The 72,089-nt window shown below is 39.6% G+C and overlaps 1 protein-coding gene across 1 annotated transcript; it reads left to right on the forward strand.

Annotated features, from left to right (window-relative positions):
• The first annotated feature begins 41,768 nt into the window (after positions 1-41,768).
• Positions 41,769-46,320, forward strand: LOC144997172 (uncharacterized). Its single transcript, XM_078957008.1, has 15 exons — positions 41,769-42,175; positions 42,342-42,490; positions 42,596-42,667; positions 42,759-42,872; positions 43,199-43,267; positions 43,364-43,420; positions 43,623-43,676; positions 43,779-43,841; positions 44,006-44,068; positions 44,295-44,459; positions 44,611-44,766; positions 44,892-44,972; positions 45,482-45,543; positions 45,644-45,776; positions 46,093-46,320. The coding sequence occupies exons 1-14, from the start codon at positions 42,010-42,012 to the stop codon at positions 45,723-45,725; spliced, it is 1,353 nt and encodes a 450-aa protein (XP_078813134.1). The 5' UTR covers positions 41,769-42,009; the 3' UTR covers positions 45,726-45,776; positions 46,093-46,320.
• The last annotated feature ends 25,769 nt before the right edge of the window (positions 46,321-72,089 follow it).

Below are 72,089 nucleotides of genomic sequence, written 5' to 3' on the forward strand. Positions count from 1 at the left end.
CTGTGTCCCCAAACTTCCAGTACTCGATTCCTTTGATCACCACCTTGCCCCTCCTTGTCTAACAATCTCTTCAAGCTTCCTCTAGCCCTCACTCTTGCTCCAGATGCCCACAAACTCCCAAGGTATCTTCAATCGGCCAAAAGACGCGACATGACGGCCATAAGATCATTATATACGATTCGGAAATGAAACGGCTAGGGTTCAGCTGAATCAGCGTCGACTCGCCGAGTCCCTATTTGGACTCGTCGAGTCCAGTCGCGTATCTGCGACTGCGACCAAGACCATGGCCCTACTCGGCGAGTCATGCACCAACTCGCCGGTCCCCTCCTAAATGTGCCCCAAAATAATTTAAAGAAATACCTGAAATTCCGGGCTATTACAACTCTCCCCCACTAGAACTAGACTTCGCCCTCGAAGTCTCATTCTGCGAATAACTCCGGATGTTGCTCCCGTATTTCTCTTTCCGGCTCCCAAGTCATCTCCGATCCTTTCCGATGTTGCCACTGAACCAACACCAAAGGTATCTCCTTGTTCCGTAGAACCTTGATCTTCCGATCCCTGATAGCTACTGGTCTCTCGGCGTAGTTCAGGCTCGCGTCCACCTGAATATCTTCTAACGGAACCACTGCTGCCTCATCGGCTATACACTTCCTCAACTGTGATACGTGGAAGGTATTGTGAATCTGACTCAGCTCCACTGGCAACTCCAACCGATAAGCTACCCGACCTACCCTTGCAATTACCCGAAATGGACCTATGAACCGGGGCCCCAAATTCCCCCTCTTCCTGAACCGAATTACCCCTTTCCAAGGAGAAACCTTTAGGAGAACGAAGTCGCCAACCTGGAATTCGAGCTCAGACCGGCGTCTGTCCGCATAACTCTTCTGTCGGCTCTGGGCGGTCAATAACCTCTGCCTCACTCGCTGAATCTGTTCGGTCGTCTGAAGTACAATCTCTGTACTGCCCATCACTCTCTGTCCCACTTCTCCCCAGCAAATAGGAGTCCGACACCTCCTACCATACAACAACTCAAAAGGTGGCATACCAATGCTCGAATGATGGCTGTTGTTGTAGGAAAACTCAGCCAACGGCAGATGCGCATCCCAGCTACCCCCGAAGTCTAACACACACGCTCTAAGCATGTCTTCCAATGTCTGAATCGTCCGCTCGCTCTGACCGTCGGTCTGGGGATGGTATGCGGTACTAAAATGCAGCTTAGTACCCAACTCCTCATGGAATTTCTTCCAGAACCTGGAAGTGAAACGTACATCGTGGTCCGAAACAATCGAGGTCGGCACTCCATGCCGAGATACTATCTCTCTCACGTATAACTCTGCCAACTTCTCTGCTGATGAACTTTCGCTAATGGCAAGGAAGTGTGCACTCTTTGTTTGCCTATCCACAATCACCCAAATCGCATCGACTCCCCTGGCAGTTTTCGGCAATTTGGTGATGAAATCCATCGTGATCTGATCCCACTTCCACTCAGGAATCTCCAAGGGTTGCAACTTACCGTGCGGTCTCTGGTGCTCGGCCTTAACCCTACGGCAGGTCAAACACCTCTCAACGAACCAGGCAACGTCTCTCTTCATACAAGGCCACCAGTACTCCTTTTTCAAATCCAGATACATTTTCGTAGCACCGAGATGGATCGAGAATTTCGATCTGTGTGCCTCCTCCATCAAAGTAACACGCGTACCGCCCACGAATGGCACCCAGATCCGACCCTGAAATGTCAGAAGTCCCCGCCCATCCGTAACGAACTCTGAAATCAACCCGACAACCCGCTCCTGTTTCTGCATCCCAGACTTCACAACCTCGGCCTGTGCCCCACGAATAGCATCTAATACCGGAGTCATCACCGTCAATCTCAAACATACATCCCGCAATGGAGTACTCTCCGCCCTACGACTCAATGCATCAGCTACCACATTAGCCTTGCCTGGGTGGTATAGGATCTCACAGTCATAATCCTTTACCACGTCTAACCATCTCCTCTGACGCATGTTTAGGTTGGGTTGATCCATCAAATACTTCAAACTCTTATGGTCCGTGTATATGGTACAACGAACCCCGTACAAGTAGTGACGCCAAATTTTGAGGGCGAACACTACTGCCCCCAACTCTAAGTCATGCGTGGGATATCTCGCTTCGTGAGGCTTCAGCTGCCTCGATGCATAGGCTATCACATGGCCCCTCTGCATCAATACTGCACCCAGTCCAGAAATCGATGCATCGCAATATACGACAAAGCCCTCCATCCCCTCCGGGAGAGCTAATACTGGTGCTTCGCACAGTCTCTGACGAAGTGTCTCGAAGGAAGTCTGCTGCTCGGGTCCCCATGAGAATGTAACACCCTTTCGGGTCAATTTGGTAAGTGGTACCGCGATCTTGGAGAAGTCCCTAATGAACCTTCGATAGTACCCCGCCAACCCAAGGAAACTCCTGATCTCCGAAGGTGACTTCGGTGCCTCCCAACTCATCACCGCTCCCACCTTGGCCGGATCGACCAATATCCCTGCCTGATTTACAACGTGCCCCAGAAATTGAACCTCCCGTAACCAGAAGTCACATTTGGAGAATTTTGCATATAGCTTCTCCGACCTCAGTACCTCAAGGACCTCCCTCAAATGTCCCTCATGCTGCTCCCTAGACCGCGAATACACCAGAATGTCGTCGATGAACACAATCACAGACCGATCCATCATCGGCCTGCATACCCTGTTCATGAGGTCCATGAACACTGCTGGGGCATTGGTGAGCCCAAAAGGCATCACCACGAACTCGTAATGCCCATACCGCGTCCTAAAGGCTGTCTTCTGGACGTCCTCATCCCGCACTCTTACCTGATGGTACCCTGATCTCAAATCAATCTTGGAAAACTAGGATGCCCCTTGCAACTGATCGAATAGATCATCGATCCTTGGTAACGGATAACGGTTATTGACTGTCACCTTGTTCAGCTCCCGGTAATCGATACACATCCGGTGTGAACCATCCTTCTTCTTGACGAACAGAATCGGTGCTCCCCACGGCGAGCTACTCGGCCGAATAAATCCCTTCCCCAACAACTCTTGAAGTTGCGAGGACAATTCTTGCATCTCTGGAGGTGCAAGACGATAAGGCACCTTCGCAATAGGCGCAGCCCCTGGAACTAGATCGATACCAAACTCCACTTGCCTCGCAGGAGGTATTCCTGGCAAATCCTCGGGAAAAACATCTGGAAACTCGCGCACCACTGGAACCTCCTCCAATGTCTTCGGTCTCTCGGAACTCTTCCGCGTATCCATCACATACGCCACAAAATCGTTACATCCCCGTTGTAGGCATTGCCTCGCCCTAGCGGCCGAACAAAAAGCTGATCCCGAACGGGTACCCTCGCCGTATACCGTAAGAACTCCCCCACTAGGGTCTCGTATAGTCACCAGCTGACGCTCGCAGTCGATAACAGCGCTGAATCGGCTCAACCAGTCCATGCCTACAATGACACAGACATCCCCCATCGCAATAGGAATGAGGTCAATCGGAAACGCGACCCCGAAGATCTCTAGCACACATCCCCGAAGAACCTCCGTAGCACAAATCACCCTCTCAGCCGCAATAGAAACGCTCAAAGGTCGACTTAATGGCTCACGACTAATGCCAATGTGCTGACTAAAAGCTAACGATACAAACGATCTACTCGCACCCGAATCAAATAACACTAGAGCAGGCATAGAGTTCACAAGGAAAGTACCTACACATACATTATCATAAGCATAACATTTCGACCTTTAATTAAATACGTGAATGATAACATACCTGCCACAACATCGGGCGCAGCACGAACCTCCTCCACAGTCAGCTGAAAGGCTCTCTCGCGAGCCCTCGGGGCCTCGACCTTCGCCGGTCGGGTCTCAGTAGTCCGGGTAGTAGGTGTAGCTCCCTGACGAAGTTGCGGGCACTCGGCCTTCCGATGACCTGTCTGGTTGCAGTGAAAGCAAACCATAAACCCCTTAGGGCAATCCCCGGCAATATGTCCCTCCTTGCCATACTTGTAGCAACCACCGGCTCGACACGCCCCCTCGTGACTCTTGCCGCACTTCGCGCAAGTGCGACCCTTCGAACCTCCCATCCTCGAATCAGCGAACTTAGTCCGCTTGGCTGCCGGCTGAGACTGGGCCGGCCGTCGATCCACCTGCCGAGACTCAGCCTCCTCCCTCGCTTGAGTCTCCAACTCAATCTCGCGCTTCCTGGCGTTCGCCTGAAGCTCAGTGAAAGTACGATAGGTGGAGTTTGACACAAACTCCTGGATCTCCCTCTTCAAAACACCCAAATAGCGGCTCATCCGTGACTGCTCCGTAGATACCAGCTCGGGGCAGAACATTGCCCTCTCATGAAACTTCCGTGTGATCACTGCCACGGAATCAGTACCCTGCTTAAGGGTCAAGAACTCCTGAATCAATCGCTCCCTCTCTACCGGGGGAACGTACTCGTCCCTGAACATCTCCGTAAACCTCTCCCATGTCACCGCCGAAATCTCTGCCTGAGTGAAGTTCGCCGTCACGAACTTCCACCAATCCTTCGCTCCCAGACGGAGCTGGTTCAAGGCGAACCGTACCCTCAAGTGCTCCGGGCATGAGCAAGTATAGAAGCACCCCTCGATGTCGGCGATCCACCTCATAGCTGCAATCGGATCCTGCGTCCCGTCAAATTCAGGGGGTTTCGTATTGCTGAATTCCCTGAATAGTAATGAATCACCCCCTTGCGGCCTGGCAGCAGCCACAGCTGCGGTAGCGGCAGCAACTGCAGCTTCAGTAAGTGCGGCGTACCGCTCCTCAAACTCCTCCATCAGCGTGGTCTTAATAGACCCAAACATCTCCGGGATCTCAGCCCGAACCGCCGCAGCTACCTCTTCCTGAATAATCTGACGAATCTCCTCGTCACTCGCACCGCTCGAACTCGCCCCATTGCGTGTGATAACCATGATGTCTCTGAAATACAACATAAAATCATCAGAGACTTCACCAAGTACAATTGTACTCGATACGCGCCCTACCCAGTCTCCGATTTCCAGGGATTCTTACTTGAGTCTTCCACTGATCCGGTGCCTTCGGTAATACGGGCCCAATACTACCGACCACATCGTATCAGTATTCGTCCCAAATCTTCCTCCCCAAATCCCGAATAAGGAGTACTCTACTTCTAGTATGCACTATCTACTTGCACGCTACCAAATATCTCATATAAGCAATCTCCCTAGACTAAGGCATCACAAAACAGGCAATTCTAGTCCTATCATGTATACCTAGTCTTCTAGCATGCATAACAATTCATAATTCAGTGCATAACATAACATCGTAAGGTATTCTGGGGATCTTTACCGTTCGGACGCTGGCTGCTCGTACACACTGTTCCATCCTTGTTTTACCGCCTTACCCTTTATAAAATGTTGTGTCCTTATTATTTAAAAAGGTTTTTCCTCAAATCCCCGGTCTGAGTTCAGTTGCACCCAAAAGTACACCCGAATCCCTCAAACCAAGGCTCTGATACCAATTGTAACAGCTCAAATTTTCAAATAATTTTTTTTATTTAAAACAGAACATCATTATTCGACAAAAGTGTTTATTCCAAGTTTATTTCAAAAGCATAAATATAAATCTCCAAGATCTTCAACAATGGCAGTGTGTACGTGTCACGCCGGCGCCTTCCCACGGTCATCACTCGTACCTGAAAAACATAAACACAACTAGTAAGCATAAATGCTTAGTGAGTTCCCCAGTATACGGCTTACCCACATACGCCTTCCGGCCCGGACCTTTCGGTCCACATAACATTGCCTTCCGGCCCGTAATATAATCGCCTTCCGGCCCATAACATATCGCCTTCCGGCCCGTATTAGATTGCCTTCCGGCCCATAGTATTTTGCCTTCCGGCCCATAATAGTATAAAACATAACACATGTAACATAACGCACATAACACATAAGTCATACATCATACCGTCCTTTCTGTCACATAAAGTCTCGCCTTCCGGCCCGTATAAGCATACATCACATATAAGCATACATCACATATAAAGCATCTACCTCTCTAGACATAGCATAAATATAACACATACGACCTTCCGGTCTCACAGTCAAACCCTTCCGGGAGAAGTATAGTGAGAAGACTCACCTCGTAGTATGCAAGCTATAAACCCTTCGAGCTACTCGCACTCGATCCGCTAATCCGCAGGTTCCCTATAATACCACATACCTTTATTAATGATCTTATCAAACAAGACAACTGACCCTACTCAGTTACATACAGGTCAACGGTCAATCTTGACCGAACTCATCGAGTGCAAAGGGCAACTCGGCGAGTATAGACACCCTGACTCCACTTGCCGAGTCCGAAGAACGACTCGGCGAGTCCTAGTAGATCTTCAAGCTACTCGCCGAGTCTGAAGAACAACTCGGCGAGTTCTAGTGAATCTTTAAGCTACTCGCCGAGTCTGAAGAACAACTCGGCGAGTCCTGGTGAATCTTCAAGCTACTCGCCGAGTCTGATCATTGGACTCGGCGAGTCCTCGCCATGCAGTCAATCCGCTGCCTCCTGTATTTCGCATGATTTCGAAGTATATAGATATGGGGCTTCCTGGACTTTCACATATACTAATACAGGGGTTTTTAAACATTTATAACGACACTACAATCTAACAATCCCTTAAATGGGTTTCCTAAACCCTAAATTCGCATACAACGTAAAAGCTACAGATTGTGATCCGAAGATTACCTGGAAACGTGTTCCCTGTGTCCCCAAACTTCCAGTACTCAATTCCTTTGATCACCACCTTGCCCCTCCTTGTCTAACAATCTCTTCAAGCTTCCTCTAGCCCTCACTCTTGCTCCAGATGCCCACAAACTCCCAAGGTATCTTCAATCGGCCAAAAGACGCGACATGACGGCCATAAGATCATTATATACGATTCGGAAATGAAACGGCTAGGGTTCAGCTGAATCAGCGTCGACTCGCCGAGTCCCTATTTGGACTCGTCGAGTCCAGTCGCGTATCTGCGACTGCGACCAAGACCATGGCCCTACTCGGCGAGTCATGCACCAACTCGCCGAGTCCCCTCCTAAATGTGCCCCAAAATAATTTAAAGAAATACCTGAAATTCCGGGCTGTTACATTTTGTGTGTGTGTGAGGCATGTAACGGCATAAAGTTGGCAACTTTATGCCTTAGGACGTATTAAAGAACTTAGATCTGGCTTTTGGATGTAAAGGAATCAGGTATTAAGCATTTAATGGAGAAAGTGCTTGATCTGGAAGAACGTTAGGATTTGTGTAAAGGAAAGGAATAATCATTCACGATAAAGGTACAACCTTTGAATACGTCGTTAGTGCTCGTTGTCTTTTCGTTAGCCATCTCGATGGTGAGCGTTTCAGTTAGAGGTTGGGATTTGTGTATGAGTAGGTGTGTAAATGCATGACTAACAAAACTCCTCTCTGCACCACTATCAATAAGAATGCATGAATAAGAGTTGTCGACGAGGAATGAACCTGTAACTACGGTGGGATCAGCGACTACCTCCTCCTGAACCATAGTTAGCACTCTCCCTGTGTTGCCAGATGTCGTTGCTTTAGGGCAACCCCTCTTGAGGTGCCCGGTTTCACCATAATCATAGCAGGCTTATTCCAGCTCCACGATCCTAATTGGGTGGTTGGACTTGTGCTTTGCAAAAACGAGTTGTATGCCCCTTTCTGCCATAGTTGCTACAATGCATATCACAGCACGGGTCGCAGGCAATATTCAGTGAGCATTAGATCCTTCAGATCCTCCCAACTCATGGCATTAACCACCAGAAGAGTTAGGAATTTGACTTGGCCATTCCACCAAGTTAGCGCTCTTCCAGTGAATGTTCATGTAACAAACTTCACCTTGCTGGTCTAGAACATGCACATATTTCAAAAATTGATTCGGTCTTTTCGAACCATCGAGTTATAGCAATGACACCTCCAGTGCCATCGAAAGATCGTGGTTTTGCGTTTGTGAAATCCTTGTACGTACACTCCTTTGTGTGACCAAGACTATCACCAAGATTGGATGTAGGGGCACCACTACCCGTCCCACTTATGCCATTTGCATTGATTTGGGACATGATAACAGCCACATCGGCTGTCACTGCTGCTTGAAAAACAGTTGGATCGTACTGAGGAGGTGGCGGCGACAGATCTGTCGGAGGGTTATTGTTCTTTCTGTTGGTTCTCTTCTTCCTTTATGATTTAGAGTTAGGTGATATTGAACAAGATATATTTCAACCTGATAGATAAAGTGTTCTACTAAGAGATCACAAAGGAAGTCTACTAATACTAGTAAGAAATCGTTAGAAAATAAATAGCAACACTTGGGATGAATGATCTACAATGTGTTTGGTTCTAGATAAAATACTTCTATTGTATTTTAGGTTGTGTGTTCTATTATATTGCACCCCTTTTGTATAGAGTTAGGTAAGTTTTAGACTTGTTGCAACACCACAGTCACTCCCAAATACATGTTGGTCATATCTCAAATAAATATAGTTGATCAGGCTATATTTATTACAGATATGATTACACAACTATCCAGGTTTAACTGCAGTGTCCAACATCTAAATACTTTTGTTTTGTTCTCCTAGTGATACTGTTTTTGGTATGTATAGATATTTGTATACTTCTTATGAAATACTTAGATTTTTAAAGTATACTTTTAGTTCAGAGCACTTCGGCCCCTTAGTTTTTATAGTTGTATACCATGTAAGGTTTGATATACTTAGTTCACTATAAACAATGGCTCTGATACCAATCTATCAGACCCCAAACTGAAACGGCAGAAATGTTCATGGGTGGAGGACATCATGTACAGTATCACAACAATTTCATCATAGTAATTAAAGTAAACACAATCATTACATTGAATATATAAGGTCTTTACATCTGTTTGATACATAGTTTGTATACAACAAAAGTATACAAAAGAGTAAAAGACATGACTCTATGTGCTTTGTCTCCTCAAAAGCTCGCAGGAGTACCTGTCTACTAATTTCCTTATAATACAAGCAATTTTGAAAGTGTAGCAACATTTAAGTTGGTGAATTCATAAGAATGATTTTTGTAATGAAAATCCTGCCATTGAATCTGTAAAAATGTTTGTATGTATGTCAAGAAAATCCAATATTTTCTTTAGTAATGAATGGTTGTCTTAAACCCTAAGACCAAAATGTTTGTTCGTTATTGTGTTTTGTTGTAGTATATAAAAATGTTAGTTTGTATGCCTGGTTACCACCAGTTGTACCGTATAAAGTTTTTTTGTATGAAAAACCCTTGTATGATAGCCTTGGCTCCCACCAGTATGTATAGTAGTTTCATTACTTAAAATAAAACTAATGAAGAATGAAATTCCATAAACATATGGTTATTTTATACTGTTGTGAGTTTGGTATAACCATGCTTGATATGACCTAGTGACCTCTGCGATGTTCTTCAGGCATCGGAATGGTATGATATTTGTCACCTCAGATATTCCTCCCTAACTATAGCTAGCAATTTCGGTGTGGGATTGTCATTCCTGAATAGATCTATTAACAAATCTAATGCTCTCCCCCCAGGATAATCTAGTTATACTGTGGTAGGAGTTAGTTCGCACCCCGAAGGGTACACTTGAAGTGGTGCCTCACAACCATGTATTAACTAGTTTACGTGTAGTGTTGTAGTGTTCTCTTGTACTTGAAGTTGTATGCATACTTGTAGAGTAAAAATAATTATACTTAAATAATTATTTAGTGTTCTACTCTTGTGTTCAGCAAATAATATCGTATGTCATAAACTACATCTATCATAGTTTATATATTTGTTAATGTATAAGCTTTGGAATTGATAAAACCACGTGTTGGATCTCAAACTATACATATTATAGTTGCATGTATGGTATGTATTCGATTCACGTATTGTTCTGAAAACTTTGCAATTATGGTTGTAAGTTGAAAACTTCCCTTATGCTCAACATGTTATAAAAGGGATAAATTATCTAAATATTTTATAAAAAGGTAGTGATCTCTTGGTTGTATCAATTGCATAAGTTTTAAATTCTACTGAAATCCTTTGTATAACAACACAAAATTTTCCATGTGTTTTGCTTGTATTCCCCCCCCCCCCCACCCCATCCCTAAAATCATTAAAAATAGTGAAAGTGTAGGCATAGGAACTCACAGTTGATTATATGCACGTGCTCGACATCAAAACCGGGAAGATGACCCTCGAGTTGGAGTATGTGGAATTAATGGTATCCTAATGATAATTAAACACATATTTGAATTTTAATTAGAGAAACAGGTTTACAACCGTAAACGGATGGCTGAACGAATTTTGTTAATTTTTCGAGTGTTATTAGTACTGACACTTATATAAAATTTATTTAGATATAATTTAAATGATTTTCCAACCCTTATGAGCTTAACGGAATACGTGAAATTTGGAAATTTATTTAACGGAAACTTGACTTTTGTTGACCGAAAAGATTCGGGTTGTCACAGATCCGAACCCGCAACTACTATTTTTTTTTTTTTGTTTTTTTTACTTTCTATTGATTTTATTTAAATAGTGAACTATGTGGTTTTACATTCTAGACTCGCCACCATTTGGTGATATGCTATTTCCTCATTATCGAACCTTTTCTACCCATGGTGATGGTTTATAAGTCTTATGTGACTAGTTTTTATTGTTGTTTTCCCTTTGGAGTTTTGCTAGTGTTCTAGTTTCACTGAGTTATTCATATTTGGTGGGATATTACTAGCATCTCAACTTTGATTTCAATGTTGTTGTTGAAGCTTGCTAAAAAAGATGTAATCTTTCGATGCTTAATGACCTTATGTCCCTGAGTGTTAATGTTGCTGGAAGGAATGAGAATTTGGCCTGAAAACCTTAATCGAATTGAACCGAATTAGGCCCAAATAAGCAATTCGATTGGGGTTTTGGGTATCAATATTATGCTTATTCGGTTCTCAGGTTATTCAGTTTAGGCTACCCAAATAAGAGCTTATTCGGTTCTAAATACCCGACCAACATAAGCATTCCTCGTCCTCTTTCTCTGATCGACATAAATCAAAATCATGATTCACACTTCTGTCATCATCGTTCATAGCAGAAATAAAAACCCTACGCTCGTTCTCGTCATTTCAAAATCAACTTATCTTCTTATGTATTTCCAAACTCGAAATCACTTCTGTCGATCCTTCCTCTTGTTTTAGACTTTAAAAAATCGATCCTTTTTATTGTCTCTAAGTATTCACGAATTCCAACATTGTCTAGTCATGGAAAATTAGGCTCCAACTCAAGAAACTCAAGCAAGAAATTATTTATCATTATGTTAATCTACTATATAATGTTATTCTTTCAATGTGTTATTGTGTTATCTTATTCTTTGAATGCTTTATGTTGATGTATAAAATTAAATTGTTATTCTATTATTTGGGTTATAGAATCCTAATACGGTTTAATCATCTTGTACATGTTATTCAGGTTATTTGGGTTATAAAATCTGTCACACCTCCAAATCGGAATGGTGGAAACGTTTGGGGGCGGAGGATGTCATATGTAGTATCACAACACATGCATCATAGTAATCAAAGTAACAAACAACCATTGCATCAACATTAAAGTGTTTACAATGTATGGTTCACAAAAGATTGACTCCAAAATTAAATAACAAAACAAGACATGAAGCTACCATACTCCATCTTTGGAATCCAAGTGCGCGTACCTATCTACTAGTTTCCTGAGAATACAAGTTATTTTGAAAGAGTAGATCAGCGTTTAAGATGGTGAGTTCATAAGTATTTTAGTTATGAAAATAAATTATATGTTCTCGTGAAAAGTTCGCCTATTCCTCTAGAAAATCTTATATTTTCTGATGTGATGAAAGATAAGCAAAAAATGACTCTACAATTCATTCTATGAGTACTAAATGGAAACAAGTTATATACAAATTAAAGTAAACAGACAATCTATTATGTGAATCTACCCTAAGCCCACAACCAAACAAGGAACAAGAAATGAAGCGGAATTCACACATCCCATTGTTTGTTAGATCTTCATTGTATACAACCCTGGCGTATTCATTTGCTACTTACGGAGCTAACTGTAATAGCTCTTGTATATTTGAAAAAAAAACATTTTTTAAGAAAATAATATATTTCCTTTAGTAAAATGGTAACCACAATAGTTCCTTTATAATCACTTAGTTTATACTAGTTATATATAATCTCATATCCAACGGACAGTTAAATGTGTGAATCTGCCCTAAGCCCACAACCAAACAGGAACAGGAAGTAAGGCGGAAAGCACACATCTAATTGCATGTCGGATATTAATTATATATAACCCTGATGTATAAACTAAGGTATTATCTAATTAACCACTAAAGGTCCTCTAAGTTATATTGGTTTAATAATGCAAATCAAACCTTTTTTAGATAAGTTTCTAGTTTCACTTACTTAATGATCTATCTGAAAAGTATGATTTTGTACTAGGAAGTGGTGTACTGAATTTGTATGCTATAACTTGACCCATACCTGATACACCCTATGATTACTTGGTGTATACAAGATATATATATATATATATATATATATATATATATATATATATATATATACATAGCTAAGATCTAATAGATACTAGACTGTATGAATCTACTCTAAGCCCACAACCAAACAAGGAACATGAAATGAAACGGAAAGCACACATCCTACTGTCTGTTGGATCCTACTAATATATATCCCTAATGTATCAACAAAGGAATCATAAAGTGTCACATTATAGTCCCCCTTCTACTGAATGTTCAAGTTACTAGGAAGTAGATTACATTACTCGACGTGAGAATATCACTATATGAATGTAATGGGAAAATGAAAGTGTACAGTAATGTTATATAAAATAACTACTGAAGCACTAACTACCTTAAAACCAATTTGTTAATTAAGGTTAAAATGTGATGTGGTTATAACCATGATGATTGACTAGTATTTAACACGGCGACTAGTTGGCGTCGAAACTGATGTAACATTTGTCACCCTTTGGCCTTCCGGCCAAACTGTAGCGAACAGTCGAGATGTAGGATTGTCAGTCCCGTATAGATCTATATACACAATGTCCGCTCTCCCTCCAGAAGACTCTGGTTACAAAATGCGACATAAAAAGTGTATTATTATGTCGTGAAGTAGTGGTTTCACATTATTGTTATCTTGTTCTTATTATTGTATGTTCCTTTCTGTTCTTGTTATAGTATGTATTAACTAACTTGTGTATGAACAAACTCGTCTAAGAACTGATTAATGTAAGTTTCATTGTTCTAGAAATAGTAATTAGTAATCCTCTAAACTATACCTATTATACTTTTACTAATATGATTGTTTGAAGTGTTACTGACTTGTAAAAAAGATTCAATCATTTAATGAGTTAAACATGTACTTTTAAAAACGGAGTTTTATAAACAACAATCTAACATCTTGAAAAAGAGTTTTTGAATTGATTTACTAACTTCTAAAAGCATAAGAATTTATTTAATATGATGGCTATCACAGGTAAAATATTAACACACTAATATTGTGTTCAACTTGAATTCCTCCCCCCCCCCCCCCTTAAAAGCATTTAAAAACATTTAAAATTCGGATTATATGGGTATGAACTCACCTTATGTGGGTGATTCACTGAAGATTTGAATAAGGATGATAAGTTCCATGAATGAAGTCCCGAGGCACAAACAAGTCCTAAATGACATATACTAATACATATAGGCATGAAATTAGTGAATCTAACTACAAAGATGATTGGGAAACAACCTAGGATGCAAGAATAACTCACCAAAAGAGTGTTAGAAGCAAGATAGGAGGCTAATAGGGTGTTCACAACCTAAAGGAAGGATGGTTCACGGCTGGGCTTGAATGGTTCACGTCCTAATGGAGTTTACGGCCCAATTTGATGAATACATGAAGGGTTCACGGCTCACTTGATGAACACATGAAGGGTTCATAGGACACTTGATAAACCCGACCCAAAAGATGAAGAATTCTTGAAGATCTTGGTGTTTTGGTGGGTGTTTGAAGTTCCTAGTAAGCTTCTATGGAGTAGCAAAGGAAAGGGGGTGTTTAAGATTGAAAGATGGAGTTCTTAAACTATGATACTTGAGAGAGAATGGAGTGATTGCGGCCAAGAAAAGAAGAAGTGAAGGAAAAGTGGAAAAAACTCATCTATATACTATGACTTCAAGGCCTAAGAGGGGTTCACAGCCGTGAACATGGTCCTTGGCCGTAAACCTCACTTATTGAGGTTTTATGGCTCAAATGTTGTTCTAGGCTCTTCTTATATGGTTCACTTCTTAACGCGCAACCCTTACGTAAACTCAGTCTAGAAGCCTATAAGTTTGACCTTAATTTGATGTGTTTGACCTAATCTAATAAAAAATTTCGGGCTGTGACATCATCCCCGTGTTAGATGGAATTTCGTCCTGAAATTACCTTTCTCAGGAGTACTATTAGCGTCTTGCTACTCTGAATGGTAGAATATCCACTCGTAGACCTGGGCAACTTTGCCCTAACGCTGATGATAAGATTCATACCTGTTCCATCTATCATCACCTCGTGTATACAATTCGTATATAATTAAGATTAGTAAGACGGTCGGATGTGCGACTCTGCCCCAGGTGATAGGTGGGATGTATTCGTTCTTAGTCCCTATGCTTGAACTTGGTCTGCTGGACGAATGCTTGAGTATACATAAAAAAGGTTTCGGTGGGCAAGGTACTCCTTGCATGAGTACTTCAGGGTCAAGAATATGAGGTGGGTTGGGTTGTCATTACGCATGACGAGGGCTTCGTAAATCGGTCGTTTAAGGCGATGGAGTTTCGAAACACGTGAACTTGGTAAGGTGAGGAACACGCCAATTTATGACGAATGATGGCGACGGAATCTTTATAGAAACAAATGTTAGGCAGATTTGAAAGAAACGTTTGTTATACGATGGTGTATCCCGAGTGTGCTCGACAATGTATTTTGTGCAAAATTTCTAGTGCTTTTAGTTTTCTCCTTGATAACACCACTTCCACAAATCATACCATGATGAGCGAGTACTTACAGTGAAAGTGCTTTGATAACTAGTGTCGATACTTTATATTATGATCCTCCCCAGTACCTCTATGATCACATGGCATATACAAGTTATGTATAATTAAGATGCATAAGACGGTCGACTGAGTGACCCAACCCTAAATCCACAACTAAACAAGGAACATGAATTAAGGCGGAATCACTCACTCTAAGCTTGCAAAATCTTAGCTATGCAGAACCCTAATGTACATATTAAGCCATCATAGCTTACCTGTACGAAATCTTAGTTCTCTTATGAATGTTGTGACTTGTGCGAACGAGTGAGTTATTATAATTACTTTTAATATCCCCCATTTTAATATTATGCTAAACATAAATTAAGCATTTCAAAGTAATTTTTATTTCGAAGACGTACCGTTGTCCATTGGTGGCTCCGGAGCAGCTTCTATTATGGTGATCATCAGAATTTGTCCATCCACATCTGAGTTCTTCGTTATTGGGCAGTCCCTCTTGTAGTGCCAAGTCTCGCCACAGCCATAGCAGTCCTGGTTTACTTCTACTCCTAGGACTTGAGAGATCGATTGTGTCGGCACCCTGCAGAATCGGACAATGTGCCCCCTCCTGCAACAATTCATGCACTGTATTTCTCAACATACTCTGGTGTGGTGGTAGTTACACTTACCACACTTCAGGAGAGTTCTAGCATATCGACTGATAGATGCTGGAGTGGCAGGTGTTGTTGCGGCGTGTACAGTAACCACTTGTTTCTCCTGTGGGGTTTCCTGCATGGTTCATTCCTTCCTCCTATTCCCCGGATTTCGTTTATAGTCCCCTCCCTTTGATGGCTCGGGAATGGGGACCACTATACCATGGCGGACTCCATGATCAACGAGTCGTTGGGCCATACGTTTGGTGTAACATCCCCATTTTCACGGCCATAAAAGACTGATTTTGTTTATGCTTTATAAAAATCAGAGTATTTCTTTTAATAAAAATGTTGCATAATTTGTTCCCAGTAAAACATGATAAAAACGTTATCAAAGCATTTCCGAATAAATGTATTTTTATTCATTTAAAAACATTTGGGATGTCATCGGCAATATAGAAACATAAGCATAAACAGAACTTACTTTCATTTACACTAGTGATCTATTTCTCTTTATTCTCTCAGTGTATAGTAGCTTCGTATCAACACCTGTGATATAAATAAACTGAGTGGGTCAGGTTGGGAAACCTGGTAAGTACATAGGGTTTTCAACCCACAATAATATAATTATTATCTTTAAACATTTAAACAATCAACCCAATTACCCATCCCCGTTATCTTCTTTATTCTACCCTAAGAATTCAGTTATTCCTCGTTTATTTATTCCTAAGGGTTATCCTAACGAATAGGCACAAAATCCATAGTTGCCAAGGTTTACTCAACAGACACTAAATCCATAGTTACCAAGGTTTATCTCGTTTACTGACAGTATCGTTTACGAGACTCCTCTCTCAATACAGGCCAATGGGTTTTATCTCGTTTATTGACAATATTGTTTCCGAGAATCCACTCGCAATACATGTCGATGGGTTTTTAGAGTTCACCTGGTGAATACATAGTTCAAAACACCTACAGGTTGCGAGCCTGCTAGTGTCTAGTGGACTGTCTAGAATAGTACGTGGTTGTCATCCATACTCTGCTGGATGACGGGGTCAACACTTGGGTAAAAGGCTTCTCTCATGGTTCACCTCTCACCCTTACCTCATACTCTATATCACCTCTTCATCATTTTATTTTTGTCACACAGAAACTAGTTCATCTGCCCATGTTTTACCCAACACCTTTTGTAGATATAAAATACGTATACATTTTAAATAATTTAAAACATGTATAAAAATCTTTCACCGAGCACAGACAACAAGTATTTAGACAATATACACACATAGAACGTAGTTTATATAAAATACTTCATATCTATGTGTAAGATGAAAGTAACTATACACTCACCTGATACGGTGGTGACTCGGTACTCAGACAACACTTCTTTACTCTCAACATAATTTTCCTCAGACAAACCCTAGTATCATTACCACTAGAGTTTAGTCTAATATTCACCAAGACTAACTAATAGTCTGGCTATTATTACTATTATATAAGCGTTAAACAATACTTATATAACCCATAATAATATCCCAAGTACTTATTATAAGGTCCTAATAACATTACTATATTGAAACATAAGCTATACTAAAGATAGGGTAAGCGTAGCTTACTTACAGTGGGTTTTCTCGAAAACCGGGCTTCATTGGAGCAGCGTTCCCGAGCCAAAAGTCTCTTTTCTCAGGGCTTCGGGAGCCTCGGGGCTTCCTTCGAGTGTTAGGGGGTTTACCTAGACTTTAGGGGGCTTAAGGGAGGCTAGAGAGAGAGTTTAGAGAGAGAAAATTAAAGGGAAGGTGTAGGAAACGAGAGAACCCGACACCTCTATTTATAGGGTGAAATCCTGATGGACTCACCGAGTCCGTTCACGAACTCGCTGAGTCGGTGCCACATGTCATCACCTGATGACTTTTCTTGGGGAGAAAGTCTTGGCCCATATTCAGCCACGTCACCCCTTTTGTAGCAACACCCTGCTGACTTCTAAACCCAGTAACTTTCGCATACAAGCTCCATTTTCGATGTTATTTTTTCCACACATAGGTAAAAACAAGATCTACAACTTTCGTTCAGACTTCGTCGGCTAATTGTCGACCGATCTTAAATTTAACAGTGGAGGAGATTAGACTGTTAAATGACCACGAAGAATTCATAACTCCTTCATACGGACTCCGTTTTCATCTGTCTTTTTACCATTGAGTTCCTATTAATGAGATCTTCAACTGTCATTAAGGTTTTGTAAGCCAAAAACCGCTCGAACTAAAATTCGAGTTTCGGGTCGTGCACTGCAATGCCAAATCTTAGAAAAATCATAACTTCCTCATACGAAGTCAAATTTGGGCGTTCTTTTTTTGTATGTTCTCGGTTTAATGTATACTAAAAAAAAATTTAGATCACTAAGGATAAAAATTCCTCTATCTTAAATTCATTATTTACGTCTCCCAGTGTCGTGCCGGTTTTGCCGAAAAACTTCGACGGGCCATAACTTATTCGTTATAACTCGGATTTTGGCGTTCTTTATATGTACAGAACCCTTGAGGCATACTCTAAAACTTGGTTAAGATTATTTATTCAAAATAATCTTTTGTCAAAAAGTCATTTTCGACCCCTATTATCTCTAAATTGACTAGATCGGTTCTATGGGCGTTACATTTGGCGTTATCGAAGGTAGTTGGGTTAAAAGATAGTACATCCCCCTGAATCGGGGTAGTTAATCCCCGAATGTACCTTTCTATCTTCTTACTCTTCGGGGCAACCATCCCGGGGCATAGCGCTGCCAGGTCACTAAACTTATCAATGTAGGCTACTATGTCTCAGCCGACCATGGTATGCTCCAATAGTTCTTGCTCCAACTTTTGAACTTCACCCCTAGGGTAATATTCTTCCAACATCATCTCTTTCAGGTTCTTCCAACCCATCGAGTTAGCCACTGATAGGGTCAGTGACTTAATATGGCTATTCCGACATGTTAGGGCTCTGTCGGAGAAGGTGCATGTAGCAAACTTCACTTTGCTCCCTTCTAGGCACAAACAAATTTTGAAAACCAAATTTTTTTTCTCGAACCATCACATTAAAGAAATGACTCCCCCTTTTCCATTAAAGGTTTTGGGTTTGCAGTTCATGAAGTCCTTGTACGAACACTCACGTGGGTGTCCGTGGGTAACTCTGGGGTTAGATATGTGGGTACCGCTACCAGATCCAATGGTACTACTTGCACGGATCTGAGCTATGGCAGCCGTTGTTGCGGGGTAACCACTGCTTGTAAAGCAGCAGGGTCGTATTGTGGTGGTTGATTCTCTGTTGTGTTATTGACTACATGCCTTACAGGTCTATCGCGAGGCATCTTTTGCTAAAAAGAATACAAATATGAGATGGAAATAAGTCTATAGCAGTGATTATAAGTCGAAAGCTGAATGACTAAGTTATCCTAGTTCTGAGTGTATCTGGTTCTGACTTTCATAGGGTTCTAAAAAACAATTCATAATGGGAGTCTATATAAAATAAACTTTATGAATTAGAAGTGGCTATCCTCAAATGAATTTCTGTGAATTAATGTTTTTGGTTTCTTCAGTTGATCCCTTCTTGGAAAAACTCTTCATGAACCCATACTTGTTCATCCAAGACTCCTCTGCTGACTGCTATGATGGAGTGGTTACATCTATCTGGGTTTGTCGTGCGAGAATGGAAGTGTCTAAAGAATCTATGAGATTAAGTGAAACATTATGGGGTGATCCTTACCAAGTCCTCCTATAATTATGCAGTGTACACAAGTTGTATATAATTTAAGATTAAATAGACCTTCGAATAAGTGATCATATTCTAAAACCACAACCAAACAACGAACGGGATTGTAACACCCAGTTTATTTATTAAATAAATAAACAAAGTAATGAATGAATGGTAGCCCTAAAATAAATAAATTATATATGTAGGGTGCTGGTTTCAAGGAATTAATTGTCACATTTTTAGAACTCAGGGATTAAAAGTGTGAGTTCGCGGCTCATTTTATAAATATTTATAAAGACAGGGGCTCCGTGGTAATTATCAGGATTTTAAAAAAATGGAGGGGTTGAATATGTTATAATTAAGGCTTTGGGGGCCTTTTTGGTAAATTTTGTACCAAAGTTGAAGAGATTTTACTGGTGAGGGTCCAAAGAGTAATTATCGGATTTATATTGAAAGGAAATTGGATTGCATGGGCCTACCCTGCCATTATGGCGAAATGTTTGTGGGTATCGGATGTACTTATACACGTTATGAAACCCTAAACCTAAGGAATGAAACAACCGCCACTCTCCCATTTCGTGTCCGGCGCCACCATCTACCTTATTCACCATCTTCGGTTATTAGAGCCCTCCGCCGCCACCTTATTGCCTCTCATCCCTAGCTACCAAACACCACCACTTACACCGCCATCGTTTCTATCGGGCAACGTGTGTAACCGAGGAAAAAACCACCGGACAGTCGCCAATTTTCCCTCCCCGGTGAGGATTGCGTTGTCGTAGGTGCTACTGTTCTGCTGCTACCATCCCTCCTCTTCCCGTCTTCTTGAAAGAACTTTTGAGTCGTCGCTACCGTGAAACGGAGGATGGATCGTGGGTTGTGATGTAGCTGTGTCGATGTGTGCGACTTTCTATCGGCTGGATCTCATGAAGAACCATCATGGTCGTTGACCATGGTGGTTGTCGCAGACGATGTTGTTGTTGCCGCAAATGGCTACTGCTACCACCTGTTTTCTGTGTTGTTGCCATAGCCACCCACCACAGGTGGGTGTTAGGTTTATGTGTCTGAGCAAAAGGATGTGGAGGCATGATTCTGCTTCAAGATCCATGTGGTTTGCGTGTCTACTTGACTGGGAAACAAAAGAGATCACCACCACCACCGTGAGGTGGTGGCTGCCATCCCAAAAGTTGTTGTTGTCGCCGCTGTGAGCCACCAGGTGGGTGGGTGGGATGCATCTCGCAATCTGAAGCATGTATGTGTGTTGTGTATGGTGTTTGTTTTGCCGGAAAATCGAGTATAACCACTATGTGCTGCCGCCGGCCGCCATTAGGTTGTTGTCTATATGTGATTGTAATAATGTGTGTGTGTGTTTATTTGAGATTTAGCATTGTAAAGTGTAATTACAAATTGGAATAATGAAAAGAAACTCAAACCACCACCGTAGGGTGGTGGCTGCCGTCTCCTACCGCCACCGGCCGCCGTGTCGGGTGGCGGTGTACTTGTCTTATGAATTGACTCGATTGGGGACACTTGAAACCCTAATGGGCCTTGTTAACCTAATGTGCCCAATAAAACCCAAATGGGCTTGATGACATTCTAATGGCTTGATAGGTCCAATAAAGCCCTAAATAACCTAAAAGTCTAACAAATTAATAAATGGGCTAGTATTTAGGTTGGAAAACCCTAATGCAATCAAAACCCTAATTTTGGGAAATTAATCGGGACACACAGGAATTATTTAATAACTTGAGATATTAAATAATAATCATTGGCGGAAACTAATCTAAGCAATATTGGACTTAATGGATTAAGTCCTTAATGGGTTAAGTAGGAAACTTAACCCTAATCATCATTTTATATGAAACCCTAATTTCACTTGGGTTTATTGTTGGGCCTTCTATTGGGCCTTGATGATTGGGTTATTAAATGGGCTATCCAAGATCAAGCAAATGGTCTAGAGTAATTTAATGGGCCTAGGGTAAGTCCCATGTAAGGGGCTTAGGCCCAATTTGGAAAATTGGGCCATAGATGGGACATAGTTTCGGCCTTAATGATTATATGATGTTGGGCCTTAGAGTGAGACCATGTATAGGCCTAGGCCCAATTTGGAAAATTGGGCCATGTGTTGGGCTTTGATTCCTAATTGAATTTGGGCCTATGGATTGGGCCTTGGGCTTGAATAAGCCATGTTAAGGGTAATGTAGTAATTACCCAAAGAATATACTTATGGTTATGTATTGGGACCCAATTATTAATTGGGTGTTATTTTGCTGTTGATAGTTCGGGAATCTGTCAAACAGCAGTTGGGGTCGAGTCTGTGGGACTTCAGCAGTGTGGGATTGTGTATGCGGGACTTCAGTAGTGTGGGATTGTGTCTACGGGACTTCAGCAATGTGAGGTGAGTTACCTTCCAGTAGCGGTGGGTCTAAGGCCACAATGCCGGCCCACCAGTAGGAGACGTATGATAGATGATTGTCTCTGTGATATCATATAGGGTTGCTACTACCTGATATGTTATATGCTAGCATGATATGGTATATGTGATAGTAGTAGAGTTCGGTTGTTAGGACCGGAGGGTAGTCAGACACCCCAAATACTTCTAATAGTATGTGATGTTATGTTTATATGCTAGCATGATCTGTTATATGAGTTAGAGGTAGTAGGACGGGAGCAGTCCCCGAGTTCAGTTGTTAGGACCGAAGGGTAGTTCAGACACCCCAGATGTGGCTGATAATATGTTATGTTATGATATGTGATAGTAGTAGTAGTCGTACTTGTAGGGGTGAAATAGTCCCCGAGGTTCGGTCGTTAGGACCGAAGGGTAGTCAGCATCCCAAAATGGCTTGACATGGGTAGTCAGCACCCCAGAATGGCTTGACACGGGTAGGACGACACCCCAGAATGGCCGCATGGGTAGGTCGGAACCCCAGAAAAGTCGTACCGGGTAGGTCGGGCACCCCAGAAATGCTTGGCAGTATGTATGTTATGTGATTGTGTGGTATGTGGTTTGATGGGGGAACTCACTAAGCTTCGTGCTTACGGTTTTCAGTTTTCGTTTCAGGTACTTCGTGTTTAAAGGAAAGGAGTCGGCTTGATCGCAGCGCGTCACACTATGGTTTTCCGCACATGAGATCTTTGGGATTACACTCTGATATTGTTTTATGATAACATGTTTGATTATTTCTACTTTCGTTTTGACATGACATAATATTACAGATGTTTTATTACACTGTTGGTTTTAAAATGACATAATTAAAAATGAAATTTTTGGTCTGTATTTTTGGGAAGTTACAAGTTGGTTTTAGAGCCTTGGTTTGAGGGATTCGGACATACTCTCGGGTGTGTCTGAACTCAAACTAAGGGCTTGGTATGAAAATTTTCAAAAGTAAAAGCATTTTATAAAGAGAAGTTTCAAAAGAGAAAATGAGTTTGAAAAGAATATGGTGTGTGATGCGTGCAATCAACCAAACTCAAGTAAGTTTTCCCCAAGATACCCATACATGTTATGATATTTTATGATATGATATGATTATGAGAACTACATGCTAGATTAGGGCTAAGGATCTAGGAGGATGCCTTATATGCCTATTATATGTGCTTGTAGACTTGCATGCTAGTACTAATCAGTTAGTGATAGGATAGCCTGTTTAGGTTATGCCTGATTGTATGAGCCTTTGAATTGCATGTACAGATTCCTGATTAGAGGATAGAATGATTTGATTGAAATATGATGGTTAGATTTTCCATTGTCTGAATGCTGCTAGCTTTGTGCTTTGTGGGACTCTTAGTAAAGTGAGTTAGCTATTAAGTGAATATGCTAAGTCACATGTGGCACAGGCTGGATAATCTCAGAGTGATAGATTTGACCCTATTGTGCAGCTCTTGTTTGATTCTAACCGTTATAGGGATGAGTCTGTTACTTGAAGGATTATCTTATCTATGTTGCATGTGGCTATATTCATGAGGTAGCTAGTTGACATTACTGAGAATCTTTCAGCACTTGAGGACTAGGTGAGTTTGGGAACCTAGGGTAGCCTAGGATATATTTCAATGATTTAGTAGTGAGGCTCAGTTAGACTTGGGTGTACCAGTTGAGGAAGTGACTTGGAGAATCCGGGAGGATTGCTGAGGAAAGTATGGATAGGTGTGGAAGGTAGTATTGGGACCGTACTACTGAAAGCACAGGATTCATACTCAAATCGGTGAGAGTCTTGGAGAATCTAAGAAGCTTCAGGGAAGAGTTTGTGACCCAGTTTGGGGACAGAGGATGTCCCAGTTATTGCAGCTTAATCATTAGCAAGTGAGCTACTGAACATGACAGGGTGTCAGACCCTGAGGGATATGATTTCCATGAAGTTGCAGATGTGTGATCGATTTGGAGCATCTTGAGAAGAGAGGTCCGTGCTAGGTGCGTATTATAAGGGTCCCGGGAAGAGACCCATGATTTCTGATCATCAGGTGAAAGGCCAGTAGGGCCGGAGTCAGTGCAGCACGTACATGATAGTGCATAAGGGAGTTTGTCGCTCCGAAGGTTTAGGCTACATCAGGGTAGCAGGGTTGATCATGTCAGCAGAAGGTGATTAGTATTCCTCCAGATGTTGTGGGTATGTCATCTTCTATTGCTATTAGATGGATGTTGGGGATACGTATCGCGTTGGAGGTATGAGTAAGTTGGGATATGTTAGATCTCAGACCGGTTTTCCTGCTAGTGTTTGGGTTATCAAGGACCATATATGCCATCCTGCATGCTGAAAGGTCCTTGATGAACCCAAATAGGGACGCATCTTGCAGAGTGGGTTCGGCGCATATCATTATCATTTCGGATCTTTGTTAGGATCTATGCAGGAGTATTATCTAGAGGATACTCGATCAGGGTTGGAGTGATTGTTCTCCAATGGAGTCAGGGTTCAGAAGTTCTATCATTGTTCAGGTATGGTCGGTAATTGTTTATGGATGAACTTTGGAGCTCAAGGCACTGTCCTTGCTAGGACAGAACTGGTGATAGGAAGAGGGTAGTGTCAGTCACGGGTGTTAGATGCATAAGTGGTTGGTCACCGTATGTTCAAGAGAATTGTGTTTTCGCATGGACTGTGTTCAATTAGAGTTCAGTGGTACTGCAAGATTGGCAGTGGGAACGACGATTCGTCAGCTAGAGTGAAGATTAAGGTCTTCAATTGATAGCATGTTAAATGGATTGAGGTGTCAGACTGGATCAGATTTCAAGAGTACTCATTGAGACTTCTGAGGATGGGAGATCTCAAGGTTTAATCAACGATTAAATGTAAGCATTCACAGGCACAGGTTGTCATCAGTGGGATATTAGAAAGCAAGAAGGATTGGGAACCCTTCAATTATCAAGTAATGTGAAGACTTAGTCGAATCTAAGTGGGGGAGAGACTTTTTATAAAGTTCTCCAACTGTGAGTTCTGGTTACGCAAGGTGCAATCTCTTGGCCACCTTGTCAACCAGGAGGGTATTGTAGTTGATTCGGCCAAGATAGAGGTCGTGATGCAATGGGAGGTTCTGAGGTCTCCATCTGAGATTTGGAATTCCTTGGGCGTAGCAGGTTATTACCCAAGATTTATACAGGACTTCTACGAGATTGCAGTTCCTTTGACCCGACTGACCAAGAAATCGGTGGCCTTTCGTTGGGGGCCTGGGCAGCAGGCAACCTTCGAGGCTCTCAGGCAGCGGTTGTATGAGGCATCGATTCTCACCCTGCCATAGGGTGTAGATGATTTTGTGGTTTATGGTGACACTTTGATCACAGGCATGGGTACGGTACTGATACAATGGGGTCACGTGATAACAGATTTCAGGAACCAGGCTAGATTTCTGGTTAGGACTCAAGTTCAGTTGTGTGTTAGGGCGAGTGCATGTTAGACCCAATATGGAAAGTGTTGTAAGACTACGGGGGTAGTCGTAGCATTCACTAGCAGTCAGATAGTTTGGAAAGTGTTGTAAGACTACCGGGGTAGCCGTAGCATTCACCAGCAGTCAGATAGTTTGGAAAGTGTTGTAAGACTACGGGGGTAGCTGTAGCATTCACTAGTGGTCAGTTAGCATGGGAAGTGTTGTAAGTCTACGGGTGTAGCCGTAGCGTTCACAAGCATTCAGATAGTAATAGAGTGTTGTAAGTCTGCGGGTGTAGCCGTAGCATTCACTAGCAGCCAGATAGCGATATAGTGTTGTAAGTCTGCGGGTGTAGCTGTAGCATTCACTAGGTTGGTAGATGGCATGAGCGTGTTGTTAGAACGCAAAAGGAACAGTAGTACCCACCAGTTCGGGTGCGGCAGTGAGGATATGGAAATCCCCATATTGGATTTCGGTATTACCCAGATGGATTAGATATGGTTGAGCCAGTGATAAGACTGTAGGAACGCCACTACAGTTGTGGGATCAGGGAAGCAATGAACTGTATAAGATTGCTTATGATATAAGGCTACCATCGGGTAGGTAGCAATCACTTTTAGCATGTATTGGTTGACGTCAGGGTTTGACATATGGACCTAATCGGTTGGATCAGGAGGTTGTTAGAGTCACAGTGACATGATAACTAGTGGAAACTGGTTCCAGAGAAGGAATTTCGTTCAAGAGTCGTGTGAGACGACTATGTGGGAGCCCTTTTGCTCAGTGACCGGGATGGAACCCGGTATCTTAGACGACTGATAGATGAATTGAGATCAGAGAGGTCTCGGTGGATTTTAGGAAGCATCTATGTGGTAGCATACTGCTTCAGGCAGTTCAGTGTTTGAGTAGTTTCAACATTTGGGTAGTGCTAGTATTTGCCCTTCAGGTCGCGAGTACAAACAAAATAGCTAGATGATTTGAGGAGTGACAAGTCACTCACAGCAGGAGTATCTGAGCATTAACCGAGTATGAGTGATCTGCAGATGTAATAGGGTTCGTGACCCAGGTTTATGGTGGGAACCACGGGTTATCAGACGTGTGTAGTCAGTTGAGGGATAAATGGATTAGATTCAATGACATTGATTCAGTATAAGTGATCTGTTAGGGATTCAGAGCATTCTGAGACAGCAGATTCCAGACAGAGTAGATGCGAACTTGTTCAAAGGAGTTCACTCGTTTCTGGGTTTTGGAACACTACGAGCGATGATTTAGAATGCCTTAAAAGGCTGGGGCTAAGCTTGGAGTTGTGACCATGCTACCTAAGTGGGTTGGCACATAAGTAATGGAAAGGAGTGATTTTGAGGGCGAAATCTAATTTAAGTGGGGGAGAGTTATAACACCCAGTTTATTTATTAAATAAATAAACAAAGTAATGAATGAATGGTAGCCCTAAAAGAAATAAATTATATATGCAGGGTGCTGGTTTCAAGGAATTAATTGTCACATTTTTAGAAGTCAGGGGTTAAAAGTGTGAGTTCGAGGCTCATTTTATAAATATTTATAAAGACAGGGGCTCCGTGGTAATTATCAGGATTTTAAAAAAATGGAGGGGTTGAATATGTTATAATTAAGGCTTTGGGGGCCTGTTTGGTAAATTTTGTACCAAAGTTGAAGAGATTTTACTGGCGAGGGTCCAAAGAGTAATTATCGGATTTATATTGAAAGGAAATTGGATGGCAGGGGCCTACCCTGCCATAATGGCGAAATTTTTGTGGGTATCGGATGTACTTATACACGTTATGAAACCCTAAACCTAAGGAATGAAACAACCACCACTCTCCCATTTCGTGTCCGGCGCCACCATCTACCTTATTCACCATCTCCGGTCATTAGAGCCCTCCGCCGCCACCTTATTGCCTCTCATCCCTAGTTTCCAAATACCACCGCTTACACCACCATCGTTTCTATCGGGCGACGTATGTAACCGAGGAAAAAACCACCGGACAATCGCCAATGTGCCCTCCCCGGTGAGGATTGCATTGTCGTAGGTGCTATTGTTCTGCTGCTACCATCCCTCCTCCTCCCGTCTTCTTGAAAGAATTTTTGGGTCGTCGCTACCGTGAAACGGAGGATGGATCGTGGGTTGTGATGTAGCTGTGTCGATGTGTGTGACTTTCTGTCGGCTGGAGCTCATGAAGAACCATCATGGCCGTTGACCATGGTGGTTGCCGCAGACGACGTTGCTGTTGCCGCAAATGGATACTGCTACCACCTATTTTCTGTGTTGTTGCCATATCCACCCACCATATGTGGGTGTTAGGTTTATGTGTCTGAGCAAAAGGATGTGGAGGCGTGATTCTGCTTCAAGATCCGTGTGGTTTGCGTGTCTACTTGACTGGGAAGCAAAAGAGATCACCACCACCACCGTGAGGTAGTGGCTGCCGTCCCAAAAGTTGTTGTTGTCGCCGCTGTGAGCCACCAGGTGGGTGGCTGGGATGCATCTCGCAATCTGAAGCATGTATGTGTGTTGTGTATGGTGTTTGTTTTGCCGGAAAATCGAGTATAACCACTATGTGTCGCCGCCGGCCGCCATTAGGTTGTTGTCTATATGTGATTGTAATAATGTGTGTGTGTGTGTGTTTATTTGAGATTTAGCATTGTAAAGTGTAATTACAAATTGGAATAATGAAAAGAAACTCAAACCACCACCGTAGGGTGGTGGCTGCCGCCACCGATCGCCATGTCGGGTGGCGGTGTACTTGTCTTGTGAGTTGACTCGATTGGGGATGCTTCCTAATGGGCCTTGTTAGCCTAATGGGCCCTAAATAACCTAAAAGTCCAACAAATTAATAAATGGGCTAGTATTTAGGTTGGAAAACCCTAATGCAATCAAAACCCTAATTTTGGGAAATTAATCGGGACACACAGGAATTCTTTAATAACTTGAGATATTAAATAATAGTCATTGGTGGAAATTAATCTAAGCAATATTGGACTTAATGGATTAAGTCCTTAATAGGTTAAGTAGGAAACCTAACCCTAATCATCATTTTATATGAAACCCTAATTTCACTTGGGTTTATTGTTGGGCCTTCTATTGGGCCTTGGTGATTGGGTTATTAAATGGGCTATCCAAGATCAAGCAAATGGTATAGAGTAAGTTAATGGGCCTAGGGTAAAGCCCATGTAAGGGGCTTAGGCCCAATTTGGAAAATTGGGCCATAGATGGGACATAGTTTGGGCCTTAATGATTATATGATGTTGGGCCTTAGAATGCGACCATGTATAGGCCTAGGCCCAATTTGGAAAATTGGGCCATGTGTTGGGCTTTGATTCCTAATTGACTTTGGGCCTATGGATTGGGCCTTGGGCTTGAATAAGCCATGTTAAGGGTAATGTAGTAATTACCCAAAGAATATACTTTTGGTTATGTATTGGGACCCAATTATTAATTGGGTGTTATTTTGGTGTTGCAGTTCAGGAATCTGTCAGCCAGCAGCTGGGGTCAAGTTTGTGGGACTTCAGCAGTGTGGGATTATGTCTGCAGGACTTCAGCAGTGTGGGATTGTGTCTACAGGACTTCAGCAATGTGAGGTGAGTTACCTTCCAGTAGTGGCGGGTCTAAGGCCACAATGCCGGCCCACTAGTAGGAGACGTATGATAGATGATTGTCTCTGTGATATCATCTAGGTTTGCTACTACCTGATATGTTATATGCTAGCATGATATGGTATATATGATAGTAGTAGAGTTCGGTTGTTAGGACCGGAGGGTAGTCAGACACCCCCGATACGTCTGACAGTATATGATGTTATGTTTATATGCTAGCATGATCTGTTATATTAGTTACAAGTAGTAGGAGGGGAGCAGTCCCAAGTTTGGTTGTTAGGACCGAAGGGTAGTTCAGACACCCCAGATATGTCTGATAATATGTTATGTTATGATATGTGATAGTAGTAGTAGTAGTAGGGGTGAAAGAGTCCCTGAGGTTCGATCGTTAGGACCGAAGGGTAGTCAGCATCCCAGAATGGCTTGACATGGGTAGTCAGCACCCCAAAATGGCTTGACACGGGTAGGACGACACCCTAGAATGGCCGCATGGGTAGGTCGGCACCCCAGAAAAGCCATACCGGGTAGGTCGGATACCCCAGAAATGCCTGGCAGTATGTATGTTATGTGAATGTGTTGTATGTGGTATGATGGGGGAACTCACTAAGCTTCGTGCTTACGGTTTTCAGTTTTGGTTTCAGGTACTTCGTGTTTAAAGGAAAGGATCCGGCTTGATCGCAGTGCATCACACTATGGTTTTCCGCACATGAGATCTTTGGGATTACACTCTAATATTGTTTTATGATAACATGTTTGATTATTTATACTTTGGTTTTGACATGACATAATATTACATATGTTTTATTACATTGTTGGTTTTAAAATGACGTAATTAAAAATGAAATTTTTGGCCTGTATTTTTGGGATGTTACAGGGAAGTAGAGCATAGATCACCAATTCTAAGTCTATAAAATCTCAGTTATATAAAACTTTGGGAGTATACACTCCGGAGTTATAGACCTACCAGAAAGGTCTTCAAATTATCACATAAGTTATTTATAGTGCCTAAAATACTCCTATAGTATTTTATTGTAATGAACTTGTTAAGTTTTAAACTTTTTGTTATCTTATAGTATCATAAAATACTCCTATAGTATTTTAACTTTTATGTTCTGGTCTAGAAATCCTTTGTGTAAAGAGTACGGTAAAATTTAAGTCCGTTGTAACACCACATCACTCCCAAACACATGTTGGTCATATCTCAAATAAATATATGTGATCAAGCTATATTGATCCCATATATGATTACATAATTATCCAGGTTTGACTGTAGTGTCCAACCTTTAAATACTCCTGTTTTGTTCTTCCTAATATACTTGTTCTAGTATTTATCAATATATGCAGGTATTTATACTTTTATAAAATATTGTTATATTTTTAAAATATACTTTTAGTCAGAGCACTTCATCCCCATTGCATTTATAGTTGTATATTTTTTATAGGTTGATATACGTAGTTCACTATAAACAATGCTATGATACTAATCTGTCACACCCCCAAACCGGAATGGCAGAAACGTTTGGGGGCGGAGGATGTCATATGTAGTATCACAACACATGCATCATAGTAATCAACGTAACAAACAACCATTGCCTTAATATTAAAGTGTTTACAATGTATGATTCAAAAAAGATTGACTCCAAAAGTAAATAACCAACCAAGACATGAAGTTAATATACTCCATCTTCGGAATCCCAATTCACGTACGTGTCTACTAGTTTCCTGAGAATACAAGTTATTTTGAAAGAGTAGGTTAGCATTTAATCTGTTGAGTTCATAAGTATTTTAGTTATGAAAGTAAACTATAAGTTCTTTTGAAAAGTTCGCCTGTCCCTCCAGAAAATCTTATATTTTCCGATAGGATGAAAGATAAGTAAAAATGACTCTACAATTCCTTCTATGAGTACTTAATGGATACAAGCTATATACAAATTAGAGTAAACAGACAATCGATTGTGTGAATCTACCCTAAGCCCACAACCAAACAAGGAACAGGAAATAAAGCAGAAGTCACACATCCCATTGTTTGTTAGATCATCATTGTATGCAACCCGGACGTATTCATTTGGTACTTACGGAGTTAACTGTAATAGTTCATTTGTATTTGAAGAAAACATTCCTGAAGAAAAACATATATTTCCTTTAGTAAAATGGTAACCACAATAGTTCCTTCTATAATCACTTATTTTATACTATTTATATATAATCTCATATCGAACGGATAGTTAAATTTGTGAATCTATCCTAAGCCCATAACCGAACAAGGAACATGAAGTAAGGCGGAAAACACACATCCAACTGCCTGTCGAATATTAATTATATATAACCCTAATATATAAACTAAGGTATTATAGAATTAACCACTAAAGCGCCTCTAAGTTATACTGGTTTAATAATGCAAATCAAACCTTTTATAGATAAGTTTCTAGTTTCACTTACTTAATGATCTATCCAAAAAGTATGTTTTTGTACTAGGAAGTGGTGTACTGAATTTGTATGCTATGACTTGACCCATACCTGATACACCCTATGATTACTTGGTGTATACATGATATATATATATATATATATATATATATATATATATATATATATATATATATATATATATATATATAGCTAAGATCGAATAGATAGTAGACTATGCGAATCTACTCTAAGCCCACAACCAAACAAGGAACAAGAAATGAAGCGGAAAGCACACATCCTACTACCTGTCGGATCCTACTAATATATATCCCTAATGTATCAACCAAGGAATCATAAAGTGTAACATTATAGGCCCCCTTCTACTGAATGTTCATGTTACTAGGAAGTAGATTACATTACTTGATGTGAGAACATCACCATATGAATGTAATGGGAAAATGAAAGTGTACAGTAATGTTGTATAAAAGTAACTACTGAAGCACTAACTACCTTAAAACCAATTTGTTAATTAAGTTTAAAATGTGATGTCGTTATTGATGGGTTTTGTACATAAGAACATTCCTAAGTGCGCATACAAACCCTAATGCTTGGATCTAGGTTTCTCTATTAAACATGCTTTGAATCCAAGGCTTCTAATGACTTATTAGGTGTAAGAACAACACAAAATCAGATCTAGAAACGTACCTTTGATTCTCTTGTTTGATCTTGTTGTCTTGGAGCTCTAGAGTCATAATTGTCACTCCTTTAATGGCTTACAAACACCAACTAGCAAAGAGGATGATTTGAGAGAGAGGAGAGGGGAGGAATTCGGCCAGAGTATCTTTTCTTTAGATGATGTTTTGAATTCCCTCAGCCATAGGGTCTATTTATACTTGTAGACTCCTTAAGGGTTACAGCTTAAACCCTAGTTGGATAACTTAGACTTTAAGTTAATCCATATCCTTACTTTAGATATCCTTTGGATGATTTTGGCTTATCCAAGCCCTAGAAATCGTCCACCCTATCTCCCATAAGGATTTACAGTCTAAAGTGTAACTATCAAACAATTGACAGTTTATACCCTCTTATTTAATTAATCTCTTTAAGTCACCAAATTAATACTAATTAATCTATGACTTATGTTAATCAAATAACTATATTATTATTCCTTATATTATTCTCATAATATATTAATAATATCTATTCTCTCATAATAAATCATCCTACCAAGTTGCTATGGTGAAGGCAACCCAAAAGGACCATGCACAATCGGGTCAAATACTTGCCTAATATAGTTGCAGCCTTAGACACTATTCCAACAGTCTCCCACTTGGACAAGTCTAGTAACTATATGCGCAGGTACACTCCGATTTGCAACGTAGCTCTCAAAGACGCTGTCAAACTCTGATCTAATCAATCTTTTCCTTTAGATAAGGGATCGTACAGTCCTCTGTTAGATATCATGTTGACAATACGATGGAATAGTTTGTCTAGCATTTGGTTTCTCGATTTCTGATTTATTTGACATAGAACTTAATCGAACACATCAATTCAGTTCTGACTGGGCCCGACACATAAGTCAAATCAAATCATCGAGCGGCCGAGACATCACTTTTTCCTTCAAAGGATAAAAGTTACAGATAAACTTTGACTTATATGCATTTACTTATTCATTAACCAACTATACACAACAATGCGTTTTATAACATCGAGTTACCAATGCGTTTTCGCATTATCAATGTACAATCAATTAACCAATAACAAACCATATATCTAGGTTTTAAGACTATATGATATTATCGTCTTGCAATCACCTTTTACTATCTTATTCCATAAGGGGATTCCAGCAAGCGCAGGTTTGTTCCAATGCTCAAACCTAGTTCATAAGCACTCATGAACGTTGCAACAATCTTTTGCTATGTCTAACACCATTTAGACACTCTACATACCTATTCATGACAATCTTCATTCATATCTACTTCCGACATATGAACGATTGTGGACTATTTGAACAATTCGATTATTCTTAATAAACTCAATTATTCTGGAAGTCTAAACATGCAAAGTGAAACAATAGTTAAACAATTAACATAAGACAGTAACATTACTTATAAATAAAACACCTTTATTTAATAATCAAATGTTAATTACATTTATCTATTACACGTTTCTAATACTATCTACTCTATGCTAATATCATCCTTCAGCCCAATACTCTTAGCATGCTGCAAATGCTTAACCCTACTCAGTCCCTTCGTAAGTGGATCTGCTGGGTTATCTTCCGATGATATTCTCTTCACTATGAGTTGTCCTTCTTCTACACGATGTCTAATAAAGTGATATTTTCTGTCGATATGTCGTGATCTACCATGATCTCTCGGTTCCTTGGTCAAGGCAACCGCACCTTCATTACCACAGAAAATCTCCATGGGCTCCTTTATGGCAGGTACAACTCCAAGATCTCCAATGAAGTTCTTTAGCCATATTGCCTCCTTCGACGCTTCGCTTGCTGCAATGTACTCTGATTCGCACGTTGAATCAGCTACGGTTTCCTGCTTGGAACTCTTCCAAGTTACTGCTCCTCCATTCAGGGTAAAGACCCAGCCCGACTGCGAACGGTAGTTGTCCCTGTCGGTCTGAAAACTGGCGTCACTATACCCTCGCACCTTCAAGTCATCACTCCCTCCAAGGACTAAGAACCATTCCTTCATCCCCCGAAGCTACTTAAGGATATTCTTCACCACAACCCAATGGGCTCTGCCTGGATTCCCTTGATATCTACTAACCATGCTCAAAGAAAAGGCTACATCAGGGAGAGTACAAGTCATAGCGTACATGATTGAGCCTATTGTGGAAGTGTATGGAACTCGGCTCATTTCAGCTATCTCGGCTTCGGTACTCGGACTTTGAGTCTTACTCAACTTGGCATTGCTTTGCATCGGTAATTCTCCCTTCTTCGAGTTTTCCATACTAAAACGTTTTAGTACCTTCTCTAAGTAAGTGTTCTGACTAAGTCCTATTAGTCTCTTACTTCTTTCTCTTACTATCCTTATTCCCAAAATATAGGAAGCCTCTCCGAGATCCTTCATAGCGAAGCACTTCCCGAGCCAGGACTTAACCTCCTGCAGAGTCGGGACGTCGTTTCCTATGAGTAATATGTCATCGACATATAGAATGAGGAAGCTTACTACACTCCCACTGGCTTTGACATACACACACGATTCATCTTCGCTTCGTACAAATCCAAACTCTTTGACTTTCTCATCGAAGCAAAGATTCCATCTGCGAGATGCTTGCTTTAGTCCATAAATGGACTTCTCAAGCTTACACACTCTATTCGGATGCTTCGGATCCACAAACCCCTCTGGCTGAGCCATGTAAACATCCTCAGACAACTTCCCGTTAAGGAAAGCGGTCTTGAAATCCATTTGCCAAATCTCATAATCATGAAATGCGGCAATAGCTAGCATTACTCTAATAGATTTTATCTTCGCAACTGGTGAGAAGGTCTCTTCATAGTCAACTCCGAGAGTTTGAGTAAAGCCCTTTGCAACCAATCGTGCTTTAAACGTGTGTACCTTTCCATCCACGTCGGTCTTCTTCTTGAAGATCCATTTGCACCCAACGGTCTTACGTCCGAGCACATTATCAATCAAATTCCAAACTTGGTTATCATACATGGATTGGATCTCGCTATCCATTGCCTCTTTCCATTTTGCAGACTCCAGGCCTGCCATGGCTTCCTTATAGCTATTAGGTTCATCAAGATTTATTAGTGTACTATCACTAATATACGTGTCCCCTTCGGTAGTAATATGAAAACCATACAACTGGGGTTGAAACCTAACTCTTTCGGAACGTCTAAGAGGTAATGATATGTCAATCGGTTCAACCGGAGTTTCCTCCTCGGGTTGAGTGCCAGCGGATGAGGTTCCTTCATCTATCGACTCTTGAATCTCTTCTAGATCGATTTTCCTCCCACTGTCTCCTTGGCCTATGAGTTCTCGCTCTCGGAAAACTCCTTTCCTCACAACAAAGACAACATTGTCCTTCGGTCTATAGAAGAGATATCCAAAGGATTTCTGTGGGTAGCCGATGAAAATACATTGCTAACTACGAGGTTCGAGCTTGTCGTGAGTATCTCGTCTTACGAAAGCCTCGCAACCCCAAACCTTGATATGTGCTAACGAAGGAGCTTTCCCCGTCCACATCTCGTGAGGTGTTTTGGCAACCTTCTTAGTAGGGACTCGGTTAAGGACATGGGCGGCAGTCTCTAAGGCATACCCTCAAAAAGAGATAGATAGTGAAGCACGACTCATCATAGAGCGAACCATGTCCAACAAGGTTCGATTACACCTTTCTGCCACACCATTCAATTATGGTGTCCTAGGTGGCGTCAATTGTGAAACTATTCCACACTCCTTGAGATAATCGTGGAATTCAAGACTTAGGTATTCTCCTCCTCGATCGGATCAAAGCATCTTGATCTTCCTGCCCAATTGATTCTCCACTTCATTCTTGAACTCTTTGAACTTTTCAAAAGTTTCTGACTTTTGCTTGATTAAGTAGATATACCCATATCTACTATAGTCATCGGTAAAAGTCACGTAGAAGCGGTTACCATCCTTCGTGGTAGATCTAAACGGTCCACACACATCGGTATGTATGAGGTCAAATAGACCCTCACCCCTTTCGCACATACCAGCGAAGGGTGACTTAGTCATCTTTCCAAGTAAACAAGACTCGCATGTGTCATCTTCCCAAAGGTCGAATTACTCCAACACTCCATCCTTTTGGAGTTGGGCTATGCGTTTCTTGTTGACATGTCCAAGACGACAATGCCATAAGGATGCCTTATCCATACTATTAGAAGAATCCAAGTACAAAACATCATTTCCTAAGTTATCAACAATCATAACAGTTTCATAAATTCCATTACATGGTATAGCTTCAAAGTAAAAGACACCATTTAGATAAGCTAAAATAGAACCATTCTCATTATTAAAAGAAAATCTAAAACCTTGTCTAAACAAACCATGAAAAGAAATGATGTTTCTAGCCATTTCTGGCGAATAGCAACAATTGTGCAAATCTAAAGATAAACTATTCCTAAGCACTAAAGAATACACTCCAATCTTGGTTACAGGCGACGATCTTATGTTCCCCATGATTAGATTTATTCTTCCATGCTCCACGCCTCTACTTCTTCTTAGTCCCTGCACATTAGAACAAATGTGGTAACCACAACCGGTATCAAGAACCCAAGAAGTATTGTGGGAATCATTAGATTTAATTGTATATATACCTGCGAAAGATGGCTTGATCTTTCCTTCCTTGATGGCTTGCAGGTATTCCAGGAAGCTTCTCTTCCAATGTCCTATCTTGTGGCAGTGGTGGCACTCTGCCTCCTTCGGGTTGGAGCAGGGCTTAGTGGGATCAACTTTGGTCTCACTAGAAGAGGCACCATCTCGGGCTTTCACCTTGCGATGGTTCTTTGACGAAGCCTTCCTCTTCTTTTCCTTTCCTTGTCCAATTACCAAGACAGGAGCAGCGGGCGGATTGGGAGTTGGTGCAACAGACTTGTCCTTGAAGTTGCTCTCAGCGACCCTCAAGAGACCTTGGATTTTGCTTAGGGTGAACTCTTCTTTGTTCATGCGATAGGTCATCCTAAATTGATTGTAGCTCGGAGGAAAAGAGTGAAGAACCATGTCGATCGCCAAGTCTTCCCCAAAGTCAACATTTAACTTGCGAAGGCGGTCGACATACCTTTGCATCTTTTTCAAGTGCACGGTAAGAGACTCTCTATGACCCATCTTAGCGGAAATCATGTTCGTGAAAATCTCATAATGCTCTTGTCTCGTGTTTTGATGGTATCTCTCCAATAAGTCTTTGTGCATTTTGTACGGATACATGTCCTCGTAGGACTTTTGGAATTCGGAGTTCATAGTCGCGATCATGATGCAATGCACTTTTGTTGCATCACGCTCGTGAGTTTCAAAAGCGGTGATTTCGGCGGGAGTAGCAATTTCGGGGTTGATTTTCACAAGCTTCTCATCGAGGACATACTCCTTATCCTCATATCGAGCAATCGTGCGAATGTATCTTATCCATTCGCTAAAGTTCGTTCCATCAAAGGTGACCTTTTGACAAAGGCTCATCAAGGTGAAAGAACTCGCAGCAGCATTATTGGCGTTCGACATCTATAAATATAAAGGACGAAGATAGATTAGAATATGAATCCCTAATATTCACCCAATAAGAAATTAGGGCTAGGATCCAACAACAATATTTACACATTAGAAAAGGGATGCCGTAATCTAACATGCAAACAATTTGAAGGTAACTGAATGACGATTCACTAATTCTCCACCATGAAAAACATAACTTTAAGTCCTAAATGTATTGAGAATTCCTAGGTTTAGATGAGATTCATTGAAACTTTTCAATGGCATGTTTAAATCTCGATATGCCCCTCTTGTTTGTGATTGGGATACCGAGGATCACAAAGCGGGTGTGAATTACCATGCAAATTAACATGGTGCCTTCATTGTAACGATCACCTATTCGATGTGCCGGTAAACCACACACGCTCCATCGAACTATGATAAACAATGAATCACCCTTTGCCACCTTCGCTTAGAACCAATTAGTGTGCTGGTAAACCACACACGCTCCACTAACTTCTTAGCAAGGTGCAAAGTGTAATTTCATGGGATTGCATCAATTCACTTTTCCTAAAGTAACTAAGATTGGGAAATTTTAATAAAACATGTAGTTACTTTGTATTTCTTATTATACTTTTAATGAGAGGATGAGGTTGCCCTATCCTACCCGTTCGGCTAACGACCCTCCACCAATCAAGCGAGCGGTGGGTGTGAGTGTACACTCATTAAGCGCCATTTTATAGGCCGCAACCTTATACCCACCTTATAGACCGGCTTCGTGAATGAGGCCTACTAACGGTAAGACTAGCATTCAAGTTATACATACATATATATATATATATATATATATATATATATATATATATATATATATATATTAATCTTGTAATATTATATTAGTATAGGGTTGTATTTTAAACTTGTAAAATTCTAGGGTTTGAAATTTAAATTGTCTAAATTAAACTTTTAATCACAAAACATAAATTTCAACACTTGAGGACTAGTTTTAAACATTTAAAACATAAAGGATCAAATAACAAATAATCTAAATCACATAATTATCCATATTTAATTAATAATTATCATATAAGGAAATCAAATATTTTATTAATTGATAATTATCTTCAATTAGATCAAAAATATAGTCATATATATCACAAAATCGGATTATGGTTGATCTAATATGATTAAGGTAAGTTTCCATAAGATAAATATGAAAAAAAAAAAAAAAAAAAAAAACATCCCGTTTTTGGCTAATCCTGACGCTCGGACTCGCCGAGTACCCATACTGGACTCGCCGAGTCAGGCCAACTTGCCGAGTCCACTATAGGACTCGCCGAGTCCATGACTTAGAAACATAAAAATCGAATTTTTTCAGTTAAGATTCAAACATTCAAGCATCAATTTAATAGAAACCAATCAAGGCTCTGATACCACTGATGGGTTTTGTACATAAGAACATTCCTAAGTGCACATACAAACCCTAATGCTTGGATCTAGGTTTCTCTATTAAACATGCTTTGAATCCAAGGCTTCTAATGACTTATTAGGTGTAAGAACAACACAAAATCAGATCTAGAAACGTACCTTTGATTCTCTTGTTTGATCTTGTTGTCTTGGAGCTCTAGAGTCATAATTGTCACTCCTTTAATGGCTTACAAACACCAACTAGCAAAGAGGATGATTTGAGAGAGAGGAGAGGGGAGGAATTCGGCCAGAGTATCTTTTCTTTAGATGATGTTTTGAATTCCCTCAGCCATAGGGTCTATTTATACTTGTAGACTCCTTAAGGGTTACAGCTTAAACCCTAGTTGGATAACTTAGACTTTAAGTTAATCCATATCCTTACTTTAGATATCCTTTGGATGATTTTGGCTTATCCAAGCCCTAGAAATCGTCCACCCTATCTCCCATAAGGATTTACAGTCTAAAGTGTAACTATCAAACAATTGACAGTTTATACCCTCTTATTTAATTAATCTCTTTAAGTCACCAAATTAATACTAATTAATCTATGACTTATGTTAATCAAATAACTATATTATTATTCCTTATATTATTCTCATAATATATTAATAATATCTATTCTCTCATAATAAATCATCCTACCAAGTTGCTATGGTGAAGGCAACCCAAAAGGACCATGCACAGTCGGGTCAAATACTTGCCTAATATAGTTGCAGCCTTAGACACTATTCCAACAGTTATAAGCATGCTGATTGACTAGTATTTAACACGACAACCTACTGGCATCGAAGCTGATGTGACATTTGTCACCCCTTGGCTTGCCGGCCAAACAGTAGCGAACAGTCGGGATGCTGGATTGTCACTCCCATATTGATCTATACACACAATGCCCGCTCTCCCTCCAGGAGACTCTGGCTACAAAACGCGACATAACAAGTATATTGCTATGTCGTGAAGTAGTGGTTTCACATTATTGTTATCTTGTTCTTGTTATTGTATGCTCCTTTTTGTTCATGTTATAGTATGTATTAACTGACTCGTGTATGAACTGAATTGTGTAACAACTGATTCATGTAAGTTTCATTGTTCTAGAAATAGTAAGTAGTAATCATCTAAACTATACTTATTATAGTGTACTAGTATGATTGTTTGAATTGTTACTGACTTGTAGTAAAGATTCAATCATCTACTGAGTTAAGCATGTACTTTTAGAAACGAAGTTTTATAAACAGCAACGTAACACCTTGTAAAAGAGTTTTTAAATTGATTTACTAACTTATAAAAGCATAAGAATTTCTTTAATATGATGGCTATCACAGGTAAAATATTAACACAATACTACTGTGTTCAACTTGTATCCCCCCCCCCCCCCCTTTAAAAGCATTTAAAAACATTTAAGAGATTGATTATAGGGGTATGAACTCAACTTATGTGGGTGATTCACTGAAGATTCGAATAAGGATGATAAGTTCCACGAATGAAGTCCCGAGGCACAAACGAGTCCTGAATGACATATACTGATACGTATAGGCATGAAATTAGTGAACCTAACTACAAAGGTGATTGGGAAACAACCTAGGATGCAAGAATAACTCACCAAAAGAGTGCTAGAAGCAAGATAGGAGGCTAATAGGGTGTTCACAGCCCAAATGAAGGATGGTTCACGGCTGGGCTTGAATGGTTCACGACCCAATGGAGTTCATGACCCAAATTGATGAAAACATGAAGGGTTCACGGCCCACTTGATGAACACTGCCCAAAAGATGAACTCTTGAAGATCTTGGTGTTTTGGTGGGTGTTTGAAGTTCCTAGTAAGCTTCTATGGAGTAGCAAAGGAAAGGGGGTGTTTAAGAGTGAAAGATGGTGTTCTTGAACTATGATACTTGAGAGAGAATGGAGTTATTGCGGCCAAGAAAAGAAGAAGTGAAGGAAGAGTGGCAAAAACTCATCTATATACTATGAGTTCACGGCCTAAGAGGGGTTCACGGTCGTGAACATGGTCCTTGGCCGTGAACCTCACTTGTTGAGGTTTTATGGCTCAAATGTTGTTCTAGGCTCTTGGTTCTTACGTGGTTCGCTTCTTAACACGCAACCCTTACGTATACTTGATCTAGAAGCCTATAAGTTTAACCTTAAGTTGATGTGTCTGACCTAATCCAATAAGTTTTTTTGGGTTGTGACAAAATCTTATTACATCTTTAATCATCTTGTACATGTTATTCAGGTTATTTGGGTATAATCGAACCAAACCGATTAAAACCCGAATCGAACCGAACCCGTATTGGTTAATCGATTCGGTTTTTGGTACATGTAATTACTCTTATTCGGTTTTTGAGTTATTCGGATTCGGATCGACTCGGTCGGTTTCGATCTGAATAACATCCCTAGTTGTTGGTGTGTTTCCCCTTACGACCTAATGTTTTCAAATGTCATACAAATTCCATTGCATTTATTGTTAGTTGCTTTTGGTGCTTCTATGTTTATGTTTAGCGTGGTGTATACATATATATTTGTTTGTCTTTATATTTATGATTACAAACTCTTTGTATTTTTGTCCAGCTCCGCAGTGACTTTTAATTTTATATATTTTTAATTGCCGTTCAAAAAATAAAAATTACCATAGAAATCAAATGACATTTTTACCTTATTCCATTTTATGTTAAGATTTGATGTTCTTGTTTTCAACGAACCAAAAAAGGTTCATCAATGGTGGATAAGTAAACGTCGAGCTTCAGTTACATACAAACACAAAATCAACAAAGCCATATTCAAATCCCAAGGATCCAATCCAACACCAAATGTTTAATTACTAGTTTACTACTACCCCCACCAGGCCACGTTTTCAACATTCACCATTCACCATCACCAAACCATTATATAGATTCAGTCAACAAAGCATCGCTGATTTCATTTTCATTCCTTCACTTGCCTCCACGTGAAATTCCCAACTACCCATTTATTGTCGACGGATTCTCCAACCAAAAAAGCCCCAAATCTATTGATTTTCTACGTCCTTTGCTTCTGGGTCTGGGTCTAGATCGTATCCATGGCGATCTCCAAGCTCCATGCCCTCCTATTTCCATTCCTTTTTGCCCTAATTCTCACTCAGATTAGAGCCGATGACGTCGTTGATGGAGCGGCAGTCGGATCCGATGATTCACATGCATTTCGGATCGAATTGGATAAGCTCACCTCAAAGATCCAATCACTCGGTTTGTCTTCTACCTTTCCCTCTTCTGAATTATCGTAATTTACTTCTTAGTGTTGGAATTAATGGAAAGCTATCGAGTAAAATTTGTTTGGTGAGTAATCTTGGATTGGATCAGATTAAGATAGCTGGTTAATTCGTTTGATTTACCTTAAAATGCTCTGTTGTAGAATCACTTATTCACAAGAAGACTGAAGAATTAAAAAGCAAAGACGAGATCATTGCTGGGAAAGAGAAGGCAATCGCAGAGAAAGAACATACGATTAATGAGAAGACAGATAGCATTACTTCTTTGCGAAGTGAGGTGGCTTCTCTTAAGGTAGGCGTACTACCAATATGCGACCAATTTCAGCTCGATTTTGTTTCATCCATGAATACATGCTTTCAGAATGATAAAATCGTCTCTGTTCTTGTGTTTGATTAGGTTAAAGGCTCTTCAGATGCTAAGGAGCAGATTGAAAAAGCTCATACACGATCCCAGGAGTTGGAGAAACAGGTATATAATATATACAAGGAATTAAATTTTATCAAATCATGTCATAATCTGCATTCCATGGTAGTTTATAGGTGTTTATTCCTTATTACAGGTGGAGAAACTGCAGTTGGAATTGGATCTCAAAACCAAGTTAAGAGAAGCTTTGGAAACTAGATCAAAAGAATTGGAGCAGAAGATGCTTGATATAAATCCAAAGCTTCAAGAAGTAAGATTTTCTGTTATTGTGTTTCTTATGCATTATCAGTAGACCAGAATTGGAATTCAATTCCATTTGTATAAATGACTAAAATACCCTTCTAAGTCATCTTAGTGTCTTCAATACCAAAGAATTGGAATTATAATGACATCCTTAACATAAATATATTACTTTACTAAATGACAAATCATTGCTGTTTCTTTAATCTTTACATCATTTCTTACTCGATTTTGCCTTTCACAATCCTTTGACCAAAAAAGTCGTAATATCAATGATGAAGTAAGCTAAAGTCTATTGTCTTTTTCTATAATCTTTTATTTATTTTTTTGCTTCAGCTTCAACAAACTATTGAAGAACAAAAGACAAAGCTTATAAAAACTGAACGTGCCCTTAAAGTTGCTGAGGTATGCTCACATGTTTTTTGGCATAAATATGAAGATATGAATATGATTTTATATTTTTATATTTACATCTATAAGCATATATATATATATATATAGGAGGAACTTATGAAGACTAAAAATGAAGCAGCAGTGAAAATCAGTGAATTGACAAAGGTAAAACCCAAAAAATTTAACAATATGTATTTGATTATAGTATCAAAGTACATTGCAACTATATATAAAGAAATGTTATATATATTTCTATTATTAGTAAAGAATGTAATTATGTTGTTATCATTACAACATTTCCTTTCTAAGGAACATATTCTATTCATATTTACCTTTTTGCCCTCAGTAACCTTTGCTTCATATTCAGGCTCATTCTTCATGGCTACCACATTGGCTTGCAGCTCATTTGGCTTCAAGTCAGGTACTTCCCTTTTAAAATTTTCCACAAATATGTAAAAAAAAAAAAACAAAAAAAAAAACGTATTTTTGACGTTTTTTTTTTTTTTTAATCATTAATTATCAGTTGTATGCTGAGGCTAATTGGAATAAGCATGGAAAACCTGCTCTTGACACTCTTTCACTAAAGGTAATTATTATATATTATATAATATATATCCCCTTTTTCGTTCTCATTATTCTTTGTATATTTAACTTCAAATCATGTTATTGTTATTCATTTTTTTAACCTATTTTTTTCATCTTCATGAAAAAAAAAAAAAAAAAAAAAAACATTTTTTTTCACTATGGCAGGCTTTGGAGAAGAAGGGACAAGCTGAAAAGTGGGCTGAACCTCATGTAGAAACAATCAAAACCGTAAGAAAAATTCTCCATTTTTGTCAAATGACAATTCTACCCTTTTACCTAAAATTGGTGGATTTCGACTTAATGTTTACCTCCAACAATCCAACAAGTCAAATGAGTAAAAAGTTTTAAAGCCTCCTTTTTCAAATGCTTACAACTTCTAATTCGCTTCAATTCAAAACATTTAGATTATTATTATTTCAAATATTTAATATTAAGAAATTAATTAATTATTCAGAAGTGGATCCCTGCTGCAAAGGAACAATGGGTGATGGTGATAACTACTGTTGAACCACATGTCCAATTATTGACCAAAAAGACCAAAGAGGTTTATAGTCAATCAAAAGAGGTTGTAACTCCTCATGTCATCAAAATAAAGGAAACTGTTCACCCTCATTTTCAGGTATATCTTTTATTTTCAATGATGAGGGTATTATCGTCTTTTGCACCTATTGAACACAAAAAAATTCAACTTTTGTCCCATTGGTCTAATGCATATCAAACATAGTATAACTTGTCATGTCACTAAAGATGTGAAATTTGTATAAGGGCAGGTTGCAAAGAAGTTTTGCAAGCCATATGTTGACCAAATTGCCCTTGCAACAAAGCCTCACCTTGATATAGCACGGGAAACAATGAGGCCTTATACAAATGAAGCAGTGAAAGTGTATGCCAATTTTCTTGAATCTGCAACTGTATACCATAATCAGGTACTGTTTTCAACTTTTTTTTTTTTTTTTTTTTTGGAATATTTGATTGAAATTCATAATTATAAATCTGTCAGAATTTATTATTATGTTTAACCCTGTAAAAAAAATTATGTTTATATGTGAAGGTTAAAGGCACTGTTGAAGAATCACTGAAAAAACATGAAATTACAAAATCTCTTGCAACTAAGGAATTTATATGGTTTGCTGTATGTCTCTCTCTCTCTCTCTCTCATTATTATTTTTTTATTATTTTTTTTTTTCCCATTAAGTGTTGGTGTTAAGTAAAAAAGAAACACTCATATATAGTCTGCAATATTAAGCCATGTTCTCAATGAGTCCATTACATAAAGAGTAAATTATATTTATGGTCCCCGAGTATAGATATGTTTTTCAATTTTTGTCCCAAAATTTTTTTTTTATTGCAATTTTGGTCCTTATTTGGGGTTCTTGTAATGTTTTTGGTCCCTATTCCAAGTAAAATGAATATAATTTAGGACCAAAATTGCAAAATTCGGGTATACTCAAGGACCAAAAATAGTCATTTACTTGTAACAAGGACCAAGAAAGTTAACGAAAATTGCAAGAGAAAACGTTTGGGGACCAAAGTTGCAAAAACCAGATATATGCAGGGATCAAAAATGTAATTTACTCTTAGAAATAAAAAAGAGAAGAGTAGAAGAGAAATAATGAATTATTATTATGTTTTATCTTCCAGGCATCGGCTATATTGGCACTTCCTGTGATCATTTTGTTCAGATTTTTATCAGCAATGTTTTTGTAAGTGTTTATAATATTTAATTTGTCTGCTAATTTTGAATTTTTATTTGAATTATAGAATAATTTATTTATTTATTTATACTTTGAAAATTTAATGTAGTGGAAAAGCTAAAAAGCCGATTAGAAATAACAAGCCAAGCCATTCACGTCGCAAGGCCAAACGAGGACATTCAGACAAATAGTCAGACAGACAGACACACGAAGCCAATTAGCTTATTTTACATCAATTTTAGGTATGCAAATTTTATTTAATTTAAGAAGAAACTATATAAACATTGAAGGGTTTTTTTTGTTTTAAAAATATAATGTGATTCCTTCCATTTTTTAATTTTCATTTATCTTATTTTTAATATAAGGTATAATCGGATGCACTTCTATTCATAAAAAATATGTTTTCGATCATAATCAAATTTGAGTTTTAGTAAGTTTGTGTTACGTTTAATATTTTGTTTTTAGAAATCATAATTCTATTATATTATGTATAAACTAGAGTTAAAACTATAGATGGCATTCACATATAATATAAAAATTCATTCCATTTCTACGCAGCTTTTTTGAGTTCATCTGTGTTTTCATCTTTGCGGACATAGAAAGAAAAGGACGTCGTGGAGACTGAAAAAAAAATGATGTTTAAGAAGTAGGTTAGTACGTACGTACGAACATGTGTGTATTACGGGTGTTTATGTAGGTTTTTTTTTTTTTTTTTTGCTTGTAACTTATTATTATATTTATTTCGGATTCTTATCATTCGTGATTGATTTTGATTTTTGGTGATTATTGCCTTTGCATTTGACGGGGTTATCAGTAGGATTATCATTTTGTTGTACTGCATTTGACGTGCATTTGTACCGGATTGAGGTGAAGTTGGTATCCCCACCCAAAAAGTTGGAAATGGGTGGGATGGGATATGCTCGCAAAAGACATTGATATTAATATTTGTTGGAATATGATAGATCATTAAATGGAGCATTATAAAAACATAATCGAACAAACTAACAAGATCTCCCTCCTTGCTTTCTTGAGCACAAAAGCAAAACAAACAATTATGTGTGTTTTCAACAGAGTATAGAAATAGTGAAATTCATGAGAAGATTCAATCATTTAAGAGTCAAAGGCCTTTATCTCTTTTTTTAGTTCCATTTTTGTTTTTGAATTTCAAAAGTAGTAACTGAATATTAAGGAATTATTAGTTAATATATAGTAATTATCTAACCGTGTATTAATTATATAATAAGCCTTTTAACTTTTCCAATTTCTAATAAAGTCATCATATTTATAATGAATTAAGAAACTAGTCCTTTTTAAATTGTTGGTGTGGTTTTGAAATTTGATTTTATTTTGTGTTTCTACTAGGCACATATATCATTAGCAATGTTACTAATTTGTTGTGTCAATAGTCTAATCTCCAACACTATTTACTCATCAATAAAAATAACCCTAGAATAATTTTGTCTTGTCGTGAATCGCAAACGAAACAAAAACTAGAGAGTGCAGTCATTTTAAAAGGGTTTAATTGTTTGAAATAAATGTTTGTTGGGGTCAAAAGCTTTGTGAGATAGTAAATAGACCTCAAAAAAAAGGGGAAAATTATTTCTTTTATACCATACTAGTTTATAACCCGTGGGCACTACAGATTAAAAAGGTAAAAATAATTTTAATTAAATTATAAGGTAATTATTAAGCAATGATAAAAAAATTAATAATTTAATAAACTAGACAATAGATATTACAAATAAATTTTTTGTTGACGTGTTTGATATGTGTAAAATAGAGGAGTGAATTAGTGGAAATTTAATTAATGAGGAAAAACCTTAGAATGACAAGTAACAAATAATTAATGTGAAGCTCTAATTGATTGACACATGACAAATGTGCTACTCTTTTATTAGGTAGGGAGATTAGAAAAAACGCTAAAAATATATGTCCACGTGAGCATGTGAACAGGGGCATGGCTGCGGTGTGGAGTGGATAACACTAAGTCTCTTCGCACCTCTCTCTCTCCCTCCCTCCCTCTCTCTCTCTCTCTCTCTCTCTCTCTCTCTCTCTCTCTCTCTCTCTCTCTCTCTCTCTCTCTCTCTCTCTCTCTCTCTCTCTCTCTCTCTCTCTCTCTCTCTCTCTCTCTCTCTCAAACACACATAAATTTTATAGGTAAAAGTGGTGGGATGGAGTGGAAGGTATTTCCTAGGTATGTGGTGTGGAACATTACTAGAAACAATATTTCGGAGTAAAGATGATGTGATGCTGAGATGACTATATTTTTCGGAGTGAATGTGTTGTGGGTGAATTTGATGGTCTTAAATGAGAAAGCCACTTGACAACTAAGCATTCATGTCAAAGCCCAAGACCATCTTCCAAACAAGTTATACTTCTACCTCCCCCCCCCCCCCCCCCCCCCCCCCCCCTCTCTCTCTCTCTCTATATATATATATATATATATATATATATATATATATATATATATATATATATATATATATATATATATATATTATTTTTTAATCGTGCATGCCTATGTAGGTATAACTTATTATCTATATCCACAAATAATGTATCTGTGAGTAAAAATATATCTCTAAATATATGAACCAACACATGATAACACTTATTTTATGTATGCATAAAGACGATTACTCATACATATATAGATTTACCCACACATTAAACACCTCAATTGTTGTTGTATTACTTGTCTATTGGGCCAAAGGTTTACCCATATCATACTTTGTTATGAAATGACCAAAATGTCCTTGTAAGTTCTTTATGGTAGTTTGATCATGTAAGACACATTGATCCTGAATAATATTACCAACACATATAATGTTGTAAAATAACTAAGTTGCATGTGGATGTTTTAGTTGGTAGCCTGACCATGCATAACATATTTTGCTATGTTAAAGGGTATATTGAATAATTTCTTCTTTGTTCAGGTTTTAATTAATTTTTTGGGGGCGACGAAGGTAAATAAAAGATTATTTATGTGATTAACCATTAACTGTTAGTGATTATGGTTAGACTAATACTCATTACGGTTAGGTGTGGGGATTATTTGGTTCCGAACCGAAAAATTCGAAAACCACATCGAATCGAAATTGATTTCAAGCCAATCTATATTCAAATCGGTTTTTGGTTTGGTCGGAGACCAAACGATTTCTGAATTTGGTTTTTGGTTTGAGTTTCGGTCTCATGAAGTTTAAGCCATACTGAACCGAAAAAACAAATGAATTTCATAAATTAATTAATTAAAAAACATATTTAATATTTTATAGTTAATAAAAATATTAATTATATAGAAAAAATCATTTTAGCTAATTTATTCTTTGTATCTTTTTGTATGAAACTTTATATCTTTTTGTTTGTAACTTTAGGTTTCTATTTTAAAAACATTTTAATTTATGTTTGAAAAAGTGCAATACTATTTTTTCTTTAAAAGTTGATATTTGGTTTCCTTGGTTTTCAAACCGAACCAAACCAAATTAGCATTCGGTTTGCGATTTGCTTTACAGAATGTCAATTCAATTTCATTTAGTTTTTGAATTGGACCAAAAAAGAAATTCAAAAAGAGGAAGCCGATTCGACTAAACTGAAAAATCCATAAACCTAAGTACCTAACTGATTTTCACCCCTAATTACAGTTTAGGTTAGGCCAAGAGCCCATGTTGTATTTCTATTTAATTATTTATATGAGGTTAAATATTTATTATAAGATATCAAAGCAATATATAAAATAACATGATATCACAACTTTAGATTAAAAACCTTACTATTGACCACAACCCACAACCATCGTCCTTCACCTCCGACGACCTTCTCTAATAGTCATTAGAGGTGTCTTCGTTATGCTTAATATTTTTTTTTCCTTCTTTCTCCTCTTAAATAATAATACAACCACTAACACCAAACCATAGTTCCTCCTCGGATGATCCCTGCCTCCGAGCCTTCAGTCTACTCCTCAAATCGTACCTCTCATCGAATTTGCTCTTCTTCTCAGGATCCCTTTTCGAGTTAACCTCTTCCAATGTTGTTGTTGCCTCCCTCCGATGGCGCCTTCTTTACCGGACAACCTCTGATCTACAGCCACCTCTCTCTCTCTCTCTATCTCTCGCTCTCTTGTTGGGTTTTAAGCAATATAACACTCCTATTGGTGCACGTGCAACCCTAGATGCTTTGGATCTATGTTTTCTCTAATTATACATGTATGTTTTCAATTTTCCAAAGCATGCATCCTAACTAGCATACAAATTGAGAATTAAGCAATACAACTAGTTAGATAACTTACCTCTTAGAAGGACTTGTAGTTCTTGACCTTTGAAAGCTTGAGCACCTCAAGTGTGATGCCTCTAATGTGTTACAAACACCAAATGCAAGAGGAGGCTTGAGAGAATAAGTTACTTAGCACAAAATCAATATCAAACTTCTTAGAATGATGGTGTAATCGATTTTGGTTCTAGGGGTGTGCTTTTATAGTGTAGCAAATGCTAGGGTTACACCTTGTACACCCTAATGACATTTCATATTACTTAGGCTCCATGGATTAAACCTCCATGGACTATCTCATTGGTTTAGTCCATCCTAAATAATCATGGATCATTAGCTCACACTATAAGAATCATTGATTTACACAATAAATCCCCATATATTAAATTAGTTTCTTTTGATCACAAAATTAATTCCAAATTAATTCTTGATCAATTCTAATTAAATAATATGATTTCATATTAATACATTATACTTGTAATATATTAATAAATCATAAATAACCTTATTCTCAAAAGTCCATCCTATCAAATTGCACTGGTGAAGGCAACCCAAAGGACCATGTTACTATCCGGTCAAGCACATCCAAATTATAGTTATGGGCTTAGACACCTAATCCAACAGTCTCTCACTTGGATAAGTCTAATAACTATAACTGACAATGCAACCTCAGAATCTGATTAGTAATCGTGGCTCTCAAAAGCCGTTATCGAACTCTGACCCAGTCAGTGACGCGTCCTTTAGATAAGTGATCATATATTCCTTTGTTCTCATGATATTTATATGGACAAATACATGGAACATAGTCATACTTATTGTCCTGCAATTTGTTTCCTGATTTCCGATTCGTCTGACATAGAACATAATTGAAGACATCAATTGAGTTCTGATCAGGCCCGACACATAGTCAAAACAGAATCATTGAGGGGCCCAAGATATCGCTTTTAATCCTCTTAGGATAAAAGGAACATATAAACTTCGACATTATATGTTTGTACTAACTACTCATCAAATCATGCATAATGACACGTTTTATAATATCAAGTTACTGATGCGTTTTCATGCCATCAATGCACAACCAACTCGCAATCAACAACTCATATATCTTGGTTTGAAGATTATATGATATTATCGTCTCACAATTACTCGTGATAAATTCCATGAAGTAATTCAGGTGAGCCCGGGTTGAATCCAATACTCAAATCTTATTTTAGGAGTACTCATGAACAGTGTAGAAAACTTTTGCTATGTCTAACGCCTTAGAAAATCTACAAGCCAACTCATGACAGTCTAGTCTCATTACCTACTTCCAAAGTATGATCGACTGTGGATCGTTTGGATAATCTTATTATTCTGGAAATCAAAACATGAAAAGTGAAACAATAGTAAATAATTGACACAAGAGAGTAACTTTACTTATAAATACAACTCTTTTTATTTAATCATCAAATGTTAATTACAATTTAGCTATTACAAGTTTCTATTTATCTAACCACTAAAACTAATATCGTCCGTTAGCCCAATGCCCCTTGTATGTTTCAAGTGATTAACCCTAGTCAGTGCCTTCGTAAGGGGATCTGTTGGGTTGTCCTCTGACGATATCCTCTTCACCACGAGTTTTCCTTCTTCTACTTGATGTCTTATGAAGTGGTACTTTCTGTCAATATGCATGGATCTACCATGATCTTTCGGTTCCTTGATTAAGGCAACCGCCCCTTCATTATCACAGAAAATCTCAACGGGATCCTTTATGGATGGTATGTGTGACATCCCTATTTTTCACAGCCAGAAAATACCGATTTTGTTTATGCTTTATAAAAATTAGAGTATCTCTTTCAATAAAAAGGTTGCGGAATTTGTTCCCAGAAAAACATGATAATTTCATTATCAAAGCATTTCTGAAGAAATGTATTTTTATTCCTTTTAAAACATTTGAGATGTCATCGTCAATATGGAAACATAAACATAAACAGAACTTACATTCATTTACACTAGTGAACTATATCTCCTTAATCTCTTAGTGTAATGTAACTTCACATCGTCACCTGTGATACAAGTAAACTGAGTGGGTCAGGTTGGGAAACCTGGTGAGTACATAGGGTTTTCAACCCACAATAATATAATTATTATGTTTAATCATCAAACAATTAACCTAATTACCCATCCCCCATTATCTTCTTTATTCCTATGTACCTTCCCTAAGGATTTATCCTAAGGGTCATCTCTTACATCATATTTACCTCTCATCTCCTTACATCGCATTTCCTTATATGTTTGTTCCTAAGGACTCTCCTTAAGGATCATCGCCTACATCGCATAGACAGTATTGATTCAGGGATTAGTCCCTCAATACGTGCCCAACAAGGGTTAGGGTATCATCGCATGAATACGTAGTTACAACATCGCATGAACTCATAATTCACAGTAAGGGGTTAGAGTATCATCGCATGAATACGTAGTTACAACATCGCCTGAACTCATAATACATCACCTACAGGCTACAGGTTATGAGCCTGCTGGTGTCTCCACGGGGTTGTCTATAATAGTCCGTGGTCGACATCTATACTTTGGTAGATAATTACATCTCCAAATTGCCAGACAAGGTTATGGTATCTTTCATCCTACATCACCGATTCATCATCACCTATCTATCCTCACCTAATTATCATCACCTATCTCTCATCATTTTATTTCATCACACATCAACTATCTCATCTACCCATGTTTTATCCCAACATATTTGTAGATATAAAATAAATATATAGTTTAAATCATTTAAAACATGTATAAAATCATTCATCCAGCATAGACAACAAGTATAAAGATAATATGCACACATGGCACGTAATTTATATAAAATACTTCATATCTATGTGTAAGATGAAAGTAACTATGCACTCACTTGAAAAGGTGGTGATTCCGAACTTAGATAGCGCTTCGCTTCTTAAAAATAATTTCCTTCGACGAAACCTAGTATTATTACCACTAGAGTTTAGTCTATTATTCGCCAAGACTAATCAATAGTCTAGCTATTATTATTATTATATAAGCGTTAAACAATACTTATATAACCCATAATAATAGCCCAAGTACTTATTATAAGTTTCTAATAACGTTACTATAATTAAATAAAATCTATATTAAAAATAGCATATGCGTAGCTCACTTACAGCGGGTTTTATAGAAACCCGGGCTTTGTTTGGAGCAGCGTTCCTGAGACGAAAAGCACTTCTTCTCGGAACCGTTGAGCACTCCGGGGCTTTCGCCTCGTGCTAGAGAGGTTACCTAGGCTTTTCAGGGGGTTTCGGGGCTAGAGAGAGAGAGAGAGAGAGAGAGAGAGAGAGAGAGAGAGAGAGAGAGAGTAAAGAGAAGAAAGAATGGGAAAGGTGTGAAGAAAATGAGGGTGGAAGAGGTTCTATTTATAGGGTGAAATATGGCTGAACTTGGTGCTACATGTCACCATCTGCTGGCAAGACATGGGGAGAAAGCAATGGCCAAGATTGTTCCACGTCACCCATTTTTGCACAGCACACTTCCAACTTCTAAAATTCATAACTTTTGTGACAACCCAAAAGTTATTCCGTTATATTACCCCGTTTCCGTAAACGGAATATTCTACGTTATAAAAGTTCCGTTAATTTGAGGTCGTAAATAAATAAATGTTTTATTTATTTATATTCTATGTCGTTATTCGTCGTAATAAAATAAAGTAAAGGCATGTAAATTACATTTCCATATTAATTTGGAAAAAGTTAATTTTATTACGACCACTAAATCGGGTGCGACCAAAAGCCCCATTTAACGGCAGTATCGGGTAGTTTCCCATTGAGCCTCAACTCCAGCCACTATATAAGGGGGAATGGACTTCATTCCACCCTTTTTCACCCTCTTTCTCATAAAGCTCGTTTTTTACTCAAAACCGCGAATTTCCGCCCCCAAAACGTAAGTCTCCTTACCCTAACTTATTCTAAACATCATGGCTTGTTGTTATAGCTCAAAAATCGATCATATAAACTGTTAAAGAGGAGTTTACGGCCTAAGAACCTCCTTAGTCTGTAAACCCCTTAAATGAGGCCAAAATGACCCAAATTTGTCCCTTCAAGCTTAGAAACCAATTGGGGATTTAGCCTAGGAGTTTTTGCACCTTAAAACAATCAATTTTGGGGCATAAAAGAGGGTTTACAGCCCAAGCACATGCTTAGGCCCTAAACATCCTCTAAACCTATAAAATCAAGTTCCAAACACTCCCAAACCACCCTTAGGCTTAACACATAAATTAGGGACTTGCTATTTCGGGTTTAGAATTATTAAACACATAGATTTGAGGGGTGAAATGGAGTTTACAGCCCAAGCACATGCCTAGGCCGTAAACACCTCCAAACCATGTCAAATGGTAGTTTTAATCCACCCAAATGACCTTATACTTCATTATAAATTACTAGGATTGAAAATAAGGCCTTAAACTTCTATAAAGTTAAGGGGTAGGAGTTCATGGCCGTGAACTCCCATAGGGATGGTTCATGGGCCGTAAACTCCCATTTGGTCCCTTTAAAATCCTTAATTCCACTCATACATTTTAGATTTGGACCTAGCAAAATTCCACGATCAATATAAGGCCTTTAAACATCCTAGAACCCCTCACCATGAGTTTACGGCCGTAAACTCATGGGGAGTTGTCCCAGGGCCGTAAACACTATATGGAGAGTTTACTCTTGGAGAGTAAACTCCATTCCTAAGACATTCACACCCTTAAATGTTACCTGGGACACCCCAAACACTTAACCAAAGTGTTTTCTACTCCTTAGAGTGTGTATACTTGTTTAATTAGTATTAAATGTACTAATTGTATGTGACCATATGTTATCATATGTTAAATAGGTCACTAAGTGTGTCCAAGTCATTACTTGACACCGAGCACCCAACCGGCACCTTCGTCGTATCCACTTACACCAGGTGAGTTCATACCCCTTAATGAACCTTTAAAATGTTTTTACATGTTTTATAGGGGGGAATACAAGTTAAACATGCCAGTTATCATATCAATCACATGTGATTGATAACCCGCATGCACAAGGATTTACTACACTGTAAACTGTTTTACCGAGTAAGATACTATACATGATTTTCTAAAATGTTTTCACTTGTTCCAAAACTCTCACTTATACTGTTTTATCAAAGTTTCATTTTAAACTTGTTTATGAAAAGTTTCTGTAACGCCCGCAGATCCGGGCTAGTCAATTTAGAGGCAATAGGGGTCGAAAATGACTTTTCGACAAAAGATTATTTAGAATAAATAATCTTAACCAAGTTGTGGAATATGTCTCAAGCTTTCCGTACATATAAAGAACGCCGAAATCCGAGTTATAACGAAGAAGTTATGGCCCGCCGAAGTTTTACGGCAAAACCGGCACGGCACCGGGAGACGTAAATAGTGAATTTACGATAGAAGACTTTTTAGACTTAGCAATATAAACAAAAGTCATAGAATATGTTAAACTAAGAACATCGATAAAAAGAACGCCCAAATCTGACTTCGTATGAAGAAGTTATGATTTTTCTAAGATTCGGCTTAGCAGTGCACGGCCCGAAACTCGAATTTTAGTTCGAGCGGTTTTTGGCTTACGTGACCTAAAAGAGAGTTGAAGGTATCCTTAATAGGAACTCAACGGTAAAAAGACAGACGAAAACGGAGTCCGGATGAAGGAGTTATGAACTCTTCGCGGTCATTTAACAGTCTAAACGCCTCCTACTGTTAAATTTGAAATCGGTCGAGAATTAGCCGACGGAGTCTAAACAAAAGTTGTAGATCTTGATTTTACCTACGCGTGGATATAAAGAACGTCAAAAACGGAGCTCGTATGCGAAAGTTATGATTTTTCTAAGTTTGAGGGCTGATACGCGATAGGGGGTGACGTGGCACCACCAGAATTGGACACGTGGCACCACCAGAAGGCCACCACATGGACTGACTCGACGAGTCATGACTTAGACTCGACGAGTCCATCATATTTCTCCCCTATAAATAGAGGTGTCGGGTTCCATTCATTCTCACACCTTCCAAACATTCTTTCTCTCTCTAAACTCTCTCTCTAAGCCTCCCTAACCCCCTAAAGCCTAGGGTAACTCCCTAGCACGAGGCGGAAGCCCCGGAGCGCTTGACGGCTCCGAGAAAAGAGCCTTTCGGCTCGGGAACGCTGCCCCAGCGAAGCCCGGTTTTGCGAAAAAACCCGCTGTAAGTGAGCTATGCCTACGCTATCTTTAATATAGCTTATGTTTTAATATAGTAACATTATTAGGAACTTATAATGAGTATTTAGGCTATTATTATGAGTTATATTGAGTGTTATTTAACGCTTATATAATAATAATAATAGTCCGACTATTAATTAGTCACGGTTATCGTTAGACTAAACCCTAGTGGTACTGGTACTAGGTTTTATCGAAGGAATATCGTTTTGAGAGTATCGAAGCGCTGTCCGAGTGCTGAGTCACCACCTATTCAGGTGAGTGCATAGTCCCTTTCATCTTACACATAGATATGAAGTATTTTAATATAAATTACGTGCTATGTGTGCATATTGTCTGAATACTTGTTGTCTATGTTGAGTGAAAGATTTTATACATGTTTTAAATGATTTAAACTATATATGTATTTTATATCTATGAAAATGTTGGGGTAAAACATGGGTAGATATAATAGATGAAATATGAGTTGGATGATGAGTTAAGAGGTGATATAGACTATAAGGTGTGGGTGAGAGGTGTACGATGTGAGAAGCCTTCTTCCCAAACGAGGTCCCCGTCATTCAGCAGAGTATGGATGACAACCACAGACTATCCTAGATAGTCCAGTGGAACACTAGCAGGCTCGCAACCTGTAGGTGTTGTGAACGATGTGTTCACCCGGTGTACTCTAAACCTTGGTGATCATGCAGACTTGATACCTAGACCCTGGCGATCATGAAGACTTGGTGCCAAAACCTTGGCGACTATGCAGACTTAGTGCCTATTGTATAAATTCTGGCGACTATGCAGACTTAGTGCCTAAACCGCGGTGACGATGGACTTCGTGCCGATTCCTTAGGATGATCCTTAGGAACGTATGAACGAGGAATAGTTGATTCTTAGGATAGATCCTTAAGAATAAAACAAGACAATGGGGATGGGTAATTGGGTTGATTGTTTGATTGTTTGAAAATAATAATTATATTATTGTGGGTTGAAAACCCTATGTACTCACCAGGTTTCCCAACCTGACCCACTCAGTTTATTTTATCACAGGTGTTGATATGATGTCACTTTACACTGAGAGGTTTAAAGAGATGTAGATCACTAGTGTAAATAAATGTAAGTTCTGTTTATGCTTATGTTTCTGTATTAACGATGACATCCCAAACATTTTGAAATGAATAAAATACGTTTCTTCGAAAATGTTTTAATAACGTATTTATCATGTTTTTCTGGGAACAAATTCCGCAACCTTTTTATAAAATGAAGTACTCTGATTTTCATAAAGCATAAACAAAACCGGTCTTTTCTGTCCGTGATTTTGGGGATGTCACAGTTTCCAAAGGATTTCTAAAGGTTTTCAAACTTGTATTACAAATAAGTACCAAGTTGTGATTTCTTAAGTATAAAGGTTTTTCTAAAGTTTTCATTAAGGTTTTCTTCCATGTTTTATTACTCTTATTTGTTAGATACTACTGTTTCGTTGTACTTCTGCATAGTTAAACGCTTATACTGGTTAGACGCTCCTACTCACTCGTTCAACACTTATACTTGTTAGACGTTCCTTCACTTGTTAAACGCTCCTGCTCACTCGTTATACGCTCATACTTGTTAGACGCTCCTTCACTCGTTAGACGCTCTTACTCACTTGTTAAACACTCCTACTTCGTTAAGCACTTCGGTTAGCTAGATGTATGCATGTGCTTGTATAGATGCATATAAATAATGTTTGAAGGACTTAGGAAGGCTTGTTCGCCCTATTTCCTTTTCTTCGTCGAGATGTGGTCTGGTGGGATCGGATGTCCGTCCGAAGGTCGTTTGATCATTAATTATATATTATGTATACAAGCATGGTCATATGGGTTTACATTACTCAGTTTGGTTATGAGTCTCTATCACTAGTTCAGTATTTTTACTTTAGATCTCACTATACGAGATACATCCTCTGTACACGGCCTTCTCCGTTGTCGAGTTGGTAACCAGAGTCTCTTGTAGGGAGAGCGGACATTGTGTGTATAGATCTATACGGGATTGACACCCTTGCACCCTGACTGCTAGCTACAATCAACGGCCTACCAAGCCAAGGGGTGACAAATGTCATAATAATATCGACGCTTGCAGGGCGTCAAGATTCTCTAGTGTCGATCAGTATGGTTACGAGTATCTCGGGGTTACCTTATAATTCATGGCTTTAAGGTAACAGGTTTTATACACAGTATTTCACTGTATACACTTTGTTCACTGTATTAGACCTTGCTAGCTGTATCTTTCATTTGATACTGTTTGGGGTCTGTATTCTCTATTTTAGACCTTGCTAGCTGTATCTTTCATTTGATACTGTCTGTATTCTCTATTTTAGACCTTGCTAGCTGTATCTTTCATTTGATACTGTCTGTGTGACATCCCCAAAATCACGGCCAGAAAAGACCGGTTTGTTTATGCTTTGTTTAAAAATCAGAGTAACATTTTAAATAAAAGTGTTGCGGAATTTGTCCCAAAACAATAATATGATAAAGATTTATCAAAAGCATTTCCATATAAATGTATTTCATTAAAAGACTCGGGATGTCATGTTCGTACAGATCAAAATCATAAACAGTACAATACAAGCCTTACTACATTATTTCATATCTACAGGCCTATATCCGTAATCCCTCGTCCAAACATCATATATATGCTCAAGCGCCACTACCTGTAATACATAAAACTGAGTGGGTCAGCCTTGGGAGCCTGGTGAGCACATAGGGTTTTCAACCCACAATAAATCAGTTTATTAACTTCATTAAATTAATCAAACCCGATTACCCGTTCCCGTTATCCTCACATTACGTCCCTAAGCATCTATCATAAGGGACCTATCCTAAGGATTATCATCGGGATGGACATTACTGCTAAGGGGATTCCTTAGCAACAAATGTCCTTAAGGAAACCATGTGGGGGATGGAGTACATCTGGTGAGCACACAGTTCAAATAAACACACAGTTTGAATAAACACCTACAGGTTGCAAGCCTGCTAGTGTTCCACTGGACTGTCTAGAATAGTCCGTGGTCGTCATCTATACTCCGCTAGACGACTGGATCATCAATAACATCTATAACGAGGCCTCTCATTATTTTATTTTGTCACACAACAACTATTACATCTACCCATGTTTTACCCAACACATTTTGTAGATATAAAATACATATACAGTTTAAATCTTTGAAAACATGTATAAAACGTTCATCCAGCATAGATAGCAAGTATTCAGATAATATGCACACATAGCACGTAATTTATATTAAATACTTCATATCTATGTGTAAGCTGAAAGTAACTATGCACTTACCTGAAAAGGTGGTGATTCCGAACTCAGACAACGCTTCGCTTCTTAAAAAGAATTTTCTTCAACGAAACCTAGTATTATTACCACTAGAGTTTAGTTTATTATTCGTCGAGACTAATTAATAGTCTAGCTATTATTATTATTATTATTATTATTATTATTATATAAGCATCAAAAAATACTTATATAACCCATAATAATAGCCCAAGTATTTATTATAAGCTCCTAATAACGTTACTATAATTAAATAAAAGCTATATTAAAAATAGCGTAGGCGTAGCTCACTTACAACGAGTTTTATAGAAAACCAGGATTTGCTTGGAGCAGTGTTTCCGAGTCGAAAAGCTCTTCTTCTCTGAGTCGTCGAGCACTCCGGGGCTTCCGCCTCGTGCTAGGGAGGTTCCCTAGGCTTTTCGGGGGATTTCGGGGCTAAAAAGAGGTTCTAGAGAGAAAGAGAGAGTAAAGAGAAGAAATAATGGGAAAGGTGTGAAGAAAATGAGGGTGGGAGAGGTGGTATTTATAGGGTGAAATGTGGCTGAACTTGGTGCCACATGTCACCATCTGGTGGCAAGCCTTGGGGAGAAAGCAATGGCTAAGATTGTGCCACATCACCCATTTTCGCACATCACACTTCCGACTTCTAAAATCCGTAACTTTCACATACGACCTCCGTTTTTGACGTTCTTTATATCCACGCGTAGGTAATAATATGATCTACAACTTTCATTTTGACTCCGTTGGCTAATTCTCGACCGATCTTAAATTTAACAGTACAAGGAGATTATACTGCTAAACGTCTGCGTAAAATTCATAACTTCTACATACGGACTCTGTTTTTGTCTGTCTTTTTACCGTTGATTTCCTATTGATGAGATCTTCAACTCTCATTTACGTTGCGTAAGCCAAAAACCGCTCTAACTAAAATTCGAGTTTCGGGCCGTGCACTGCTAAGCCGAATCTTAGAAAAATCATAACTTCCTCATACGAAGTCAGATTTGGGCGTTCTTTTTATTGATGTTCTTGGTTTAACATATACTACAACTTTTGTTTAGATCACTAAGGCTAAAAATCCCTTCATCGTAAATTCACTATTTACGTCTCCCGGTGTCGTGTCGGTTTTGCCGTAAAACTTCGACGGGCTATAACTTCTTCGTTATAACTCGGATTTTGGCGTTCTTTATATCCTCGGAATCCTTGTTTCGACCACTAAAACTTTATGTAGAGATATCGGGCTTATCTCACACTTTAATTTTGATGCTTATTTTTATTCTTTATTAAATATATATTTATAATAAAGTAATAAGCACACAAATACACATAATTCACATAGAATTAGAATATTTCATATTTATTACATCAAAAAGAATTACAATAGTTGACCTACACTATTACCTCATCTAAAAATGCTTAGCCCCGAAACCCGGGCATTACAATTCTCTCCCCCTTAGGATGATTCCGTCCCGGAATCATGCATCAGCAAACAGATGAGGGTAGCGACTCATCATGTCACTCTCTGTTTCCCAAGTGAGATTTGGCCCATTCGAATGTTTCCATCGGACTAGCACTAAGTCGACCATCTTGCATCGTAGCTTCTTAGTCTTACGGTCAACAATTGCCTCGGGCTCTTCGATTAACCTCTTATTCTCATCCATTCTTAACTCTGAGATTGGAATTATGTCGGGAGCATCTCCCATGAATTTCCTCAAATAACACACATGGAAGGTGTTATGAATACCATTGAGTTCTTCGGGCAATTCCAGCTTGTAAGCTTGGTTCCTAATCTTCTGAAGAACTTTGTACGGTCCAATAAACCTTGGACTCAACTTTCCTCGTTTCCCAAATCGTATAAGTCCCTTCCACGGTGAGACTTTAAGCAAAACATAATCCCCAACTTTGAAGGTTATCGGTTGTCTTTTCTTGTCAGCATAGCTCTTCTGACGATCCTGAGCTGCTAACATTCTTTCCCTAATCACCTTTAATTTCTCAGCAGTCTCATGGACTATCTCGGGGCCCATAAACTGCTTCTCTCCGGCTTCAAGCCAACAAGACGGCGTACAACACTTCTGTCCATACAAGGCTTGATAAGGTGCCATCTTGATGCTCGAGTGAAAACTATTGTTGTAGGAAAATTCTACTAGAGGTAAGTGCTCATCCCAATTCCCTTGGAATTCGAGGGTACATGCTCTCAGCATATCTTCCAACGTCTTAATTGTTCTTTCGCTCTGACCATCGGTTTGTGGATGGTAAGCAGTACTCAAACATAATTTCGTACCCAATTCCTCTTGCAGACTCCTCCAAAACCTCGACGTGAAACGACTATCACGATCTGACACAATCGTAAGAGGGACACCGTGAAGTCTTACAATTTCCTTCACGTAAGCATTTGCGAGCTTATCCATAGACCACTTCTCGTTGGCGGCTATGAAGTGTGCACTCTATACGGGATTGACACCCTTGCACCCTGACTGCTAGCTACAGTCCACGGCCTACCAAGCCAAAGGGTGACAATGTCATAATAATACTGACGCTTGCAGGGCGTCAAGATTCTCTAGTGTCGATCAGTATGGTTACGAGTATCTCGGGGTTACCTTATAATTCATGGCTTTAAGGTAACGTGTTTTATACACAGTATTTCACTGTGTTCACTGTATTAGACCTTGCTAGCTGTATCTTTCATTTGATACTGTCTGGGGTCTGTATTCTCTATTTTAGACCTTGCTAGATGTATCTTTCATTTGATACTGTCTGGGTCTGTATTCTCTGTTTTTAGACCTTGCTAGTTGTACCTTTCATTTGGTACCATATGGGGTCTGTGTCTCCCTTTGATTAGACTGAGCCAGGCGTGTCTTTTGTTCGATACTCTCCTGCAGTCTATGATTCCTTTTGCTCTAGTCAGCAGTCTTCACTGCTGAGGCATATGTTATTTCCCTGATTTCTCTTGCTTTCTTTTATAATCAAATTTTGTATTTTAATAATGATAGCGATTAAGGGAAAACTACTTTTTACCACATAACTCCGTCCAGTCTTGGTAGAAGACTGCTTTTATTAAGGAAAATATAGGATTTTATGGAAAAGACACTAATTTAATGGATACTATAAAACTACCACTTTTATTAAAATTATTTGAATAAAATGACACTAAATACTTATGAACTCACCAGCATTTGTAAAAATGTTGATACTCGCTTTTCAAATAACTTGTATTCTCAGGTCAGCATTAGACATGTACATCCCTGGAGGTTTTGACGAAGACAGTTCAGTACCAAGCTGTACCTATATTATTACTTGTATTACTTTGATGTATTGTAATGTAAACCATGTAAAACTATTACTATTAATGCAATGGTTGTTGTACTTTGATTACTATACTGCATATGTTGTGATACTTTACATGACGTCATCCACCCCAGAACGTTTCCGCCGTTCCGGTTTTAGGGTGTGATAGATTGGTATCAGAGCATTATTTATAGTGAGCAAAGTATATCAATTCATAAAAGATATACAACCTATAAATACATACGGATAAAACACTCTGACCAAGAATTATACTTTAAAATATAACCATATTTTAGCAAAGTATAAGAACATCCAAAACCTAAACACTCGAACAAAAATATCACAAGAACAACAAGAATAAAAGTCTTCGGATGTTGAGCATTGCCGTCAAACCTGGGCAGTTCTGTAATCGTAAGCTGGAATAAATGTAACCTGATCAACTACATTTATTCGAGATGCGATGAACATGTGCTTGGGAGTGGTGGTGGTGTTGCAACAGGTTTGAAACTTACCAACAAGGAATGCTAGAGCCAAACATGAAGTTAAAATACTATAGGAGTATTTTGGAATACTAAAAGACTCACACTAATCCCAGAATCACATTCAGAAGAAAAGAAAACAAACAAGAAATTAAAATACCATAGGGGTATTTTAGGATATATAGATAACCTTGTGTGAAGAACTAAAAAGATCCTTACTGATATACCTATGATTACAAAGGGTATACTCCCAAGGTTATAGGAGTATTTTGGAATACTAAAAGACTCACACTAATCCCAAAATCACATTCAGAAGAAAAGAAAACAAACAAGAAATTAAAATACCATAGGGGTATTTTAGGATATATAGATAACCTTGTGTGAAGAACTAAAAAGATCCTTATTGATATACCTATGATTACAAAGGGTATACTCCCAAGGTTATATATAATAAGGATCCCATAGGCTAAGAATGTGTGGTTTCGCTCTACTTCCTATTCCTCGTTGGGATGTGGATATAGAGTAGTATCACATATTCGAAGGCCTATCGGATCTAAGCTATATATGATTTATATACCATGTGTAATCGTAGTAGGACTCGATATGGATCATCCAGTGAAATGTTAATAATCTCTTAGGATTCTTTAGACATTTCCATTCTCACGCGAACCCTGTAGACAACCCTATCCACTTCAGTACTCGGCAAAAGAGTTGATTTAGACCCAGAGGAGGTTCATTGAGAAGATTTCCTGTTCGGAAATAAATGAACTGGGTCGAGACTATTGAATTCACCAAGTGCCTATATATTTTTAGGGACATCAGTGAGAAATTCGCCTAAACTTCCGAAATTTCCAGTCATCCATCATGAAGTGATGACACCCGGAGTCGGATTCGGAAGTAAGGTGGAGTAGAAATTCAATGTGTCTTCATGAGAAAAGAACCCTAGGTAACTACCCGAAGGAAACCAACGCCGATACTACTCAAAGATACGAGGCAGACAGAGGGAGCCAGTACATGGAACCCGAGAATTGTCTTTTCCTCGTGTTCGTCACACTAATAAACCCATAAAATAATACAATTTAGTGAGTTAGTGGTTACACTACTCACGCTATGTGTTGGGTAAATCGCCTTTTCCCGTTGCCAGTAACACGTTTAGAGTGGATCCCCACACCTCTGTTGAGGTTGTTTAGCCATAAGCCTTCATGAGCCTCTCTTCCTGCGGTCTTCATTTCGAACGGTTCTCAAATCTCTCCAGGTCGGAGAGTGAAACCTTTCCCAGTATAAAGGTAACTTAGTAGGAACGACTCGCATCTTATGGCCTTTCCGATACTCATACTCCTACCTTGTACACCAGGACTACATCATAGGGATGTAGGTCGACACTCAGACAACCGACATCCGAGGCACGGGAAAATTTATGCCTAATACAGTCAGGACAGATATGTCCAGGGTTAACCATCGTCTCTCATTATCTTGTGTCCCTTTCCGTGTAGGAAAACCATGCCTCCGAAGAAGCGTAACCAGTCCGCAAGCAAGAAACCTACTCTCCTATTCGATGAAGCTACGTTCCAAGTTGCAGTCTCGGCAGTCGTAGCATCCGTCATGGCTCACCTAAATGCTAACAACGCCAATGTTAGCAAGAGCCCTATCGTAAATTCCGATCCTAGTAGTGAACAGCAACAGCCAACCTCTGCATACCCAACCACCCATAAACCTCACTCAAACCCGCTGAAGAGAATGATCAAGATCGAGGACGGAAGTACCTCGGCTCAAGGACCTTCCGAAGGGCAACGAGCTGAGACAGTCAATACCCCTGCCAACTCTTCCATCCCTACTTCAAGAAGACCATACCTAGGAAACCTTCCCCACTGCAGCAAGTGCAACTACCATCATCATGGTATATGCCGAGAACTCCTTTGTGCTAGGTGCCACATGATGGGGCATACTGCTCGCGTCTGCAGCACCCCGGTTGAGTTTATTACATCAACCACCAATGTGACGGTCAATCCAGTATGCCGTCTATGTGGTGAATTTGGACACTTCGAGAAGGACTGCCTAACCAAAGGAAAAGACAAGGACATAGGAGGAGTCTAACTATAATGCTTAGGGAGAAGCATCAAGGAAACCGGTAGATTTTGGTACGTCTCTCAATCTCAGATAACTAACCGAAAACATTAAAAGACTAATTCTAAGTGTAATTATTTCCCATTAAAGCGAAAGTCGCAGCACTGTTATAAAATTTAAAATTTCATAAGGTAAAACTATAATGGCTAAACATATACGTTACGGCCATGTATAATTGAGATGGATAGACCTAGAGTGAGTGAAGGCCGCCTCATTTTCTGTTCCTCGTTTGGTTGTGGATTTAAGGCGGAGTCGCTCAGTCAATAGTCGTCCCCATCTTAATTATGCATGACTAGTATATGTGAGGCGATTATAGAAATGCCTCGTGAGAATCCATTCATAAAAAGGTACTCTACTCAGAAAACACTCAGGACCCTCTATAGTTCCGCGTCAACTCTATCGGTCCAAGTATCCGCGACAACGATACACAGGACGAAACCTGAAACGCCTAGAACTTGTGTGCCTGTTCGGCGCATGACTCTATCGATCCTCATTTTATATCATATCGAAGTATGCCAACTTCGACGACTCTATCGATCATGGTTTGATGTAGTGCAACCATGTGTACATCCCTAGTGCTGTGTAAAAAGGACTTTCTCCGTAGCCATGTCGGTGAATAAAGGTTCTTCTTAACCTAAACATAATACAAATAATCAAACCTAATGCAATCCGTCAGTCGTCCCTCATATCTCAAGCCTTCTAAAGTACCCAAGAGAAGGGTACCGCGCGCTGTTGACCAACCCCTCTTGGACAGATAGAAACCGAAGCGAAAGACACTGCAAGATACTCTAGAAGACGATAACCATCCGAAGCATACTCCATAGATCCCCCAGAAAGACCCTTCGCACCTCGCACATCAGGTTCATGAACCCAGAGGATAGAACTCAGGGGACTGACCACTATAACCAGGTATATGCATAAAGGTGGTGTATAGCTGAGATCAAAAAGATTTAAGATGTGTGCTTCCTCCCTGCTCCCTGTTCCTCGTTGGGTTGTGGGTCTGGGGTGGAGTCGCACAACTGAACATCCTGCCGACCTCAATTATATACGGCTTTCATACACCAAGTATTAGTGGTTAAGCCAAGTATGAGCTCTACCACGAACCTCATAGCAAAGCCCTTCATCCTATTCCATAAAATAGGAGCTGGAGTCAAGAGAACCACTGCGGGTTGAGCTACTATAATGATCACAAATCCGAAATTTGTTGTCATACCGGTTAAGCCCAGATAGTAACTCACATCCTCAGTTAGTAAAGAGATTGAAGTTCTGAGTGATGGGAACCTATACTTACCAGATTTGACCTAGACCGGGAAAACTCAGCACCTTCGGAAGAGTAGTCGCAGTAGATGCACGCACTACTCAGGCACTTTGTCCACCCCGTTACCGACGAGTAGTGCCTAGGACCCTCCGCCTTCTCTCATGGAGGAAGTCACCGTCGCCTTGTAGGCGATAGACTGCATCCTCCGAAGTGAACACTAGAATACCGAGAACCACATGATAACCTTCGCAGCCAAGAATACTTGATCAAAGTGCGAAAGTAGTTGCGTTAAGCCTTATAACCCATATCCTGAAGAGATTATAGACTTGACACCAGTGTAGGTGTTATTCGATGGGTTATACAAGAGCAACAGCTTTCCGCACGGAAATAAACCAACGTATTAGACATTCATTGGACTACTAGGTGTTCCATGAATACTATCTCGCCCAGAAATAGTAGAACCACCTCCCGAGATAGTCCAACACTCGTCCGATGAAACCCTATCTCCCCGACCCTGAGGGTTTCCTTTAGAAATATCTCAAGAATCAGATGTGCATGTTCATTTTGCACGAGCTTGAGATAGACACTCTACAGCAAACAGATAACCATAGACAAGCAATCCATTTGATGATCTAGAAACAACCTGAAGGTCTACACTTCCAGTATGAGAGAGAACACTAGGAACTTCAGAATGGCGATCACGCCAGTGATTATCTTGCCATAGAAGTACACTATGTTCTAAGTACTAAGAAGGTCTACTCTTCCGAGAGCTTAGAACCATCCGAGATCCTTTACGGAGATTGGTCCAACCCTCGTCAGACCACTACTACTTTCAGATATTCCACAAGTTTCACACCAGATCGATCCACTTCTTAGACTTGATGTGTGTTTACCCGAAGTCACTCTTCGTATCCCACTCGTCTTAATGGAAACCATTGAGAACCCTAACCTCGTAGATATACCGGTAGGAAATCGCTAACTGCACGAAACGGAATCTGCATCCCGTAGGTGAAGGTTTGTTGGAATGACAAACACAGCCCAGAGTTCACTTGGGAATGCGAGGGAAAACAGAATATGAAGTACCCTCCTACCTCTACTCGGTCATTCATACCTACTTCCTTCCCTAGACCTGAATTTCGGGACGAAATTCCCTCTAACGGGGGATGATGTGACAACCCAAAAGTTATTCCGTTATATTACCCCATTTCCGTAAACGGAATATTCCACGTTATAAAAGTTCTGTTAATTTGAGGTCGTAAAATAAATAAATGTTTTATTTATTTATATTCTATGTCGTTATTCGTCGTAATAAAATAAAGTAAAGGCATGTAAATTACATTTCCATATTAATTTGGAAAAAGTTAATTTTATTACGACCACTAAATCGGGTGCGACCAAAAGCCCCGTTTAACGACAGTATCGGGTAGTTTCCCATTAAGCCTCAACTCCAGCCACTATATAAGGGGGAATGGATTCATTCAACCCTTTTTCACCCTCTCTCTATACTCTCTCTCATAAAGCTCGTTTTTTACTCAAAACCACGAATTTCCGCCCCCAAAATGTAAGTCTCCTTACCCTAACTTATTCTAAACATCATGGCTTGTTGTTATAGCTCAAAAATTGATCATATAAGCTGTTAAAGAAAGGAGTTTACGGCCTAAGAACCTCCTTAAGCCGTAAACCCCTTGAATGAGGCCAAAATGACCCAAAATTGTCCCTTTAAGCTTAGAAACCAATTGGGGATTTAGCCTAGGAGTGTTTGCACCTTAAAACAATCAATTTTGGGGCATAAAAGAGGGTCTATGGCCCAAGCACATGCTTAGGCCGTAAACACCCTCTAAACTTGTAAAATCAAGTTCCAAACACTTCCAAACCACCCTTAGGCTTAATACATAAATTAGGGACTTGCTATTCCGGTTTTAGAACAATTAAACACATAGATTTGAGGGGTGAAATGGAGTTTACAGCCCAAGCACATGCCTAGGCTGTAAACATCTCCAAACCATGTCAAATGGTAGTTTTAATCTCCCCCAAATGGCCTTATACTTCATTATAAATTACTAAGATTGAAACTAGGGCGTTAAACTTCCATAAAGTCAAGGGGTAGGAGTTCATGGCCATGAACTCCCATAGGGATGGTTCATGGCCCGTAAACTCCCATTTAGGGCTTTATCGGGCCTATCAAGCCCACTAACATATTATTAAGCCCATTAGGGTTTTATTGGGTCCATTAGAGCCCCTTAAGCTTTGTTAGGCCCAATAGGGTTTCAAGGCCCATTAGGGTTTTAGTCCTTTGTCTAATCATCCAAACGAGTCCAAACACCATCAAAGCACACCGCCACCCGACATGGTGGCCGGTGGCGGCAGGAGGCGGCAGCCACCACCCTACGGTGGTGGTTTCGAGTTTCATTCCATTATTCTATTTTTGATACAAATTACAATGCTAAAAACTCAAATAAACACACACCCACACACTAAGATAAACACACACATATGGCGGCACATGGTGGCAGCCACCACCTCACGATGGTGGTGGTGGACTCTCCGGCCACACAAACACCCATACAACTCCAACGAAACCGGTAGCAGCAATTTCACACGAACATACACCCATAAACACACCCACAGCAACCTTTTACGGTGGCTAAGGGTGGCAGAAAAGGAACTAGCAGCGACAACCACCATGGTTGGCAGCCATGGTGGTTTCCTCGGGTTTTCCGGCCAACCAGCACACACCAAAAGTATTGAAACGCGCACAAACCCACGGACAAAACACCCACCATACATATATACTTCGAACATGGAGGAGGATGACGGTGGCAATGAAAAGACCGGTGAAACGAACCAGCGATTGCGATTGTGGTGCTCCGATTCTCGACTTCTTCTTCTCGTCAGAAAGCCAACAGCGACAGCAGCAAGGCGGCACGGGATGCGGCGGCGGACGAACAATGGAATAAGAGGGTGGTGCGGCGTCGGAAACTGAAGAGACGAGAGTAGCGGTCGCAACATCCCGATGAGTGGCAGCGATGATCCACAACAACAACCTCCAACGACCTTGCTTACTTTCCGGCGTAGGGGAATTGGCTCCGGCGGCTGGAAGTTGAAGAGGTGAGGGTGGCTGCTGGAGATCTTCCGATGATGGCGGTTGCCTTCATGCCAGGGTTAGGGTTATCATGCGATGGGTTTTATACTCCCGTAGCCCATCAAACGTTTCTCCATAACAACACCTTTGGTCCCTCCCTTTTCTTATTCTTTCAAAATGAGGCCATATTTTACCCTTTCTACCCTAACCTCGGAAATCCTTTTCAAATTCGACCCTTAAATTACCAAACAGCCCCCATAGTCTTAATTACAACATAATCGACCTCTCCACCTCATTTCCTTTTTAAAATTAATTCCAAGTAATTACCACGGAGTCCCTGTCTTCATAAATATTTATAAAATGGTTCCCAAACACACACTATTAACCCCCGACTTATAGAAATGTGGAAATTAACTCCTCCAACCCAACACCCTGCATATAATTATTTATTTTAGGCTACCATTCGTTCATTAATTTATTTATTTAACTAATAAATAAACTGGGTTTTACAATTCTCCCCCACTTAAATTAGATTTCGTCCTCGAAATCATTCGTTACCAATCCTTACATACCAAGCCACTCTAGTAACATAGTCATCTTCCCGAGCACACCCTAGCCTTCCTAAGGTAGCTATAACCAATCTTCGCAAAACCTTAATATCCCCATATGAACGAACTCCTCGCAATGGGAGCACATCCACTGCATCTGAATCTACTATCTCGAGATGGTCTGATTGCCTGACAGACGACTCATACTGAATCATTATCGATGAATCTAGCATGTTTATCCCTCAACTGACTACTTGACTTTTGATAGCTTTAGGTCCTCACTATAAAACAGGTGCACAAACCCAGTTATCCCTATAAATCACTTACACTTAGCCAAGGCTCAACTAATCTTGGTGTGAGTGACTTGTCACTCCCCAAATCATCTAGTTATCCGTGTGTACTTGCAACCTAAAACACGAATACGAACACTGCCCAAACGCGGAAATTGCTCGAACTCTGAACTGCCTGAGGCAGTATGTGGCTACATAGCTGCTTACCAAAAGCTACCAAGACCTCCAGGGTCTTAATTCGCTTGCCAATCCTCTGAAATACTGGGTTTCCACCCAGCTGTGGAGCCAAAGGACTCCCTACTTAGTCGCCTTACACGACTTCTGAACGAAATCCCTCTCTGGAACTAGTTGCCACTAGTTATCATGCCACTGAGGTTCTAACAACTTTCTGATCTAACCGATCGGGTCCATGCATCAAATCCTGTCACCATCAAATCCAAGACTAAAATTGATTGCTACCTAACCGATGGTAGCCTTATATCACAAGCAACCTTATACGATTCACTGCTTCCCTGATCCCATCACTGTAGTGGCACTCCTACAATCTTATCACTGGCTAAACCAGATCTAATCCATCTGGGTAAATCCGAGGTCCAATTCATGGATTTCCATATCCTCACTGTTGCACCCGAACTGGTGGGTACTATTGCTCCTTCCACATTCTAACAACACGCTCATGCCATCTATCACCCTAGTGAATGCTAGGCTACACCCGCAGTCTTACAACACTTCCCATGCTAACTAACCACTGGTGAATGCTACGGCTACCCCCGTAGTCTTACAACACTTTCCAAACCGGGTCGAACACGCACTCGACCTAACACACCACTGAACTTGAGTCCTAACCGGAACTCTAGACTGGTTCCCAAAACATGCTATCATGTGACCCCACTCTATCAGTACCATAACCCATTCCCGTGATCAAGCGTCACAGTAACCCACAAAGTCATCTACACCCTCTGGCATAGTGAGAATCAATGTCTCGCACAACCACTGTCTGAGAATCTCGAAGGCTGCCTGCTGCCCAGGCCCCCAACGAAAGGTCACCGAATTCTTGGTCAGTCGGGTTAAAGGAAACATCAATCTTGAAGAAGTCTCGCATAAATCTCCGATAATAAACCGCTAGACCCCGGGAATTCCGAATCTCAGATGGAGACCTCGGAATCTCCCACTGCATCACGGCCTCTATCTCAGCCGAATCAACTAGAATACCCTTGTGGTTGACAGGGTACCCAAGAGATTGCACCTCGTGCAACCAGAACTCCCAGTTGGAGAGCTTTATAAAAGTCTCTCCCCCACTTAGATTCGACTAAGTCTTCACTGCACACAAGAATTGAAGGATTTCCAACCCTTCTCGCTTCCTAGTATCCCACTGATGACAACTTGTGTCTGCCAATGCTAGCGCTTAATCGCCGATTAAACCTTGAGATCTCCCATCCTCGGAAATCTCGATGAGTACTCTTGAAATCTAATCCAGTCCGACACCTCAATCCATCTAACATGCTATCAATTGAAGACCTTAATCTTCACTCTAGCTGACGAATCCTCGTTCCCACTCCCAATCTTGCAGTACCACTAAATTCTAACCGAACATAGCCCATGCGAAAACACAATTCTCTTGAACATCCAAAGTTCATCCATAAACAATTCCTGACCATACCTGAACAATGATAGAGCTTC

This window comes from Lactuca saligna, chromosome 5, assembly GCF_052625555.1.
Source record: "Lactuca saligna cultivar CGN05327 chromosome 5, ASM5262555v1, whole genome shotgun sequence".
In the NCBI taxonomy this organism is placed as follows: domain Eukaryota; kingdom Viridiplantae; phylum Streptophyta; class Magnoliopsida; order Asterales; family Asteraceae; genus Lactuca; species Lactuca saligna.

Coding starts and splice junctions, on each gene's coding strand:
- LOC144997172 (XM_078957008.1), top strand. CDS start 42,010: ATGGCGATCTCCAAGCTCCATGCCCTCCTATTTCCATTCCTTTTTGCC. Junction 43,268..43,363: donor GTGCCCTTAAAGTTGCTGAG/GTATGCTCACAT, acceptor ATATATATATAG/GAGGAACTTATGAAGACTAA. Junction 44,767..44,891: donor CAACTGTATACCATAATCAG/GTACTGTTTTCA, acceptor TTATATGTGAAG/GTTAAAGGCACTGTTGAAGA.